The 60,948-nt window shown below is 37.3% G+C and overlaps 3 protein-coding genes and 1 pseudogene across 3 annotated transcripts; 1 reads left to right on the top strand and 3 right to left on the bottom strand.

Moving 5' to 3' along the window:
* The first annotated feature begins 17,945 nt into the window (after window positions 1-17,945).
* On the top strand, window positions 17,946-25,314 carry LOC105048500 (uncharacterized; annotated as a pseudogene).
* Window positions 25,315-26,089: 775 nt separating this feature from the next.
* Window positions 26,090-28,957, bottom strand: LOC105048565 (G-type lectin S-receptor-like serine/threonine-protein kinase At2g19130). Its single transcript, XM_010927906.4, has one exon. The coding sequence runs from the start codon at window positions 28,874-28,876 to the stop codon at window positions 26,423-26,425; it is 2,454 nt and encodes an 817-aa protein (XP_010926208.1). The 5' UTR covers window positions 28,877-28,957; the 3' UTR covers window positions 26,090-26,422.
* An 8,061-nt stretch (window positions 28,958-37,018) lies between these two features.
* Window positions 37,019-44,255, bottom strand: LOC105048501 (glucan endo-1,3-beta-glucosidase 3). Its single transcript, XM_010927817.4, has 4 exons — window positions 43,905-44,255; window positions 40,712-41,968; window positions 39,405-39,432; window positions 37,019-37,295 (listed from the first exon to the last, which is right to left on the bottom strand). Exons 1-4 carry the CDS (start codon window positions 43,966-43,968, stop codon window positions 37,139-37,141), a joined length of 1,506 nt encoding a protein of 501 aa, XP_010926119.1. The 5' UTR covers window positions 43,969-44,255; the 3' UTR covers window positions 37,019-37,138.
* An 8,294-nt stretch (window positions 44,256-52,549) lies between these two features.
* Window positions 52,550-57,790, bottom strand: LOC105048502 (non-specific lipid transfer protein GPI-anchored 8). The gene is given in 4 exon segments (XM_073261071.1): window positions 52,550-52,789; window positions 56,238-56,294; window positions 57,353-57,559; window positions 57,562-57,790. Coding segments are annotated over 4 exon segments (558 nt in total). The 5' UTR covers window positions 57,749-57,790; the 3' UTR covers window positions 52,550-52,682.
* Between the last annotated feature and the right edge of the window lie 3,158 nt (window positions 57,791-60,948).

Consider the following 60,948-nt stretch of genomic DNA (forward strand, 5'->3'; position numbering starts at 1 on the left):
AATTGATTGTTTTAGGAAAAATTAATTAATAAACATGAAAGATTTCCTACAATCCTGAATTTATTTTGATTAGCCAGATAAGCTTTTGATTGAAATTATCTCCATTAAATTTTAAATTTGATCAAAGCATAAAACAAAAGTTATAGATGATGGTTTTTCAAAAAACTGGCAAGTAAACTTCTTATCATTGTGCTGCTTTTTTCTTTATATACTTGGTATATTTGTAAACAGAGCTATCTTGATTCTCTCTCTCTCTCTCTCTCTCTGCATGTACCTATGTATGTCTATATATATATATATACATATATCATAGATGATATTCTAGAGTTAATTGAAGGATATTTTGGAAAAGGGAAAAAGTAACAGATGGAATATTCCAAGAGATATTTCTCAGTTCTAACATTTTATCTGTAATATAGCGCATATAAATATAATGGGTTTTGCTAACTAGTACTTGACTGTTATTCGCTAAACTAGTATTTAAATTTGATGTTTTATCATCTCACACAATGAAATTTATCTTTATATTATTATCTAGAGAGTAATTATTTTGTGAAACAACAACTGTTATCTCATGGTCGATACTGTGGACGGTGACAGCCACTGGGCCAAGCAATTGCCATGGTGACTTAGAGGACACCGTTAGGATAAGAGCGTTATGGGGACCCTGGCCCCTGGACAAAAGAAGGCTGCGACGACCGGGCTAGCCATGAGACCCTCCACCGGGAAGCACGGCAGAATGTTGGTGGAAGGGATGGAAGACAACACGTAGAACGAGCTTAGCTCAACTAAGCGACCCTTTCTCTTCTTCTTTTTGTTCCATAGAACCCAAATTTCTGTTCTTGGGTTGCATGTGACGAGCATTCAGCCCCACTGCCAGGCTAGTCATAGGCCATGTACGAGTCGTGACAGAACCCTTCACATGCATGCGAGCATCAATTATGTATACGCGAGTGTGATACGTCAGCTACTACTGGTGAGAAGTTAAGGAATGGTGGATGTGATAATTTTCGTTTTAAGTTAGACCTTTCGGCTGCCATATCCTTTTCCTCGTGCATCAGTATTCTTTATGGTGCGGCTTTTGCGCCACAATCCTATACATATTATCATAGGTGGCCACCACATCATTCATCTTAGAGATCATGATGACTCTTTTTCATCATCATGACGCACTATATATATATCATACTAACGATATCTTATCATATTTCAGAAGTGAATAAGAGATATTCGTCTTAGTTGACATGAAAGCTTTATATCCTCCTAAGCACAGGGCTCTATAGTGCAAAAATTACATCGCAGAGAATTAGCTAGAACTCTTTCCTCACACAGTAATTGTCCCCAGAATTTTATAGCCAGATGCGTACCTGGAATCAACCTCCACGTTTATCCAAAAGAATACCTATAGTTCGAAATTTGTCTTTATTTTCCTCTATGCCAAAGGTTACGAAGGCAAGCAATAAAAATAGCTAGTATCATTGAAAAAGTAGAAGACAAGAGACTAGGGAAATGATACTATAGCTAGTACAAAGGGATATGGAAAAGATTTTGGATAAAGAACCTGCACGATATCCGATCGATCTGCATTTCTTGTCTCCTGATTCAACAAAGTGGATTTCACATTGGAAAGCCTCCCTATCCCTGCAATTCTTATAGCTGATCTCTGTTATAAAAAAATTACAGATACGAGTCAATTAGCTCCAGCAACATCTGTTTTGTAAAAGAACATGAGGCCGATGATAGGTCGCCATAGTCGAAATCACCTGAGAGAGATGCCAAGCAATGGATCACGGATCTGCAATAATCATAACCTCATACTAACAACGAAAAAACATCCAGTTATGGACTATAAAATTTCGATTGTAGCCGAACGGATAATTCAAGAATTTCTTTGCGTGCATAAATAATATGATTATATTTATCCAGAGTACTGGAAAATGAACTTTGTCAGCTTATTTTTTGATGCTTCAACTTGTGATAAATCAAATATGGACTTAGAGATTGCCGAAAGTCTTAGAAAGAAGAGCGAGTGATCTTTCTTCTTTTTCTAGTAAAGCGACGAGGATATATAATATGATCTCACGTATCGCCGAGTTCGATGCATGTCCCCATAAACAGTAATCCATGGTGCCTCTAGGATTAACATTCCACCGTTGTACTAGAACAATCGACAAAGCTGGTGGCTAGATCTCTGCACTATTATTCTTGATGAAGTTGTGTCATCGCCCAGTCCACCAATAGCAGCAAAATAATGGGCAGTCTTGTGGCAAGCTATCATGATTTATCGGCCAACAATATGAACCATTAAGAATATGAAGACCCATTCCAAAATCAGAGAAGATTGAGACCTTCCTGTGGCTTCTCAATATTCTTATTCAAACCTTCAGGGATTGCCACAATTTCCAAAGAAAGTATATTACAGTCCATGGACTGGACAATTCTCTGGAATGGTCCATGAACCATTCCAGATATCATCCAATTTTCCACCACTTTGCAAGAAAATCTCCAATTAGAGAGTTCGTTCTGTCGTAAAGTAGGGATCATAAGGAGATGTTCATTCCTCTGCAACCACTTAAAAGTTTATAAAATTATTCAGCCACTGACCAAAAGAAGTCTTCATGAAGCATGAAACCATAGTCATCCTTCAGCTAATCTGAATCAAGACAATTGGCACATCAATCACTCACTTTGAAGGGTTACAGGACTCAAGGCATGCTAAATCAGTACATGAAATTGGTAAATTTGCATAAGAATCAAAGCATGGCAGTTCAAATGTCGGCATTTAGTTAGAAAATTGTCGGCAAGATTGCTTTTATTCTTTCATGTATGTTCCCAAGATTAAACAATACACCACATTAAAAGTTTACAAAGTAAATATACTGAATAAGGCAAGGCCACATACCTGCAGTTTTTGCCTGATCGGTCACACTTGCCACCTCTCATCTTCTTACGAGCAAAAAAGCCGTTCTCAACTGCATGTCCTGCCGGGGCAAAAAAGAAACGATCACCCTTCCTCGAACAAATGAAATATAAGCATTTCTCAATGCCCTTTTAAAGCAAAATCATCAAAAAATTTGATAGTTTAGATAGCATAAAACAATATATACTCTTTATTACTGCTGGTCTCCGAATCACAAAATTTTTAATGTATAAATAATTTAAAAATAGCAGATTATATCCAACTGGCTGGATTGATCATCAATCTGTGACCTCCATCGTCCAATCAAGATCCAATCAAATCTGAGTGCAGAACCACTCAATCGTCCAATCAAGATCTAACCAAATTTGAGTGGAGAACCACTCAATTTGGCTGTGTAAATACATGGGCATATGCATATATACGTATATAAGGATGCTTGGATATTAGTCTATACATGAACTTACCTTCACTGCAAGAATGGAGGAGAAAAGAGTGATGTTGAGAGGAGGGAAAAGGAAGGGAGACGAGAAGGGATTGAAGGAATGGAGAACAGAGAGGATACGAGTGTCAGAGACACCAACAAATCCATGGTCACAAGTTTGGTTGAGGAGTACTTTACCTAATTAATTTAAAAAAAAATTATTTATAAAAATAATTTAATTTTTAATTTATTTATCAAAATGATGCAAACAAGGTAAAACGCCATTCAAAATGACATTTTTTGATTGCTATCTCACCACCTCATTTCAAAAAAAAAATAAAATAAAATCGCCATTTGAAATGGCATTATTGATAACGCCATTTTAAATGACATTTTTGAAAATGCCATTTCAAATGACGTTTTCAAAAATACTATTTTTTTCTTTTCTTTATTTTATTTTAAAAATGAAATGACATTTTCAAAAAAACTATTTTTTTTTCTTTATTTTATTCCAAAAATATCATTTTATCCCAAAAATATCATTTTATCCCAAAAATATCATTTTATCCTTTTTTTCATATCACCCAAAAACGTCATTTTATCCCAAAAACGCTATTTTTTTCCTTTTTTACGGTATTTTTTATTTTTTTATTTTTTTAAGATATATTTTTTTGGAATTTTTTTAAAAAAATAATTTTAAAAGAAGATTATAATTTGAAATGATGATTTTAATTTGAATTAAAATTATTTTTTTAAAAAAAATTTAAAATTTTTAATTTTTTCTCATTTTTTTATTTTATTTTTAATTTCTTTAATTTATTTTTTAGGGATATTTTTCTAACAAAATTAATTTTAAAAGGGGATTGTAATTTGAAATGATGATTTTTCTTTGAATTAAAATTAAAATTTTAATTTTTTGTCTTTTTTTCATATATTTTTTAAAAAAATAATTTAAAATGGAAATAGTAATTTGAAATGACATTTTCTATTTGAATTAAAGTTAAAATTTTAATTTTATTTTAATTTCTAATTTATAATTTTAATTTTTTCCCATTTTTTTCCATTTTTTCACTTTTTTATGGCATTTTTTATTTTTTTATTTTTTTGAATTCAAATTAAAATTTTAATTTTTTTTATAATTTCAAATTATAAATTTAATTTTTTTTTCCATTTTTACTATTTTTATGGTATTTTTTATGTATTTTTTTTCTGTTTGGAATATTTTTTAAAAAAATAATTTGAAATGGTGAAAGTAATTTGAAATGATGTTTTTTATTTGAATTAAAATTAAAAATTTTATTTTTTTAATTTAAAAATTATAATTTTTATTTTCTTCTCAATTTTTTTATTTTTTATGATATTTTTTATTTTTTAAATTTTTAAGGTTTTTTTTGAGATATTTTTTTAAAAAAATTAATTTGAAATGGGGAAAGTAATTTGAAATGATATTTTTTGTTTGAATTAAAATTTAAATTTTTGTTTTTTAAATTTAAAATTATAATTTTTATTTTTTTATTTTTTTTTTGATTTTTTTTGTGGTATTTTTTATTTTTTTAATTTTTTAAGATTTTTTTGGGATATCAAAAATGCTATTGTTTCCTTTTGTTTCTGTTGGGTATAAAATACCCACAGCCGAAACCCTCGACGGAATCGACAACAGCACAGCTCCGTCCGGACTCCTACGGGAGCCGGGCTCCGCCTCCGACATCAGCTGCAGCACGGCTCCGCCCGGACTCCTACGGGAGCCGGGCTCCGCCTCCGACATCAACTGCAGCACGGCTCCGCCCGAACTCCTACGGGAGCCGAACTCCGCCTCCGACATCAACTGCAGCACAGCTCCGTCCGGACTCCTACGGGAGCCGGGCTCCGCCTCCGACATCAGCTGCAGCACGGCTCCGCCCGGACTCCTACGGGAGCCGGGCTCCGCCTCCAACATCAACTGCAGCACGGCTCCGCCCGGACTCCTACGGGAGCCGGGCTCCGCCTCCGACATCAACTGCAGCACGGCTCCGCCCGGACTCCTACGGGAGCCGGACTCCGCCTTCGACATCAACTGCAGCACGGCTCCGCCCGGACTCCTACGGGAGCCGGACTCCGCCTCCGATATCAACTGCAGCACGGCTTCGCCCGGACTCCTACGGGAGCCTGGCTCCGCCTCCGACATCAACTGCAGCCTGCTCCGCCCGGACTCCTACGGGAGCCAGGCTCCGCTCTCAGTATCAACTGCTGGTAAGCTCTGTCCGAACTCCTACGAGAGCCGGACTTCATCTTTAATTTTGATTGCAGAGGACTCCGCCCAGACTCCTACGGGAGCCGGACTCCGCCTCCGACATCAACTGCAGCACGGCTCCGCCCGGACTCCTACGGGAGCCGGACTCCGCCTCCGACATCAACTGCAGCACGGCTTCGCCCGGACTCCTACGGGAGCCTGGCTCCGCCTCCGACATCAACTGCAGCACTGCTCCGCCCGGACTCCTACGGGAACCAGGCTCCGCTCTCAGTATCAACTGCTGGTAAGCTCCGTCCGGACTCCTACGAGAGCCGGACTTCATCTTTAATTTTGATTGCAGAGGACTCCACCCGGACTCCTACGGGAGCTGGACTCCGCCTCCGACATCAACTGCAGCACGGCTTCGCCCGGACTCCTACGGGAGCCGGGCTCCGCCTCCGACATCAACTGCAGTACTGCTCCGCCCGGACTCCTACGGGAGCCAGGCTCCGCTCTCAGTATCAACTGCTGGTAAGCTCCGTCCGGACTCCTACGAGAGCCGGACTTCATCTTTAATTTTGATTGCAGAGGACTCCGCCCGGACTCCTACGGGAGCCGGACTCCACCTCCGACATCAACTGCAGCACGGCTTCGCCCGGACTCCTACGGGAGCCGGGCTCCGCCTCCGACATCAACTGCAGCACTGCTCCGCCCGGACTCCTACGGGAGCCAGGCTCCGCTCTCAGTATCAACTGCTGGTAAGCTCCGTCCGGACTCCTACGAGAGCCGGACTTCATCTTTAATTTTGATTGCAGAGGACTCCGCCCGAACTCCTACGGGAGCCGGACTCCGCCTCCGACATCAACTGCAGCACAGCTCCGCCCGGACTCCTACGGGAGCCAGGCTCCGCTCTCAATATCAACTGCTGGTAAGCTCCGTCCGGACCCCTACGGGAGCCGGACTTCACCTCTAACTTTGGTTGCAGAGGACTCCGCCCGGACTCCTACGAGAGCCGGGTTCCGCCCGCAACTTCAGCTCCGAGAGGGTTCCGCCTGGATTCCCACGGAAGTCAGACTCCACCCACGACCCCAGCCGCCAGGAGGATCTCTCCCGGACCTCTACAGAGGCCGGGCTCCGACCGTTGCCGAGCTACAATCAACAGATCCGCGCCCCCTGGCAGGCCGCCAAAACGGCCACGACCCTGCTCCACTTCCTGTGACGGATTCCGCGCAGCTCCATCATTCCCTGACAAGCCGCAGTAACCGTCGCCGCCCTGCCCCACTTCCTGTGGCGGATTCCGCACGGCTCCACTACCCCCTGGCAGGCCACAATAACGGCCACGAACCTGCTCCACCTCCTGCGATGGATACCGGGCGATTCTCCCATCCGCTGGCAAGTCACGACAACGGGCGCTGCTCCACTCCCTGCAGCTGATTCCACGTGGCGAGCTGCGGTGATGGCCACGATTCCGCTCCACTATCCTTCGCAATCAATTCCCCTGACCATGGGCGGCCCACTACCGGACGGTTACAAACGTCGCCATCAATCCGTTGCCCCCTCCGCCTATAAAAGGGGGACCCAGATACGTTATTCTCTAAGCTCATTTCTCATCTCAAAACTCTGCTAAATTCTCCGTTCGAGCACTCCATTCTTGTTGAGGCAGAGAACTGACTTGAGCGTCGGAAGGTCTTGCCGGAGCAACCCCACCTCTGGTTTAGACTTCCTTTGCAGGTCCCGGCGGCGACCGCGGCTTCCCCGACTCCAGCTTCTCCGGCGCAAGCAGATTTTTGCACCAACAGTTTCATTTTATCCCAAAAATGCTATTTTATCCCAAAAACACCATTTTATCTTTTTTTCATTTTATCCCAAAAATATCATTTTGTCCCAAAAATGTCATTTTATCCCAAAAATGCCATTTTTTTCTTTTTTACAGTATTTTTTATTTTTTAAATTTTTTTAAGATATATTTTTTTGTTATATTTTTTAAAAAAATTAATTTTAAAAGGAGATTATAATTTAAAATGATGATTTTATTTGAATTAAAATTAACTTTTTTAAATTTAAAATTATAATTTTTATTTTTATTTTATTTTTTATTTCATTTTATTTTTTATCCCAAAAATGCCATTTGAAATTATAATTTTTTTCATTTTTTATCCCAAAATAAAAAATAAAATAAAATAATAAAAAATAAAAATTATAATTTTAAATTTAAAAAAATTAATTTTAATTCAAATAAAAATCATCATTTCAAATTATAATCCTCTTTTAAAATTAATTTTTTTTAAAAAAATATCACAAAAAAATATATCTTAAAAAATTAAAAAAATAAAAAATACTGTAAAAAAGGAAAAAAATGGTGTTTTTGAAATAAAATGGTATTTTTGGGATAAAATGACATTTTTGGGATAAAATAAAAAAAGGATAAAATGGTGTTTTGGCGTTTTTGGGATAAAATGAAAAAAAAAAAGGAAACAATAGTATTTTTGATATTCCAAAAAAATCTTAAAAAATTAAAAAATTAAAAAATACCATAAAAAAAGAAATATTAAAAAAATGAGAAAAAAATAAAAATTATAATTTAAAATTTAAAAAAAATTTAATTTTAATTTTAATTCAAATAAAAAACATCATTTCAAATTACTTTCCCTATTTCAAATTAATTTTTTTAAAAAAATATCTCAAAAAAATCTTTAAAAATTTAAAAAATAAAAATACCATAAAAAAAATAAAAAAATAGAAAAAAATTATAATTTTAAAATTAAAAAAATAAAATTTTTAATTTTAATTCAAATAAAAAACATCATTTCAAATTACTTTCTCCATTTCAAATTAATTTTTTTAAAAAATATTCCAAACAAATAAAAAATACATAAAAAATACCATAAAAATAAAAAATAGTAAAAATAAAAAAAATAAATTTATATTTGAAATTATAAAAAAAATTAAAATTTTAATTTGAATTCAAAAATATAAAAAAATAAAAAATTGCATAAAAAAGTAAAAAAATAGAAAAAAAATAAAAATTAGAAATTAGAAATTTAAATAAAATTAAAATTTTAACTTTAATTCAAATAGAAAATGTCATTTTAAATTACTATCCCCTTTTCAAATTATTTAAAAAAAATAAATAATTTTTTTTTTAAAATTTTAATTTTAATTCAAATAAAAATCATCATTTCAAATTACAATCCCCTTTTAAAATTAATTTTGTTAAAAAAAAATATCTTTAAAAAATAAATTAAAAAAATTAAAAATAAAATAAAAAAGAAAAAAAATGAGAAAAATATAAAAATAAAAATTTTAAATTTTAAAAAATTTAATTTTAATTCAAATAAAAATCATCATTTCAAATTACAATTTTATTTTAAAATTAATTTTTTTAAAAATATATCTCAAAAAAATATATCTTAAAAAATTAAAAAAATAAAAAAATACCGTAAAAAAAAGGTATTTTTGGGATAAAATGACGTTTTTGGAGTAACATGAAAAAAAAGGATAAAATGATATTTTTGGGATAAAATGATATTTTTAGAATAAAATGAAGAAAAAAAAAATAATATTTTTGAAAATACCTTTTTATTTTTAAAATAAAATAAATAAAAAAAAAATAGTATTTTTTAAAATACCATTTGGAATGGCATTTTCAAAAACGCCATTTCAAATGACGATTTTATTTTTTATTTTTTTTATCTACGTAGAAATTTGGATGGAATGGGGTGGTGAGGTGGCAATCAAAAAATATCATTTTGAATGACATTTTATCCTATTTATATTATTTTAATAAATAAATTAAAAATTAGATTATTTTTGTAAATAATTTTTTTTTAAAACTAATTAGGTAAAGTACTCCTTGGTTGAGGCTTTTAACAAAGCTATGTGGCAACAATATCTACGGTCTGCATCTCGGGTCAGGGTTATGTAATCCGTTGATCCTTAGCATCATGATGGTGGAATTGACGTCTGCACTGATGGCTCACACAGAAGGCATGATTTGTTTACGTGGCAGCAATCAACAGAGGATCTGGCATTCCTGTAAAAATTTCTATGTATCCATTTGGGAGAGAAGTGGTGAGGTCTTGAGAGGGCCATGGACATTCCATTGGGCGGTTCTTTTCCCTAAGCAGATCCCATCGCTGAATAAACCGATAGGGAGACCTTGCGGTAAAGAAAAAGTCTTTGTGTGTAATAGGAGCGCCATCTAATAATATTTTAATACTATTTTAATATATAACATATTTAGATGGAATAAATATTTAATATCATTTAATTTTTTTATTTTTAATGATAAAAATATTTTTTTCATAAAATAAAAAAATAATAATATTATTATTTCCTCATATCTTATATAACTAATTCTCGTGAATATATATAACATCTTAAACCATATATATAGCTTCTTATGTTGTTACGACATCCTAAATAATATATATGACTTTCCGTGAGAATATATATATATATATAACATCTCAAATAATATATATAACTTTCTGTGTGAATATATATGATATCCTGAACAATATATATAGCATATAAGGCATTAGGAAGCCATATATATTATTTGAAACATCGTATATATTCATTGGAAGCCATATATATTGTTCGGGATGTCATATATATTCATAGAAAGTTATATATATTATTTGAGATGTTATATATATTCACAAGAAGTCATATAAGATATTAGAAAGCCATATATGCACGTCATATATATTCATAGAAAATTATATATATTGATTGGAATGTCACATATATTTACAAAAAATTATATAAGACATTAGGAAGCCATATATGTTGGGCAGGATGTCATATATATCTATATAAAGTCATATATATTGTTTGGGATGTTATATATATTCATAGGAAGTTATATAAGGTGTTAGAAGTCATATATGTTGTTGAAGATATTATATATATTCATAGAAAATTATATATATTGTTCGGAATGTTATATATACTCACAGCAAGTCATATAAAGTGTTAAAAAATTATATATATTATTTAGGATGTTATAAAGATATATATAGGAAGTCATATATATAGTTTAAGATGTTATATATATATTTACGGAAAGTCATAGAAGGCATCAAGAAATAATAATATTGTTTCTTTTTTGTTCTACGAAGAAAAAAATATTTTCATCTGAAAATTAAAGAAAAAAATTGAATAATATTAAATATCTATCTTATCTAAATATACTATATATTCTAATATTATTAGATAGTGTGCTATTATTATACCATATATGATGCACATAGAATTACTCGTGATGCAAATGAATTGACTGTGGATGATCCTTGCCAGGCCTTCACATGATGGCGCTCAGTCCTAAGATTTTAGGCATACTGGGTGGGTGATGTTGGGCCAGGGGTGGTAAATTGGCCCGTTTAACATATAGGCTGAGCTGAGGTTTGAGATTTTTAAAAATAATAATAATAATAATGGAGGACAGCGATCATTTAACCAGAACGGTTGCAATAATTTGGGCTCAATGGATTGTCGTTCGCCGGTACCTTTCCATCTGACAAATTTTTTTGTGCATCCCGAACGGTACAAAAAATTTAATAATATATATTATTTTATATAATTAATTTATATAATTATTATTTTTATCTTCCATCTACCGTGACATCTTCGTATAATAAAAAATTATAGAATATCATATCATGACAAAAAATTATCTTCGTATCATATTCTATCTTCGTATCATGAACATGTATAAAATATTATAATTTTTTTTAAAAATAAATTTACAGGCATTAAATATGCATTGAAAAAATTATTGAACAATAATATTCCTCTAATACTATAATATCTTAAATTATATTATAACATTCTGTATTATATTACATGGTATCATAATTTATTTTAAAAAAATAAAAATATTTTTATTATATAAAATTTTTAAATAAAAAATAATTTATAAATTAATTTATTAATATTAAATATATATTAAAATATAATAATTATAATGACCAATCGAGAGGCAGTATACTCCACGTCAGTGCACAAAGAATTTCTGTTTCATGTGAAGCATTTTTTTTTTCCCTGCTACACTTCCAGCTCACTTCACTGAAATGCTCGGGAAAATAAGCGGAACCATGAAAAAGAAAGCTCAGTCGTGAATGCCAACAACTCTGACACCTCACCTGCCATGTAGCACATGGATGCTGTGAGGGCACATGTGAACACCAGTTGCGTCACAGATGTGTCACATCGACCTTCTTAATAACTCTTTGACATTATAATTGTAACATGCGGTCCGCATCTTAAACTCAAAAATTTAAAAAATAAATAAATAGATAAAGAAGTCTCTTGCAGAAAATTTTCCTCGTCCGACTCTTAATCGAAATAAAAAATCTCATCGAAAAGGAGTTAAACTCTTCTCCTCTGACTCTATTTAAAAGGCAGACCCTTCTCCCTTCCTTCATCATGAAAAACTTAGAGCAAAACGACAAAAATCGTCAGAAATCGTCCGTAAAAATCCTCACCGTGCTTGCTGCGATTCCTCGCCGGAAAGATCGTCGGAGCTCGAGATAAGCATATGGTTCTCTTCCTCTCTTCTCTCCCTTTCTTTTCGTACTGGTGTACACGTTCGTCGGCGACCAGAGTCATCGGATTTTGTTATGGGAGAGGTTTCGATTTTTTCTGATTTTCGGACGTCGGTGGTCATCGCCGGCCATCGGTTTGGGTTCCTCCAGATGATGGTGCGCTCTCCTCCGGCTGCCGGCCATTCTCGTACCGACCAATCGTCGGTCGGCCAACCTTATGAGGGGACCATTCGGTCCTCTGTTTTATTTTTTTTCACCCATGGGAGGCCACGGGAAGAAGTAGAAGAAGGAAAAAAAAAGAAAAAAAAATAATAAATAAATAGATAAATAAATAAATATGAGAGAAAATTTTTCTCTCTCTTCCTTCAGTCTGAACCATTATTTTCTCTTTCTAGAATTAAATTTTCTCTCTCTAGAATTTTCTCTCTCTTGATGGATTTCTCTCTCCAAAATTATCCTTCTAAAATTTGCATAGTGAAAGGCTTCATTTTGATGATTTTGATCGAGTTTAGGAAAGAGTCCGATTCCAAGTGAGGTTTTGATTTGGGATTTGTTTAGATTTAATTTTGAATTAAAATTAATATAAGAATATAATTTTGGATAATAGGCACTGAAGAATCTTCTAAAAATTAGTCGATCTATTCATTCAGTGCTCTGTGAAAGGTAAGTAATTAATCATCTTCTCGAGATATTTTATATTTATTTTGAAAATAAATAATTATTCTTTAAAATTATGTATGATTTGTGAAATTATATTTTGAAAGAAAAGTACTTTTGAAATATTATGGTTCGTCGATTATGCACATGTTCAATAAAAATTATGATATATTATGATACAAAAATATTTTGATACAGATCGGATTTATGCTCTCAGTCTAACTATGTTTCAGTGGATCTTGTCAGTAGGAGTTATGCATTAGTATTTAGTGGACCCTGCTAGTGGGAGTTGTGCACTGGTGTTTGTGGACTTTGTCAGTGGGGGTTGTGCACTGGTATTCAGTGGATCTTGCCAATGGGGGTTAAATATTGGTCATAGTCAAAGCTGTTGAGTTATGAGTGTTTTAATTCGAACCGAATTTATGATTATATTATAATATTTGAAAAGATTGGATTTGCATTGAATCAGCATGAAATACATTTTTATGTTTATTCATAGCATTGTTCTTGAAAATTATATAAATATCTAAAATATCTAGTTGAGATATTTGTTACTTACTGGGCTGTCTAGCTCATTTTTTTTTTTTTTTCAGATTTAGATAATTAATTACGAGCATGGGAATTAATATTGGGACAGAGTTTTTAGAGGCGAGATTTAGCATTGTCAATTTTATTGAACTTAGATCTATTATTTTATTTTTAATAAAATTTTATTAGATATAAGATATTTGATTTAATTATTTGAATTAAAATTAAATAATAATTATTTAAATTTATTTTACTGTGATCATTGATATCATGATGAGATGCTTTGCATGCTTATGGAGAGAGTTCTTTATAAGTATGCGGTGGTTGTTGCGACTTTCTGCTCGCGATCTCAGACTGGGGGCGTGACAATAACTGACTATATTAACCACTTCGTGGCAACGGAAGCATCAAATTTTTCGCTCAGTTTTGTTACTAGTTTTATCTCCAATGACAGCACCAGTGCCGCATGCTTAAGAAAAAAAAAAGGGAATTTATGAAAGACCATGTTCTTCAAATTGTCTGAAAAGCCATCTGCAGCTTGAATGGATTTAGAAATAAAATTTTCAAAATAAAGGAAGTATTGGAAGTTCCAGGAGTTAATCTTATACGATGCTGAATCTAACGTCATATGCTTTAAAGAAATAGCTAAGAAACCTGTGTCACTCGGACACATGCATCTAACTTCAAAATTCCTATAAAATTTTTAATTGGATGCATATAAGATATTTGGATACTTATGATATTCTCCAACTATAGCTTTAGAAAATGGTTAGAGAGTTGGACTCTTTTGGTGATGAGTTTAATTAACCTTTTTCATCGATATTATCCAAAAAATATTTATTTTTCTTGGAAATGATATTGTTTTTCTTATATCCTTTAAGTTAATTAGGAAGTTTGGATAATAAATGTGTTCATTAAATTATCTCAACAAAGAATGTTTTGAATATTTTCTACCTAATTTTGAACTAATCATATTTAGATATTTGAATATATACTGTACTTAAAATTATATTTTGTCCTATGTATCTCCTTATCTTCCCTTTTTTTTTTTTTTTTTTTTTTTGCTGAGCCATACACTTGGATGTGTCCGAATCTTATTACCGTATTCTTATCAATACAACACTACAAGAAACTACAGATTTTGCGCAAATCGAAAGCACAAGGGAAGATTGATTCTTAGTTTGTAAGTCTAAAAATTTTGTTGAAGACCACTACTCTCCAATATCCCGAATGCCAGTCTAGAGCGTGACAATAGAAACCCTAGTGGAGCTGGAATTTTTAGCATGCCACGATAGTATCAATCATCAAAAAGATCTGGTCTCTAAGAGCAGAGCACAATCCAGAGGGTTGTGCACAGAGACAAGCTCCTACATGTGGTTTAACTAGAGCTGAAATGATACAAGATTCCTCGATCTGGAAGGTGCTCAAAACATGACAGAGCTTGTTCCTGTCTTCTTGTTAGTTGCCTTGCTGCTAGTCCTATTTTTGTGTTCGTAAATGAATAATCTATTCTAGTCTTTTAAGCATAATAATTTCTCTCTCAATCAATTAGACAAATCCAAGTGCATTGTTTAGGCCTTATATGTCCACATCCATCAATAATTCCTTCTGATCTCTTTGTCGCTTTCCCCTGCCAAGGAGGAATCATGGACTGCTAAGATTTTGGCATCATTAACTCTCTATCAGTGGTGGTAATACTGACCTATTGATAGGCAGGGTGAAGCTGCCATTTGTATGAAACATTTGTGAGTTGTTTGTTGCATCCATCAACAAAAAGATGGCATGGCTAAAGGGAAGGAAGTTAGGACCAGTGCACAAGACCCCTTGCATGAGGTGGATGGGGGGAGTTGCCCAACCTTTTCCCTCATCTGATAAGTGTCAGACCTTGGGATGCATGTGATGCATGGAAGAGCAAAATTGTTTGCATGCCCTGTGGACTTGCTGACACATTACCCAGAACAAGGTCATATCTAATTCAAAGTTGCAACCTTCTGCCACCTCTGGAGATTATTATTTAAATATCATATTTTATCTATTTTTCTAGATTTATAACTTTTGAATTTTCGGAGTTTAAAATATTTCAAGATGTGTTGGGTTGTTAAAAAGAGGTAGTCTAGAATGGAAGCATAAAGGAGAAAACTTTAATAAATTAGAAAAGTTCTACTCAAGCCAGAAACTTTTAATTTCATGATTTTGGCCAGTGGATTTTTATTGCACAACCAAATACCTCATATTATTGCATCATGACATGCAAACTCGAGAAACATTCAGTGTCATGAAATTTCATGATTATGCAATGCATCAAAATGATCCCTTAGTTTGCTACATGCTCTTCATTAATGTTTGGATGATCTAGATATTTCCATGTTCTTGTCTAATTTGTCATATGGCAAGGCCTTTTACCCTACTCCATGTCAACTATTCTCTAATTCTATACTGATTTGCTTTATCGAATATAGCTAGCCATCCTTCCCCTTACCCTCAATTCATGAACTCTAAATGCAGTGTTTAATATGTCAATAATGTGGGGGTACTTACAGAGATGAGTATCTCCATCATAATTGCTGCATGCTTCATTAGCAAGTCATCAAGGAAAATTTAACCTTGCATGCCAATATATGATATGGAAACATTAGCCCTATTTATGTTACATATAACATAATTACATTTTTTGTTGTTGGAGGGCTAAAGTTTGGAATGGGCTTCGCTTGTTTAATATTAGTGTATCTTCCAGGGGCATCCACATTACATGAAGGAACCATTTTCTTTTCTTCTGATGAGTTTGGCAGGCTAATCATTGTGTTGTTTCTGTTTAGGATATTATTGGTAATCTTGACTGTTTGCTTCTCCTTATAATACAAAGAGAAGAAAACTTTTGTCAAGCAATTGGAATTATCTAACCAGTCGGAAAACCTTATACAGGGCATTTGATGCATTAGAAGTTTGATATGAAGAGAATGATCTGTTGCATGGTTATACAATGCATTCAGCTACTACCAAGCTTAAGATGGCCTTAAGAGGCTAATCCAATCATGGTCTTTTGCTTATTTCAAATAAATAACATTGTTCTTGATGAGAGAAGAACACTATTCTAATTGAAGTCATGTAATAATATTTTGAGTTCAACAATGAAAGCTGATGCCTAAAGGATGAGAAACAATAATATTAGTTATCATGCAACAAATTTATAGCAAGTGAAGATTCAACTAAATGGAATGCAAGGTTTCTTAGTAGGTGGAAGGAAGAACGAATTGTCTAAGAATGGATTAGGCTATCACATAAATGGGATAACAGAGAATGAAAGCCAAAAGCATGCATGGCTTCGGATTATCTCAACAATCAGAACATAATTCCCTTTTTCTTAATGCATTAATTTTGCTTGCAGGACAAAAAAATCTCATGACTGTTCGATCTGTCATTGGTGTAGACTTCAATCTGTCCTCGAATCTGACTTTATGTGCACCAAACTTGTACTTGGATCTGAAACAATGACTTCAAGCATAGATCTTATATCTCAACTTGATTCTGAGACCAGGCTGCTGTTGTCCAACTCCTACTAATGGTTCATTGGTGAGGTTTTATGTCTACAGCCGGAGCATTCTGAACAAATGCAGAAGTGACTTCAACGCAACTTAAACCAAGCTCTTCATTACCAACAATGATGCTATCTAGTTAGGATGGTCCCGAGCTACCCTTATTATTTTAACAGAAATTATATTTGTCATCTACCTACTCCAGCCTTTAATTGCTTTTTTTTTTAAAAAAAATCCAGTATAATTGCCAATATCGGCTGTTCCAATAGAAATGACAAGTTAATAGAGCCAGCTACATTTTTTCGAGAAAATATCAGTATTAAAATTTGATAAATTAGGTATAGACATATGATAACATGTACATGTTTAAAAAAATATATATGGTAAATTATAAAAGCTTGTGTAAATAAATTGTTTAGCAAACAATGCAAAGACTAAAGAATAATCGTTCCTTATGTTACATAATGCGTGTTATAAAAAATAGTGTCTAATAATCATTCTTATACAAACGCAAGTTATATGCATCTCAAGCAAAACTAGATGTAATTTGCAAATATAAGCATCTTTGCCTGAACGTGGTGTGCATGATGCACTACATTCTTCATCGAACCTATATTTTGCTGGCTTGGCAATTCATCGTGCAATCGTGTCTTATATATCACACTAATTCTTGCAACTCATGCCAATCTCCTTGTATTGCATGACAAAACTAAACTCTCCATTTATATAAAATGAGAACCCAAAACATTGCTCTAACTCAGAATTGAGCTTTTGAAATCATCCTAATGCTTTTATCATACACTATGAGTCAACTTAGTTGTCAAGCAAATGGTTTCAAACTCGTGAAGCAAATGAGTTGGATCCAATTGGGGTGGAGCCAACTCCAAGCACAACTCACTTGCACCTCTAATTATGCCTCAGTGAGCAGAATCCCACTCATTCACTATGATACCAGTGAGTATAATTATACCGCTTTCACGACTTCAGTAACAGCACGAGCACGGAGACAAATCGTCCCCTCAAATACCGACTCCGCTAAATTCCCTCAATAACCAAATCGTCCGCTGTTCCACGTGGAATACCGTATCCCGGATAACAGAACCTAGGGAATGCGCTTCCCCGCTCCCCTAAATTCCAAGACTTCGTAACTGAGTCAGTTACTTAGCGTTCCCTTCTTCCTCCCTCCCTCGGCCATGGCGGTTTTTCCGTCCCCAAGAAACAAAACTCCCCCAATTTGATCCTAAATTATCCCCTATCTCGCACCGATGGAGCCTTCGCGGAGGCCGTAATCTCGGCCTGAGATGGCGATTGTGACGGGGGATCGGTATTTGGAGCACTTGGTGAGATACGTGGAGAAGAACGCGGGGCCGCTGCTGGAAGGGGCCCTGACGCTGAAGCTGAACCCGGCGGGGCTCCACTACGTGCAGTCGCGGCTGGAGGCGCTGCAGGAGTTGGAAGGACTCCTCGCCGGCGCGCCCGGGGACTACCTCCGGGCCTACGTTTCCGACCTCGGGGACCACCGCGCGCTCGAACAGCTCCGGCGGATCTTGCGGCTTCTAAACTCGCTTAAGTTGATCTCCGTGCTGCCAACGTCGGCCAGGGACCCGACGCCGGTGTCGCTGCTGCCGTTCCGGCGGCTCAGGGTCCTGGAGCTCCGGGGTTGCGACCTCTCCACGTCTGCGGCGGTAGGGCTGCTGGAGCTTCGGCACACGCTCGAGAAGCTCATATGCCGTAATTCCACTGTGGGTTGCTTATATCAAGATCCTTCTTTCCTGCTTAGATTTTATCAACCCATGCGTTTGTCCAAATTCTACAGTGTTTTATTGTTTCCCCTGATTGAGCATCTATTTTTCTGATGCTATCTCTGACAAAGTTTCATTTTTTGAATTTTCTAGCAATCACGGAATTATTTTTCCCTCGTTACTTGGATTCTAATTTTTTGATGTGCTGAATTGGGAACAGCTCCTTTTTTTAACGTATACTTTTTGTGGTACTAGATTGGCAATCCTGAATTGGGTCTGTATTTTAGTTTCTTCAAGTATTAACCACACTCTTTGTCTTACATGCATGCCATGCTTTTTCTGCTTTACTGAATAATCTGCATGTATAAAGTTTCATCTTTTTATTTTTAGTTATTCTGAAGGTAAATTTACTAGATTATTTGTGTATTCATTGCGACAAATGCTTGCTTTGTTTGTAATTTTTCGTTCTGCTTTTGTTCTCCACTTTGGTGCCCGAAATCAGGATGCACTCAGGCATGTATTTGCCAGTAGAATTGTGGATATAAAGGATTCCCCAGCATGGAACCGGCTGTCTTTTGTCTCATGTGCTTGCAATGGTTTAGTTCTCATGGATGATTCTTTGCAATTGCTTCCTGTTGTTGAAACTTTGGATCTAAGTCGGAACTGGTTTGCAAAAGTGGACAACCTCAGGAAGTGTACTAAGCTGCGACACCTTGATCTTGGGTTCAACCACTTGAGGACGATAGCATTGTTTCGTGAGGTAAACTTGGTTATTTTATGCCTACTAATTTAACAACAATATTTGGATGCAGAATTCACCATGTTAGTGTGCAGCTGCACCATTTGGTGTACCTCCATAATTTAACATATTGAAGTTTACTAATTGGAAAGTTGATGTCATAAGATTTTTGTGTTTGTGCAATTTAACTTTTGAACCTCAATAGCCTTGATTTGTTTGTTAGCTATTGCAAATTGGCTTCTTCTTCTTCTTCTTCTTTCTGAGTTCATGGTGTGGATAGCTTATGATGCCTATAGTGCTAAGAGAAGACTTTGTTTTAATGAGAAGAGTCGTGTTACTATCTTTTGCCTTTATATTTCCCTACCCTTTTTGTTTCAGTGCACAAATCCTGTCCATGTTTCTCCCTTCAATGCATATGTGTGTGTGTGTGTGTGTGTGTTTTATTTTATTTTATAACTTAGTTTGTGGTATGGATAGCTTATGATGTCTACAGTGCTAAGAGAAGTCTTTGTTTTTACGAGAGGAGTCATGTTACTATCTTTTTTCTTTTTATTTCCTTACCCTTTTTATTTCAGTGCATAAATCCTGTCCATGCTTGTCCCTTCTGTCATTGATTGAATGGTTAAAACTTGTGATGGAAACAGAACATTCAAGAAATATTATTTCATCAAATTTATTATATTTTAATGGAGATAAAATAATCTTGATCACTTGCTAAGTTACTAATATTTATGGAGAAAAAGATGAAGTTGTGACAAAAAAAAAAAAAAAAGGAACAAAATTTGGTAGTATAAACAAAACCATGACAACTTTGGTTATGCATGTAGCTTTCATTTTTCTGAAGTCTATTATAGAATTTTAGTATTGGCGACATCATATATTGTTATTGGTAAGTGGGGTGGACATAAGTCTATCCTTTAGCAATGTCAAAAATGCCCAGGATAACCTCATGAGGCAAAAAATTTTAACCCAGACTTTCATCTTCAAAAAACTGTCATAACCTCATGAAGCAAAAAACTTATACCCAAACTTTCAACTGAAAAAGGCTGTCTGATCTGCTTATAGCCAAGGATTCCTTCCACTGTTGACAGAAGAAACCAACATCTCACAAAGGTGTAGTCATTTCTGTGTGACTATATTCATACAACTTTGCTGATGAGTGTGTGAACTAAAATACATTAGATACTGATCATGCATCATGAGTCTTATTATCATGGTAAACATTTTTTTTAGAAAAAATGTTTGAGCTCCTCAGGGTCTTTAAATTAATTAATGGAGGGACCATGACATGAGAATGTAGAGTAAGTGCCCAAACAGAAAGCTTCTAATATATATTACAAAACTTTGATAACTTTGCAGTGAGTGAGGATAATCATGACCAACCAACGACCCAAGAAGTTTGAAATTTTAAAATTAGGAATTTGATTGTGCATGAAACAGGCCATTAAATTAAAATGGCATGGAGCAAAGAAAATGTGCCATATAATGCAGATGTTTACTTTTAAAATTAGATCCTTTTGTATTGAACAGTTCTTAGTTGCGCTAATGTGCTCTTTGTGGAGTGATAAAATAAAGACAGGGGAACCCTTTTTAGAGGAATTGACAACCGTTAATTGGGGCCTTGGAGAATAATATCAGCTTATTTATATTATTGGTTTTGAACCTGCTTTTGCATTAAATTTTTCCAATTTACACAAGAAAGAAAGTTGTAAATACATTTGTTTTTATTCACTACAGGTTTCTTGTCGAATAGTTAAACTTGTTTTAAGGAACAATGCACTAGCTACACTTCGCGGAATTGAAAATCTAAAATCACTTGAAGGGCTTGATCTTTCCTGCAATATCATTTCCAGCTTCACAGAGTTGGAGATCCTTTCAAGTCTTTCATGTTTACAAAGCTTATGGCTGGAAGGAAATCCAATTTGTTGCGCTCGATGGTATCGAGCGCATGTTTTCAGTTTCTTCTCCAATCCAGAGGAAGTAAGTCAAGGTTTCATAATGTCCATATTGTTTGTCTTTTTTGTCTACAAACAGGTATAAGAGCTTTGTTGTGCATTTTTTCCCCCTCTTAATAAGTATACTGCTTGTATCTCTTCTTCAGTTGAAATTAGATGAAAAAGTAATTAGCACAAGAGAGTATTGGGAAAGGCATGTAATTTTTGCAAAAAGGCAAAAACGACCTGCAGGGTATGGTTTCTATTTCCCTGCAAAAGATGATCCCAAAGATGAGAACATTATAAATACAAAGAAGGTAGGTGGCTTTCAAAATTGTTTTTTCTGATTGTGCGTTAATCCTCTTGCAGTTAATAAATATCTTTCTATAATTGAGAATCATTCTTCTGCTACTTCTGAAAAGAAGAAAGGGAATTCTTAATCTCCAGCATCATTGTAGCATGATATTTATGGTCAAAAATTAGAAAAAAAAAAAAGCTTCTATAACCCTTTAAATGTTTTCAATTGTAGAAAAAGCATTCTCGTCTTGCTTGTATTGAGGATGAGGAACACAGCAGATATCTCTGCTCAGAAGCTGTTGATCAAGAATCACAGTCTTGTGATAGTGATAATTTGAGGAAAGAGGAGAATGCCATTTCTGAAAGAGAGACTAAAACTGTCAGTTTTTTCACTAGAGCTGAATACATGAAGAAGGAGTGGTCTGTCCTGTGTTTGCGAGAATTTACAGAGTGGATGGATCAGACTTCTGAGGATAGAGTTTATGAAAGCCAGTGTGAAGACATTGAAGCAGGTCTTGGTAAAGAAAAACAAAGGAAATGTCAGAAACCATTTGGGGTGAGCTCCGACTATTTTGCAGAGCTTGGACAAACTCCAGAAGGTGGGAGTAGCTCAAACATTTTGGAATCTGACATATCATTTACAGACACCTATATTGATCACCATAGTGGTGAATTATTTGACTCTAATGACAGAGCCATTTTGAAACCCTCAGTGATGAATAATAGCCATGTGTCAAAAGTGCAACTAAAAATTGGAGTGAATGATAAGAAAGATCAATTGAGGGTTCATTCAAGGAACCGACAATATCTTTCTCCATTGGAGGTAAAAGATTACTCTCATTATAGTTCTTCAAGTACCGGAGGTGGTGAGGAGATAGAACCAAAGATGAGACGAGCACCATTGACTTCCATTGATGAGACAATAGGGTCACACCCATCCTCAATATAGGCTAAGTCACCTCCACATTATCAAGAGGATATGCTGCACCACAGACTGTACTGTGAGGAAGAATTCTTGCAACTATCCGCTGAGTCCCATTCAGTGGGTTCATTGGATAGTGATACCAGTTGTTGTGATGATGCTTCATCTGAATCCAATTCACCCAAATCTGAGCTTGATTATTCGCTAATTCAGGCATCCATAAATCAGGTCATCGATGACCAATCAAACACATTGCTTTATGAAGATAATTGCTTCGAGATAAGGCAAGAGAAACCATGCTTAGGAGAGAACAGCATCTCTTCATCTGATTACTGTGCTCAAAATGATTGCAGTCTTGGGAATCATATTTTACCAAACCATAACAAAACATGCTCCCTAAATGATATTTCTGCTGATGTTGGTTGTGATATTAATCAACTTGTGAGCCAAGATATTGCTGGCATGGGGGAGCAAAAAACTAAACATATGCTTGAGAGAATGTTCATCTCACTTTCAGAAAATTTTGACCCTGAACCAGAATTTCAGAAGTCTAATGGAAATTTGGAGGCTGGTAACAATGTGAAGGATGCACATGGGCTTCCAAGTTGCGATGTGAATTTCAACCACGATCTTTGCAAGGAAGTTGCTTTTATTGTGCCACAAGTTTATGATAAAATGTCGCCCTTGGCTTGTGCTGACCCTATAGGCCAAAACCAGCTCTGCTGATTCTGATATGGATGATTACATAAAAAACATTTTTCACATGAATATTGTAGATTCAGAATCTTCTGAAACTCGTGAGGAATTGGTTCGTTGTGATTGTATATATCAACTTGGGTCCATCTTTCAAGAGAGGTGAGGTCCATTTTGTCTTTTACATTTCGTTTCCTTCATCTGTTATTATTGTGCTATAAGGCATGCAAATTTATGGCAGAAAATACTTCACCATTTTTAAGTAGCTTTCTTTTTAATTATAAGGGCACTTCACATGTAAGTTAGATATTTGCCAAAGCATCTTAGAATCTGCAGCCTCCTGGATGTGGTATTTGTGGACCTAACAACAATAAGAAATCATGCATAACTTACACATTGTTCTTTCTTTCCTGACTTGCAAGTCTGATTTGTTCCAAAGAAGGTGCAGGTTTTCTGTGCTTCATTACTGACTTGATATGAACACATGTATACTCTTTATGTTTGAATACAATTAGTAGCTTTGAGAAGCCATGGAAACTTCATCTGACAATTTAATCTTCAATAACATGGGCTCTGGGGCAAATCCTTGGATGAAGTGGTTGGAGTTGCTAGGGCTGTAAGATGGTTTCTAAAATGTTCTTCCATGCTATTTGTTGCCTTCTTCTTTTCTAATTGTAAGCATAAAATTGAGAGCTGTCGAAGTGCTCATTTGGTGTGGAAATTTTTATTCGAATTGATCATTCCTTGCTGTTTGCATATGAGTGTGATGAAGAATCTTTTTGCTCCTATCCTTGCCTGATTAAAAAAAAAATGCCTTCATATGTTCTAATTAATATCATAGTTAGTTTGAATAAACCATTTACAAAATAATATTAAAAAATTGCTCTTTTATCAATGGTGCCAAAGGATTCCCAACCATTATCATAATCTCCTGATCTTGGCGTTACTAGCAGGAATTTTCCACCTAGGTTATGACCTAGCTTCCGGTGGTTCATAGGATCTCTAACAGACCTCAATACTCCAGCTCTGGCAGTATTCCATGTACTAAGGATCCAACAACAATCGTCTGCAATACTTTATTGAAGTCCAGATCAAGGGGTGAGGTAGGCCTCTCTCTCTCTCTCTCTCTCTCTCTCATAAGATTTTTAGTTCATTGCTTGAGTGAAAATGCTTCTTAGCTATGGGATGAAAATGCTGATTTTCTTGTAAACAGAATTCCATGCTTGCAGCTGACAGTGAAAATGTGAAAAGTCTGAGACCAGATTCAGTATCTACCTCAAATAGGCAGCCTTCCCAGAAATATGAGCTCTTCAATATGAGCTCTTCAATATCTTCAGAGTATGCCAACGTTCCATCCATAGAAAAGCCAACACCTGCTGGATGCCCATACTGTTTCAAAAAAATTCCTTTCCAAGGGGGGACAATGGGAAGAAGGAAACACAGGATCCATAATCTTTACCTAATAGGCAGCCATCCCAGAAGTAACAGCCAAATACTGCAAATCAGAACAGTTCAAAATCTCTAGGGTCTAATAATGTTTCATCTTCTGAAGTGTCAGCAGCAGTTGGCCGCACTGCATCCTCAAAGAAGTGCTCTTCCAGGCCTGAGGTAAGCATCTATATTCTGCAAAATTTGGATGACTGTTTGGAGATCTTTCAGCTTAGGAGACACTTGCATTTCCTCAGCTCGAGGATCTTTTGTTAGCTCTTTAGAAATGCTTGCATTCCATTTAAGATACTCCAGCATCTGAGAGCTGTTTCATTGGAGACAATTAATTTGATCAAAGTATTCTGCTTCTAACCTAGGTAATGGCCTCTTCTTCATCATCTGCATTGATGAAGCTGACAAATCGACTCAACATTTTGAAGGAACAACGAGCCCACCTTGTAAATGAGCTACAGAACCTGGATATAAATCGCATTTCAGGTCCAGAAGGCCCTCCTCCAAGAACCAATTCCAGATGACATAGAACCTCCTCAAAGAGGATATGGACATTCAATCATGGATTATGTTAATCAATTTTCAATTACAGTTTCTGTATCCACTCTTGAGACCATAAGTTGAAGCTGACCTAAATAATACATTTGGATGGAATTCCAAAACAGTTGTAATTATGCGACAGATGGTAATGATTCACATCTAAACTTCAGACTCTTGGAACATCTTAATGACAAGTACTCAAAAGATTAATTAATTCCAAAACAGTTGTAATTATGCAAGGGATGGTAATGGTTGACGTCTAAACTTCAGACTCTTGGAACATCTTGATGACTAAGTACTCGAAAGATTAATTTAGGTGATGACTGGTGTATGACGACTCTACTCTCTGTTCTTTCAATGGAAGTAATGCCCATAGAATGGATCGCCACCTTGGTATGCCCCTACATGGATTCTTTATATTGCCCTTTGGGTATATCATATATATTGGTGATCCCTGGGAAGAAAAATCCACATCAAGAATGCTTTTGGATATTACAATTTTGTGAGCAACATCAGGGATCGTATGTTCCAGAAAAACTTGTAAGTTCTAATAAGCTTACTGGAAGAATGATAGTGCACAATCTTTTTTGGTGGAATGAAAAGAATGGGAAGGGTGCTTTGGTAGTTTCCTTTACCCCTTTTACCTCGCTTCTAGGAACTTTAGACTCAGGATATGCAGTTCTCAGAGAAAAGATCCATCTGTTTTAATAGAACATTTATCATGAAATTGCTTTACTAAATGCCCTTTAACCTCATACTGCAGTTGCTCTTTGCTGACGAGAAATTTGGGACACCTCATGCAAAGTTTCTCAGGGCTTATCTGCTGGAAGAACTCTTGGATAACAAACATGCAAAGTTTCTCAGGGCTTATCTGCTGGAAGAACCTTGGATAACAAACCATAAGTAGGCACCCCAGGGAAGAGTAACAAGAAATAGACCATACCAAGTCAGTAGAGAAACAACAGGGGAAGCAGCTGCAGACAAGATCGCCTTAAGCTGCTTTTATTTCTTTTTCCTTTCTTTTCCTTTTTTTCGTAGTATATATGCAAGGATTGAAGTGGTGCCCTTTCATTAGGAAATGTAAGGTGATACATCAAAAGAGGCCTTGAGACCAGGGATTACAAAGTAGAGAGACAGGAGGGAAAGGAGGCAAAGAAACTATTTTTTGTGAACTATAGCAACATTTGTTCCAATAGGAGTTAAAGAAAGCAACGCATTCTACCATCTCTGTATATGATGTCAAGTAGAGCTAATCGATGCTTTCAAAGAGCAAATCCTTTCCCTAATGCCCGGAATTCACCCAATCACCATCGAATGGTTTAAACTTGAGCTGTAGGAAAAACTCTCTGTAGTCTCCAACGAGGTGCTGAAGTATTCAGTGTTCCCACTAATCCTTCTGTCATCCATGGCAAGTTTCTGAAGTAACCCAGGGATAGGTGGCATGCTGACACTTGAAAGTCCTTCCAATTGTTGAACAACCTGTCCCATTGTCGGCCTTCTGCTCTCTAGATCCTGAATACACCAACAAGCAATTCTGCAGGCTCGGCTGAGCTCTTCCACTTTAGCATAGCCCTCCAACTTCTCATCTAGTAAGCAAAGAACGTCACCTTCATGGAGTTTGAGGGCAGCCCAGAGAGGGAAGTAAACAACTTTCCCATCATCTGATCCGTCTGCGTTTCGCCGGCCTGAGATTATTTCAAGAAGCATCAAACCATAGCTATAGACATCAGCTTTCGGGGTGACGGCAGAGCCGGTGAGCCATTCCGGTGCTAGATAGCCAATGGTACCTCTCACAGTCGTCAGCACCCGGCTAAATTCACGGCCGATGAGCTTTGCCATACCAAAATCTGCAATCTTGGGACACATATCCACATCCAAAAGAATATTTTCAGGCTTGATGTCACAGTGTATGATGCACTCCCTGCATTTCTCATGGAGATAGGCCAATCCTCTTGCCACCCCCAGCGCAATTTGGAACCTCTGATCCCAGTTTAAGGTTTCAGAGCAATCATCAAACAGATACAAATCTAGTGAACCCCTTGGCATATAATCATAAACCAGTAGTCTTCTATCACCTTCAGAGCAGAATCCACGAAGTCGAACAAGATTGACATGGTGGATCATCCCAATTGAGTTTAATTCTGTTCTGAATTGCTTCTCCTCCTGTGGAAGATTATGGAGTTTCTTAACAGCTATGGCAGTTGAGTCTGGCAGAAATCCCTTGAACACTGTCCCAAAGCTTCCTTGGCCAAGCTTCTGTGAGAAGTCCTCGGTGGCCTTCCTCATAACTTTGTAATCAAACATGACCAGAAAACCTTGAGCTGCCTCCGAAGTTCCGACCATGGGGCTCCTGCGGAATCTCCGAAACAGAACCAATACAATGCTGCTGATAAGAATGAAACCTGCCACTGAACCAAGGATGATGGCCACAGCATGTTTCAGCCGCTTCTTGGAATTAGGCCTCACCAGCTCTGAAGCAGCAAGACGAAGATAAAGAACTCCTGATCCTCCTCCACCGATCGGACTATAAGACAACCTTTTGAGGTTTAGAATCACACCTTTCCACACCAAACACCCATTGTCATAAGAATAAGCAACACAAGAACAATTTCTTAAGCAAGTGACCTCACACTCCTTTGCACTGCCCACAGCAAATGGCTCAGGACTAGCTGGGAGCTGCACATTGGATAGCTGGAGGAATCCATCTTTTTCTCCACAGAGCAATGGGGCTCTTCTGGCACACCCACTGGTGTAGTCACCCAAATTCCATTCTTCCATGGACTGCGGCTCAAAGCCTTGCAAACACTTGCAAGAGGGAGAGCTGAAGTTGCTGCAGCTACTGAAGGGCCCGCAGAGTGTGTACACATCACATGGATCACTTGGAAAAATGCAGTGCAATAACCAGTCCTCTGTATCATTGCTCCACAGCCACCTCTTCATTTGGCCTGTGGAATCTAACATGAAGTTTGTGATAACAGAGCTACCTTGAACAAGATAAGTCATGGAGCTTTTGTTCATCTCTGCAACATAGCTGAAGCTGTACAAGTTGTCCATGGCTGGGGTTCCACTAAAAAACAGCATGTCTGGACTACCAGAAGGCCAGTACTGTTCATTCCTGTTCGTCAGTAAGGAGAAATGCATGGCTCCCTCTGGGCTGACCTCACCAGAGAACGGCCCAGGTGAAGGATCTTCTGAATTCCTCCATGAAGTGAGGATACGGTCTTCTTTGCCGAGTTTATCAGACACCAACTTCGCACCAGGGAGCCAGGTATTTGTCGGGTGGTCAAAGCTTTGCCAAGAGACATGGGAGTTGTTGGAATCTCCTTTTAAGATGAGGTTGCCATTGTCAAGAAGCATTGCAACTGTGGAGTCCGAAGGAGTGAGGGTTGAATTGGATGACCAGATGATGGTTTTTGAGTGCGTGATAAGGACTAGATTACCATCTTTAGAGAGTTTTAGCTCTGAACATGAAGCGTTAAAGATAGGTCTCTCCCTGTTTGCTACCCAAACTACGGTTTGTACCGAGACTTTCTTATACCAAATTCCCATGTAATACTTGTGAGAGTTGCCTGGGGTGAAGAAACCAAGTTCGAAGTTGCCACCTTGGGATACTATGGTCTGGTTTCCTGAGAGAGATTGGCCTTGTCTGAGTGTATCAGCTGTGAAATGGAGTTGGGCAGTATAGGAGAATAGAAGAAAGAAACGAAGCAACAGAAGGGTGGTGAACAATGGCCTGCTTCTGTTTGCCATCTTTGAAGAAGCATATCCTGTGGAGGGATTTATGGAGAAGTCGAAGCACGAGTGGTGCACAGCATAGAAAGACTAGGTCATATTATGCCTTGGTTTCTTATTTCCCATAGTAGTTAATGCATATAGCTCGACTTCTCTGGAAAAAAAAAAAAAAAACGAGGAACGCTTGTCGTGCCCATGCATAAGACTTGGTTCCTCGAGAGATCTTTTCTTTTCATTGTTTTCCTTTTCTGAAGAGAGAAAACAGGGATTGCCCTGGCATCATTACAACATCCGGCTACTTTCATGCATCAAAGTCTTCGATTTGGCCATCACCCAATAAAAGAAGTGCGACTTCTCCAATGTCCCACCTACCCTATTGAGGTGGGGCTCTGCATTTGACCCACCTACCCTGTAGAAAAAATAACAATAACAAAAATCCCCACCCACAATCTATAAAAAAATAATAATAACAAAAATCATAGAGTAAGGAAAGGTGCTTTTTGGATTCATATCCTCTCCGTTTCAAATTATCCACTGTCCTTGTATCATGTACAGCTAGTGATGCACGTAAGAAATCTGGATCTTCCACCAGGATTCGTTTGTTTGATTGAAGATAATTTGATATAAAAAAATAAATTTTATATCAGATTATCATATTTGATATAAAAAATAAAAATATTAATAAAAAAATTTGATGGAACATATATTTATTTTTAAGAGAAATAAGTTAAAATAAATATCATGAGAGATTGATATTTGATAAATTTTCAAGTGATGGTAATCTATACTTGATAAAAATACCTTCAATAAAACTGTATATATAATCATTGAATTTGTTCTGATGTCTTTCCAAATTCATTCAATAAAATTTTTTTATAAAAAAAATAAAAATAGAGATGGCATTATGCAAAGGACTATATGATTATAGATATTATATAAAAATTAATTGAAAATGGCAATGCTATCCTGGACTCCTAGTAGTGAAAAAATTATTTTATGTTAAAAGATACATTTGTAATTTTGCCATATTCTTATATAGGATTATCTCCAACCAAATGTAATAATTTTTTCCAGTATCATTTTTTGAAGTAATTTTTCTACCAATCAGACATAGTAAAAAAATTATTTTTTTATAATTATTTTTTCAGATAAATAATTCTCATGAATTGTTAAATTATCTTGTAATTTGATACATTCCAACCAAACAGATCCTAATAGATTTAAAATTTACAAAAACTGATTGGTTGCCATTGCTTCTTAAAGTTGAAGAAAGACTTGTTGCTTGGTCTAACAAGTTTCTTTCTTTTAGTGAAAGATTGATTCCAGTGAACTCCGTTGTATCCACTATCCCTCTTTACTACATGTCTCTCTTCAAAATTTTCTCTTAGCTCATCAAAAAGATTAATCATTTCTGTCAGTCCTTTCTTTAGAAAGGGAGTGAAATTGCTAATGGCTTATCTTGTAAAGTCAGTAAAAATGAAAGTGGCTTGGATGTTAAAGATCTAAAATCTTTTAATCAGGTTTTGCTTGCAAAATGGGCTGGAGGTTACTTAATCATGATCTTAGACCCTGGAAGAAAATTATTTGATCTTTCTATCTTAAAAAGGTAAAACTTTATGCAAGCTAGAAGCTTAAGTGTTGAAGTTCTAGTGTTTGAAAGGAGGTTATTAAAAACCTCCCACCCTTCTAGAATCGAATTAAATTTATGGTTGATAATGGCTTGATGTACTATTCTGGAAGAACACCTAGATCCTTAATACTCCTCGTTGTGGAGCTCTTTCAAATCTCTTTTATGCTTGCCATTGGAAATCTGATGCGATCGCCAATTTTTCTCTTTCGGAACTAATTTTTGGAACTCAGACTTTGTTCTAATCTTTCTCAAGCTGCCTAAGTTGAGTTACTCATCCTTCTGAATGTACTTGGTAGCTTACATCCATATTCCAACCCTGATAGAATACAATGGCAACTCTTATCCTTAGGAGACTTTTCTACTGCATCACTTTATAACTTCTAAAGGGGTTAAATGGGAGGTAGCCTATTCTCTATCAAAGATTAACACCCCATCTAAAGTAAATGCTATCTCTGGCTTGACTTGCTCAATAAGTTAAATACTAGAGAGGTTCTAGAAAAGAAAATAGATATCTCCTTGGGTGGTTGTCTCCTCTATGATTATTTGGTTAAATCTGTTTCTCACATTTTTATCTCATGTCCTTTTACTACCTCCATTTGGGCTATGCTCTATGATAAACTCTTAGTTACTTCTCTAAATGCAAGCTTTTGGGACCTCTGTACCCAATGAAGGTGTCGCTCCTCCCTCTAAAGTGTGCAGCGAGCTGGTTTCTTGTTAATAGTAGCTGTAATCTGATGCTGTTGGAGAAAAAGAAATAATAGTTCTTCATCAATTCTCTGATTCTCATTAAGAAATCTTTAAAATACTTCATCTTCTTAATAACCGATCCTTTATCTATAAACGTGATGCTTTATCTGGTCTATGCTTGTTGTAGGACAAACTCAGACCTCTTGCAGCCATTGCTCATGGCATGATTACCATGGTCCTTGCTTCTGGTGTGCCTTCTTGAGAAATTTCAGGCTCTATACCTTAATTCTCATTCTCTATTTTTTAGGCTTGTGGGAGACTATGATGGAGATATAGTAGCATGATGATTGTTACAGGATCATTTAGTTGCTGCCAGTTTAAATGAACCGATATTATTCTCTCTGAATCTCTCATAGCTGTCTCATCATCTTGTCTTCTCTATCATAGGAAGCTTTCGAGTCTTCCTTTTGTTGACTTGTGCCTGGTTGAAGAGCTCTCTCTTTTTCTGTTTATTCTTTTTGTATTTTAACTTCTTTTACAGTGTCATCCAATCACTTCTCTATAATTTTTTTTTCAATTATTTAAATAAAATTCAGATAAATAGTTGGATCAACCACTACTCTTTTTTTTATTCAAAAAAAAAAAAATTGCACCAGAGGAGTCTTGAGCAAGTGGAGAGGATGCCAATTCTTTCTTTATTTGTTCATCACGACAAAATCCACAGTAAAAATAGACGCACGCCTAAAAGTTTATATATTACCATTGCCAAGGTCAATAAAAAGGGTTATTAACATATCCATAGTCAAGATCCTTGACGCTGCGTGTAGCAATTTCGGTAACTTTAGGTCATCTTTCGCATTCTAGAATTGGCTTTAGTTTTTGTCAAATAAAAGAATTGGCTTTAGTTGTCTTCTATTGTTCAAAGGCAATGTGAACCTGTAACAATAACGAGAGACTAGACCGGAGTCAGCAATAACATCTCTATATTTATATATTATGGATTAAAAAAAATCGGAATAGCAGACACGCGGCGTCCTCGAAGAGCATAAAGCTTGTCGTGCATAGAAAAGTCAACCAGCGTATCTATGGCCTATCCTGGATATATCGTAATTATTCGAGGTCTACTCTCTGCCGGACTATGTAAGATGTCAATGGAGAAATGAAGTGGCCTCTTGTAACTTTCCATGTTACTTCACAGGCCCATGCGTCCTGCGTTGACTTTATGGTACTGACCAAAAGTTTGAGTAATTATCTGTTCTTCGCTTTTCTTTCCCATACAATTACCAAGATATATTTGTCTGCAAGCGTTTGCCAAAAGTCTCCTGTTGAGTGTCTCTCAATCATTTTATTGTTATACGTAGAGGTTTTCATGGTTCTGGTCACGTGCCAATGGCACCTATACGTGCATGCTTGTCATCAATATTTAATAGAGAATTTTATCAACAAGATGCAGGGATTCCAGCTCTTATAGCTGAAGGATTTTTTTCATTAAGTTTGTAGCGAAATTCATAAGTATTACAAATTCTTTATTCATAAATCATGATATATAAGATGAATCTATCGCTTTGTTACATGTATAATAAAATTCAGCACCTGATGATTCATCGTAGAAAATGAACCCCTCAACTAATGTTGAAAGCAACATTGGAACAGAAATAGTAAATACTCCAACAAGTCCCTAAAAACATGAAGAACAATCTTGGCGAAATCTTTTTTGAGGACTCAATGTCTCAGCTTCCTTAAAAGTTAAATTTTATAAAATTATATAATTTCAATTTCTTATATGATGTTTAAACTATGCTGATTTTTAAATACCAAAAGCATCAATAGCTTAATTATAGCATGGGGCTCTTTGATTGGATGGAGAATGGATGAAGCAATAATGAGTTTGTTTGAAAAACACCTTACGATTTAGACATTTCATAGAAATCACAAACAGCAAGGAAACATACTTTTGAAAAAAAAAAATTTATGCACTATAATCGATGTAGAAAATTTGATATGGAATACACCATTTTATATGATTAGTCCATATAGTCATCGCTTTTCAATGCGCATTTAATGCATGCAGTTCTATTTTTTTTATTTAAAAATTTTGAATGACAAAAATTCTATATTCTTTGAAAAAATTATGACATCTTGTGACATATTATAACTTTCTACACGCGAAATGTCATTATATGGTCTAGCAAATTATGACATCTTATATCATATTATGACATCCTGCATTAAATTATGACTTTCTGCATATAATATGTCATAATATGATCTAAAATGTCATAATATAGAAGAGACATTTTTGTCCAACTACTTTCTAACGCGCATTTAGTGCCTACAGTTTCATTTTTTCATTTGAAAATTTTGAATGATAAAAATGCTCATGCTCTTTGAAAAAGATTATGATATTCTGTGGTATATTATAACATCTTGCATCAAAATTATGACTTCCTACATGTAGAATGTCATAATATAAACATAAGATGTCATAATTTTTTTCAAAGAGAAGTATTTTCGTCATTCAAAATTTTTAAATAAAAAAATAAAATTACAGACATTAAATACGTATTAAAAAATGATGGCTATATGAACCAATCATATAAAGTAATGCACTCTACATTGAATTTTCTATACCGCCTACAATATATAAAGAATTTTTTTATTTTTGAATACATGATTGGATGATATTGTTTAGGCTCAAGACTAAAACCAGATAATTATATATGAAAAAGAGAATCAATCAAATCGATTCAATTTTTTGGCCAAATGTGGACATGATATTTCACACATAAAAAGTGGTGCAAGGAGCAGTGGTGTGGACAAATACGATTGACTTTGATCAACACAATGTTCTGTTACTAAAAATGTCAAAGAAAAATATTGAAATAAATGATAAATTATTTAGGACGGAGTATCTACTCCTCTGAATCCCAAAATCAATAAAATAATAAAATATATAGAAATCAAAAATCATATATTCCGATATGAAACTACTTTTTGCTATAATTTAACCATTAAAACTATTGGTTTTCAAAATACAAAATATACAAAACATGATATGCATAGATCATGATGAATAAAGTAGATTTACTTCACAGTGTATTTCAATATAATAACACAATATCTATAATACACATATTACAAACCACCAAAATAAATCATAATTTTTAATTATCCAGATCACAATAAATGGATTTTTAATTTCGATATTCTTTTATTGATTTTTGATATAGTATATTTTATCTATTTTAATTTATAATATATTTACCTAATGGATCACTCTTTGCATAAATCTCAAAGTACTCTAAATTTTTTCATTCATCCACTCAAGCAACAATTGTGTGAACCAACTATGGATTCTCACGAAGAAAAGCGAATCATTCTTTTGTATGGAAAACAATCCTATCCTTAGCCCTTAGGGCTGGAAATAGACTAGGTTGGACTGGGCCACACCCTTTTCCGAGCCCGTGCCCAAGCCCAAGCCCGACCCGTGCCCAAGCTCGAACCTAATCCAAACCCAATCGAACTAGCTCGAATTACTTATTTGGGCCAAATATTGAACTGTCCCAAATCTACAAAAATTAAAGGATAATATTATTTATCTATGATTTTATGAACAATAGAAACTAAACAATATTTTTGTTTTGGCTTCTTAATATTTTTGCATATTATTGATGCCATCTCATTGGAACTAGGAGACGGTGGTGGTTTACATAGAGTAAATTTCAGCAATATATATATATATATATATTCATGAAAACTTAGACTGAATTTGAGCTGAAAATAGGGCTGGAGTTCGGGCTTGGGCCCCGACCAAGCCAATGATACATCCAAATCTGGCCCAAAAATAAAATGAGCCCTATAATTAGATCCAAATCTAGCATGAACTATTTTAGACCTATCCCGAAGTCCAACCCGAAGTTTGTCTGACCCGATGATCCTTGAACCGGCTCGAGTCCAGGCCTATTAGCCCTTTTTCAATTTAATATATATGTGAATCTTTCAAATCCTCAAATAAAACCAATATACCGCATGCCCGGCAATAAATTAGGCTATAAATCGCCAACCCTTTCTTTTGTAGCAAATTCAGGCTTGGATTGTGCTTTAAGATCCACGTCCAATGCCACGTGTTGGAAGCTGCTGGCGTCCTCACGTGATCCCTCTATGCCCCCGTGTGTAATATAGCATGGTCCGTAGCCGTATGCCGTGAGAACAGGGCCGAGGACCGGGTATGGGCCCCAACAATTTGACTCAGAGGGCAAACTTCAGGCTCAGGTACAGGCCCAGTATGCCCAGTACGGTGCTGGTTATAAGTCTCTATAAGTCTTATTCCACATTGATCGAACTTGGTGGCTGTCATGCCAGGTGCAGGCAAACAACTCAGAATAGCCATTTGACCGTCCTCATTCCGATATCCCCGATGGACGGAGAGAAGAAAACAATCAGGGCCAAGTAACCTTGTTATCCCCTAAATATTCTTAGCCGAAATAAAGAGCTATTATCACCATGATGGTAGCCCATGTGGAACGGACCTTGACATCTATTCCATGCATCACAGTCTTGAGACTATACACAGTTTGATAGAACTCCAATCTTCTTCGTAAGAAAAAAAATGACTCCATTCTTACTCTTGATGTCTTTATTTTAGTATAGATTTTAGAAAAAAAAAATTATGTAACTTATTTTAATGGGATTCTGCATAAAAAAAAAAAAAATTTGGAGCAAGACTCGATGTTTTTGGAATAAAGCTAGCCTTAGCTCTTGTTTATTTGACTTCCTACTAAGAACTGCTTTTAAAAGAGAATAGCTCATGTCCTTTATGAAAATAGCTCTTAAAAATGTCACTTCATGGGCAAATGATTATAAGAGAGTCGCTCGAACTGCTACGTGCGCCCCCGCAAACCCCCCCCCCCCCCCCAAAGAAAACCATTTTTTCTGTAACCAAAAAAAAAAACATAAAATAAAATAAAAACTATTAACCCTTGAGATGAAGCTCCTGCAGAAAAAGAAAATGATATAAAGTCCTACCATCCCATTCTGTCATGTCAATGGTCCATTCAACTGGATTTGATTATTCATTGTTGCACCTGTGATATCTCTGGCTTTGAGGGAGTAATAGACGGACTCGTGTCTATAATGACATGCTAACCAATAAAGTTTACTTCCATTTTGATGGAAATCTTATTAATTCTCTATTAGAGAGAAATGGACAGTCATGAGATGAAATCAAGAAGAATCACTACATGATATCCTTCAGATTTTTTTAACCCTATCGCCAACATTTCTATTCAAGATGCTAATAACTACAGCTGAGGCCTAAAATAGTAGTCATATCTCTCTTCTCATTAACCTAACATTCTAAATTTAAATCTTTTAGAATAAATAATTTTAAAAAAAAATCTCATTTTAATTCCACGATGAAATGAAAACAAATCAATCTATATAGAACTCAATCCTTAACTCAATTCTTACTCTTCCCTATGAATTTAATTTTTCATTCCAATTTCGATTTCAATCACGAACCAAATACTTCAAAAAATTTTACCATTCCAATTTCGATTCCATTTCTATTCTCATTTTGATTACGACCCAAACGCCCCCTTAGTATTTAGATAATTATAATACAAATGGATGATCCATGCCAAATAATAGTTCACATGAGTGCATCTGAGAACGGAGTCCCCAGGTTCTTGAATCCCAGCCACTGGGAGCTTTGTACAAAGATTTGCAATCAATCCAACTAAAGAAATAAAAACAAAAGGAATGGCAATGCCAAGAAAATCCTTCAAGACTGAGCAGAAGACAAAATTGGGCGTGCCATGCAGCAAGCTTCATGGAGAAACAGATGCACAACCCCCTCTCAGGAGTCCACATTCAATCCAATTTTTCATTCCAGAGCTTCTGATACAGATCACTCGAACAAAAAGAAAAGAAAGGAAAAGAAAAGAAAAGAGAGAGATCATACACTACAAGAATAATGGCAGACTCAATAGAAAGACTCCAACGATTTGAAGGAGCTGCATGATGTCACGGTAACTGTGAGGAGATCCAGATTGAGCTGAGGTGGAATTTGAGGAGGGTGCCAATGAGGTGCCATTCAAGAAGGTGCCATTCTTCCCGCCGCTGCACATGAGAAACAAACATCTTAATTTGATGGCTTCAAGCTGGATTGACTTCCAAAAGCCTGTTACTCTGATCACCAAAAAGAAAATGACAGCACTACTCCAGAGCCAAAACCATGGGATAACAATAGCTCAAGTCAGCTAATCTCAAACAAAGTTCTCAAATTTGGTTTCAATTTTGGTTCCAGTCCCTTGAATAGAGACCGGTTTTTGTAATTTCCGCATTTTCGGTAATTTCATTCCGAGCAATGGAGTTTTAACAAGAAAAGTCAGAAAAACCAAAAATAAAGAAAACATTTTTAGAAAAAAAAAAATTCAAGACAAGTTATTTCACATCATTTGATTGTGGTTCAAGCTATCTAGGATCATAATTTATTTCGTCTAAGTCAGTTTCAAGCTGAAATCAAACTACGTTGAAGGCTTAATAGTGAATACCCATCCTAATGCCAAGAATGTTCTAATCTCTCAAGTAATATACCAATATCGCTCCATCATGAGCTGTCCAGAAATGTACTAAGATCGTATGAAATATATTAGATTTACCTATTCAATACCATATACTATTGCATGGTAGATCAAATGAATAAAGGTGGCTATCACCATAATCATGTGGGTGAGAAAACTAATGGGGATGAGGATGGTAATGTGATAAATCACCACCGCACCATGTAATTATGGAATGATTACAAAAAATAATAATAATAATTTTATAAAATATATTTTTATTAATTATTTACAATAATCTTTGTAAAGTATCATGATATCAACTATTTCAGAGGTGTTTGGATAAATTGTAAATTGGCACCATATAGCCTAAGGACTTAAATAAATAAAGATATCACTAAATTATCATATTAAAGAGTAAAACGAATCTATCAAAAAGGATCCATGGCTATTTTCAGCAAATTTCTATCAAAATGGACCGAGATCACCGAAACTAGATCAACCCAGTTAGTTTAGGCTGAAATTGACCAAAACCCGAAATTGCGGGTCACATTTAGTTCTCTCTAGGCTGAAACCAATCAGATTTAGCTGAAACTTAAAACATTGCTGTCTAAGACTCAAACATGGTAAGGGAACAAGAAGAGAGTACAACTCCTAGGCACAAAGGCCTTCTATTGCAGAATGATTTTACAAGGGCAGAAACCTCAAGAAAGTAACAGCAAATACTCAAGTACAATTTTCAACTACATAAAGCAAAGTATAATTGCTAGAGGATTAGGCCAAATCACTTCTAACCAGACTATCCTAATGAAGTGTATCAGAAAAATCTTTTGCTTCACAATATCCTAGTAGAAGCTTTATTTGAGGTGTTTGAATTGCTTTATTCAATGTTATTAGCCTTCTTCTTCTACGAAGCAACACAGGTGGCATTCCTCATAAAATGTTGGATTTGGCTTTTGGCTCCCTCTCCCGTTTTTTTCTTATCCAGGAGGGGTTACAGTGGGAGACAAGGTCTCGATTAAAATCTGAAAAAGTACAATTACAGCTATCAGTTGGCTCTTCAAACCAACTTCTCAGAAAACAAAGGGGTATGCCAATAAAAGAGCTCCAAGAATATTGCATAATATGATGTTAGCATATAATAGAACATCTTATATTTTATCAACACCCTTTTCAAATCCTATATCAAGATATCTAAGTTATTTGATTGTATAGAACAGGAGAAAGAAGGGGAGGAGTATGAAATCTTCTCTACCATTTCCTTTCACCTTTACTAACAAATGAATTAAAAAAAAAATGCCAGACTCCAATATCAGTTGGAGGATTTATATAACCTTTATCACTTGCTATATGCATTAAGTTATTAAACTAAACTGTCTGATTATACTCTCATGATTTATATGAGTTTGTATGTTTGGTCCTTTTTTGTGGTAAAACATATTTTAGGCCTTTACTGATGAAAATATATAAGACTACACTGATATTATGCCATGCCCACTCCTACAGGCCAGGCCAACTAAAACAAATTGATTGCATATGGCTTTTTCTTATACCATCTAACATATTTCTCTAAAAGAAAAACCAAGCATATGAGGAAGCAACACCGACATTAACGCTAGTCATTCATAAGCAATTGAAATTTTCACAGGAGCAAAAGGCAACATACCTTCCAGGAAACGTACAGTCACCATGGCCTGCATCAAAGGAAATACCCAGGCATAAGAAGTGCATCCAACAATTTTAAATAATTAGACCTCAGCCTCTGAGATCAGTACAATTATAAATGAATTTTGACTTCCTGAACCAATATACTTTGATGACAAAATGCTTTTATATTAATTGCATGCATGTGCAGACCATCAGCATACAGACATTTTTTAAGTTTCTGCAGACGGGATACAGCAAAAGTGAGTCTAACAACTTTTTGGAACCAAAATGTTCATAATATATCAATCAAACTAAATAGTGCACCTTAGCAATATTTTTGCACTCTGAGTTAAAACTGTCTACTTACATGATAAGAACATAAAATGGCTCATGTGTGGCATTTGAGAAAAACTTGCTACAATTACTAACATGTATAAACCTAAACAGTGCACAGTTGCATCCTCTCCTTGTATATCCTCTTATAGATGCTCAAAGCACACAAGTTCCTCCATTTCAATGGAGTAAGTGCCTGCCTACTGCCAGATTTGTGGTGCACAAGATTGGTGCTATGTTGGCATTGAGTAAATATATGAATACCTGACCATGCCAAAGCATTTTAAATGTATTCAGCTACACAAGTGTTGGAATGTGTAAACCAAATTGGTATTGCCTTGTTATTAGCAATGATCTTTAGTATTTCCTATGAAATTCACTTACAATTCCTCTATGTGTATAAAACCAAAGTGTCACTTATATAAAAATTAGAAATATGGCTCTTAGTATTTTGTGTAAAAAGATAGTTGAAGGGTTGTAAAATCCTCTATATAAAAGTATGTACTTGAGCCATTTTGGATCAAGAGAGCTGAAAGAATTTAAAACAAAGTTCAAAAGTTCTCTTCTACTAACAGGTCTACTCTCTTCATCTCTTGTGTGAGAAATACTATAAATAGTCCTCTCCTCCTCTATCTACCATAACAACAATGTTAGATAGGACGCATAGAATTAGTCTGCCAAACTGCTGGCAAAAGGCATGCTGATTGATTTTATATAGAAACATAGTCCACATACTACTGACTCATGAGGTGGGTAGGATACCAAATTCAAATAAGAAGTGAGGCATGGATGCACAAAAACCTTACTATCATCCAAAGCTTTTCTAGGAAGTGAAGTGCATGTACCGATCTAATAGTACATAGTAAGTAACGATGTGGAAAACCCCTGATAATAATGAATGGATAGAAAACTAATTTCAAGTCTGAATGTTTGGTGTGTGTGTGTGTGTGTGAGAGAGAGAGAGAGAGAGAGAGAGAGAGAGAGCTTCCTTACTTGGATCTGTGGTCGTTATGGTGGCAACGCCATTGAAGTAGCACGTCCCTGAACCCATCCCCATCCCATGGTAGTACGCATTGAAGGCATACGTCGCATGCGCCTCCACCGTGTCAGGATCATAGCAGGGCTGACCCTGCATCAGCACAGAGCAATCCACCTTCCCCGGACCGCACGCCCAGTCGAGCGCCGCCTGCAGCAGCTTCGCATCCGCCCCCTCCTTCGCGATGCAGTACGTCTGGTTCGTCGTGTCGTTCGCCAGCAACACCCCGGACCCCGTCAGGTGCAGCGTGTAAACCGGCACCCCATTCGCATCGAACAGCCCCCAGTTCCGCTCCGACACCGCCCCGGGCCGCTGGTCCTCGTCGTACAGCTCATAAATGTAGGTCGGCACGGCGATGCCCGGGTGCTTGGGGGTGCCGGTGCTGTTGAGCACGTGACGGATGAGGTTGCTGTTGTAGGTATCGGCGTTGTCGGCGGTCGCGTCCGGCTCTTCTGACGGGTCGCCCTTGTGGGGCCAGCCGGACTCGAGGACGACGACGGGGACGTTGGTGACGTTGAGATAAGCCATGGCGAAGTAGGCCGCGTCGACGACGGCGTCGAAGACGTTGGTATAGTGGAGGAGAGTGTTGGCGTCCACGGCCTCCTTGTTGGGCGGTAGCGGTCGGAAGAGCGCGTAGTCCAGAGGGATGACGCCGTTGGATTGCATGTAGTCGTAGTAGGGGTAGACGTTGAGCATAAGGTAGGAGCCGGTGGACTGGAGGAACTTGAGCATGGGGACCATGACCGGCTCTAGCGAGCGGTTGAAGAAGGCTTGGGAGGGGGGAAAGGAGTCGAGGATGATGGAGGAGGAGTGGGGGGTGGAGACTTTGATCTGGCGGTCGAGGTTGGCGGCGACGAGGGCGGAGTGGACGTAGCGGACGGCAGGGACGAGGAGGGGGGCGGCGTTGGGGAGGGCGGTGAGGACCTCGGAGCCGACGGCGACGGCGGTGATGTTGACGGCGGGGACGTGGGCGACGACGTTGCGGGAGACCCAGTTGGCGGCGGTGGCGTTGGACTGGCCGACGGCGAGGAGCTGCTCGTTCGGGACGGAGACGGTGACGCGGATGCCGCTGTTGGCGAGCGCCGCCAGCATGGCCGGGTCCGCGTCGTACAGCCGCACGTGCCGGATCTCCTGCGACTTCAGCAGCGCCACCACCTGCGTCGGCGACGGCATGTCCGACAGCGCCGTCCCGACGTTCACCCCGATGTACGCCCCTGCGCACGTTAGCTCAAAACCATAAGAAAATGCTATAATGCGCTCAGACCGAACGAAAATTTATATAAAACAAAGTAAAGTGATTTATTATTCGAATAGAAAGAGGCAAAAAAAAAAAAAAAAAAAAGGACTCGTTGATGATGATGATAGCTACAACTGATAACGTGGTCCAGCGGAACAAAAACCGAAGGCTGGTTGGCAGACCAACAAACGGGCCGAAGGAGACAAGTGGGGACGGAGGTCACGTGCGGGCAGAGTGCCCAATGACAATAGCTCTGAACTCTCGCGAAGAAACAGCGTCATCGACTTTTCTACGACAACGTGATATCCGCCGTCCACTCCGTGGTCTCCAATCATCCGAACAATGGAAACCGCATAGAGATTTCTATACGAGCGTCCGCCCAGCTTGGGCCCACTGGTAAGCATACGGTGTGCGACTTCCCCCACACAGGCATGATGAGATCCGTTCCCCGGGAACCAAATTTCGCACAGCTATAAAGACATCATTAAAGCCAAAGGGTCTTTATCCAAAAAAAACCAATATGCCGGACAAGAACCCAATTGTTTATATATTTATCTAATCTAATTAATCCAACACGATGAGGATGAAGTCACGAAGCATCTGGATCATTGGCCGTTGATTAGAGCTCCGGTAGTGGGGCACAGCAAGGATCTAGTTAACAGGACCATCATCATTCTCATGGGTCAATCACAAGGTGAGGATGCGGATTTATGACATTAAGATATGTCGCGTAATTACGCAAAGTTGGCATAAGGTACGTCTTTCCGAATACGTGCATTAAAGCTAGGTCCCAATCTATGATCAACAGAGTTTAACATGGGACCCAGCTGACCAGTTTGATGAATGTCTATTAGTATCATAGTATGTTTGTGGGACCTACTAGTCCGCTGCCTGGTTGCCGAGGAAATTATTGACGCTATAAAGATCGGGTCTCTTTGATTTTTTTTTCTTTTTTTAAATTTAAGAGAGATACGCTGCAAAACCTGGACCGGACCCCACCACTGCAGCATCGCAGTCAATCACATCAGAAAAATGAGTCAACTCGCTGCACTCGGACGAACTCGGACTCCGAAACGAGTGATTACCCCGAAGATTTTTCATTAAAAAACCTATCCATAAGGTTCAATACGTTATCCCAACATCACACGCTACTTTAATATACCATGCCCTAAGATCGCATCATAGCATCAACGGTCAACCAGTCAACCCCGAAATCAAATAGAAAGGTGGTGAGGTGTTTTGATAGATATATATATATATATCGCTTCAGAGGTATGTAATTTCTGGAACAAGGAATGGTAATGGAGTGATTACCTCGTCCGGTGACAGGTGAAGTGTCCTGGCCCCCTGGGTTCCACTAGAGCTTAAAAAACCTAGTAATGTCGGCCCCAATAAATTACACCAAATATAACCAGCAACTACTTGAAGGGAAAATATGGCCAGCGTACTCGATTGGACAAGAATAAGATGGACTTGGGGAAGGCCAAACCAATCAGCCAGTCAAAGGACTATTGCTTCTTCCACAAAAATAAAAGAAAAGACCCCATCCACCACAGGTCTACAGGGCTACAAACACTGGACTGAAATAAAAATACAGAATGGAAACAACTAATGCAAAATATCTGTAGAACATCTGAATCTTGGAATAGATGAGTACAAAACGAGAGGGCTTTTACAAAGCCCATCATATTCAGTTAAGATTGCTGGCATGATCCAAAAATGCCGAAGAAAAAAAATCCAAAGATTTTTTTTTTTAACCAAAAAAGAAAAGGAGAAATATAGCTCGACACCAGAGAAGAGATCAAATAGCCAAATGAAATGCCACGAAAAAAAGCTCGTGAACTGAATCGAACTAAAAAAAAAAAAAGACAGAGAAAATATATTTTGACATTATTAAAAGAAGAGAAACGAACCTTCGTCAGCATGAACCACTGAGATCGCCAGAAGCAGAAGGAGAAATGGCGCCATCGATTCCATCAATTTCCCTTCAAAGGACGAACACTTCTTCCCTCCAATAGCATAAAGCAATCGACTTGTGAGGATTAAAATAGATTAAAAAGCAGAAACTGAGAGCTCGAAGAGATCACCGGAGGAGGGGAACAGAGGAGAAAGAGAAACAGAGAACGAAAGGAAAAAAGAACCCCTTTTTCCGCCACTTCACAAAAGAACTGAAAAAAAAATAACAGAAAAATCTCCGTAGAAGAAGCGAGAAGGAAGAAATTTGAGAAGAGGAAGGAGGTATTGAAGAAAAAAGAAGTCTTTTTTTTTTCCCCTGGTGTTGAGTGAGCTTGGAGGAATGTAGCCGAGGGGAATACAGAAAAGATCAAGCTTTTACATTAGTGGGGGACCAAGAAGAGGAGGGAGTGCTAAGGCTGTCTTCTTCCAGGTACTCCCATCCCTCGATCACATGTCGTCTGTCAGAGATCGGACGGCGCAGACTGCGCCGCACATCGGATCGTAGGCCGAACGTAGGCGGTGGATCTAGAATATGGGACTGTTAGCCGTTTCGAGGCACTGCAGGAGCACGCTGGTTTTGGGCTTAGGGCAGGGGAAAAGTAGACCCCACCGAGGCCAAGTGGTGACGTGGCGACCAGCTAGAAGCAACGGCCATATTTCAGAACATGGACACAGCTTTTCCATTTTTTTTATTCTTATTTATGCATTCTGGTGTCGTTGCGAGAGGGGAGTGGAGTGGGCGTGTGTACGAAGGAGACCCCGGCGAGGGGGAACGGTCTGTTGAGAAAGGTGGCCCGCACGAATCAGGAGGGGACTTTAGATGGATGTGATGGTGGTGGATCGTGGGGATGGAGGCCTGGTCTATTGGGTTTTGTAGCCGTTGGGCGATGGTTTCGTTTTCCGAGACTGGGTTCTGCAGCAGGACTTGGCTGGACTAGATTTTGTCTCCGGCTTGGTGTTCGCTGGTAAAAAGGCTGACCCGGCCGAGCACGAGCGCGTTCAGCTAACGTTGGGTACGTACATGCCTAGGGATAGCAATCGATCCACCAATCCATCAATCCAACCCACTCAATCCATACATGGGACGGATAAATAGACGAGCTAAATGAATCTTGGGATGAAATGGATAAAAAATCTAATAATCTACAGTAGATATGAGATGGATGTGGATTTATGCCAAATTCATCTCAATTCGCTCCATATATATAAAAATATTAAAATATCATTATATATATATATATATATATATAAAAGATATAATTTAAATTTTTTATTAAAATTTATTCATTTTGATCTCTCTCGACAGGATAGGGCAGGTGACTGGTTTATGAATTTTGTAGTGAAATGGGTGATGAGGAATAAAATCACCCTATTATGAGTGATAGGGCAGGATGATGAGGATGCGGGGTGGGGGTGGAGGCGGGGGAGCAAAAATTCACTCTATACCCACCTCATTTACATCCCCATATATGCTATAGTTTTAATAGTACTATCAACTTCTATCAAAAAAAAAATAGTAATACCAACTAATAGTATACACGTGCCGTATACTTTTGTGATTATGTTATGGATCATTGGTTACAAAAATCACAAGCAAAACAGTCGAGGAGGCTTTTAATCTCTCTCTCTCTCTCTCTCTCTCACAAATCCCTTTACAGATAAAAGTATGTGTACGCCTCATATTGATCAGGCCATTACAAGGATCAAGACAGCTAGCAATCTCAAGTTTACTTCTAGAAATAGAGGGGGGTGGGTGTAACATCCCGGCCCAGAATCAAGCCCAAAATCCAAAATCAAAAAAAAAAAAAAAAAAAAAAAAAAAAAAAAAAAGAAACAGAGGAGGAGGAAGACTCCTAACCGGAGTCTTCTTCCTCTCCGTTACCTGCGGAATCGGACTCAAAGAGTCCGACTAGGATAGGAAATCTCTTCTATAAAGATCCCCCGTCCTCCCTTAAGATTTTACGACAAAAATTTCAAAGAAATTCGAGGGATTTGAGAGATTTTCTCAAGGAATACAGTGGGTGGTTGATCGGAAGAAAAGGGGTTCGCCGGAGCTCTTCTCAACCGCCGGAGCAAGGTAAGTCCCTCCCCTTCTTCCTCTCCCTCTTCCCTTTCTTCCCTGGCCCAAAGCCTCGCCGCCGGCCACCGTCTTTGCCGAAAATCAGTCGCGAAAGAATCTCCCTGTTTTCCGATCTCTTCTTGATTCTCCCCGGCCGAACCCTGCCGCCGGCCGTCCGCTGCTGGCCACCGCCGGCCGAACCCCATCGCCGGCCGTTGTCGGATTTCCGGCCAAGCCGTCGGAGCCCGAGCCACCGGGGGGGGACCTCACGGTCCTCCCCTGTTTCAGCCAAGGGAGGCCACGGGAAAAGAGAAGAAAAAAAAAAGAAGAAGAAGAAAAGAAAAGAAAAGAAAAAGGAAAAAAGAAAAAGAAAAGAAAAAGGAAAAAGAAAAAGAAAAAAAAAAGAAAAAAGAGGAAAAGAGAAAGAGAAAAATAAAAAAATAAAATAAAATAAAAAGAAGAAGAAGAGAGAAAAATTTTTCTCTCTCTACCTTCTCTCTCTATATTTTCTCTCTCTAGACTTTTCTCTCTCTTTACGAATTTTATCTCTCTAGAATCTTTCTACTCTCTCTCTCTGATTGCATCATGAACCCTAGGATAAAAATTGAGATGAAAATAAGATGACCTGAGATTGCTCCGAAATTCGTGCGGTAGTCTAATCCCAGTCCGATTCTATTCGAAATTTGTAACACTTGATTCATATTGAGTTACCCTGATAGGACCTCTGATGATCTCGATCATGAGTGCCTCATCGGAAGGATACGAAGATTTCTCTCTCCACTTTCTCTCTCTACTTTCTCTCTCTAAAATTTTCTCTCTCTTCATGGATTTTCTCTCTCTAGAAGTCTTATAAATCAGTGGAGGATCCAGATACATAGACAAGTCCTAATTTTGGTTAATCCTAAGAGAGATCCTCGATCTGTGTTATTAGGATCGATTATCGGTAATTTTCTCCATATATGATCTTTATATTTGATCAGGGTTATGAAGAGATGATTGTCTGCAAATGATATCGAGTGGAATATTTTGTTAAAGAATTCATAAATCAAAGAAGAACATTGATTTTTGTGTTTGGATCAGTCACCGGTAAAGGTAAGAATCCCTGTACATGATCATCATTATATATGTTATTTTACCGTTGGTTTATCTCATTGGTTTTGCATCGTCGGATTTGAGATTGATGAAATTATTATATCTGAGATACTGTTATTTGATTTTGAGCATGAGTATGTTATGTTAATATATATGTATCAGAGATTGATGGCATGATTATATGGATATGACATATCTGAATTGATCATAATGCAAGACAGAATTGATTGATGAATACAACACATAATGATTAAATGAAAAGAAAGAGATATATGGTATGGACTAGCCTTGTCATGTGGAACAGCCGGTCAGGAGCTTATGCCTGGGACAGCCCCCACTGGCTTACAGGTGGATCAGCCGGCCAGGAGCTCATGCCTGGGACAGCCCGCCAGGAGCTTATGCCTGGGACAGCCTCTCACGGGCTTTGGTACATGGGACAGCCGGCCAGGAGCTCATCCTGGGACAGTCTTGAAAGACTTTTTAAAGTGGATTCGATCCGGATGATAACTGAGGTATAGACTTGGATAGTCCAGAGCCAGAAAGAAAATGTTAAAAATCATGTGATTATGAAAAGAGAAATGAAAGATAAGGCATGAAACAATTGTTGAACAAAAGTGTTTTACCTGTTAACATATGATGATGCATCTATTTTGACAAGACAGAAAATTTATGAATGTTTGCATTATTCTGGACATTGAACATGAGATTTTATATTTTATTGCTATTCTTTATTTTCAGACTATATTACTATATCAGTGTGATATGGAAATTCTTAATGGGCTGTAAAGCTCATACCCCTTCATCTTTCTTTTCTTTTCAGAGATACAGGATGTTCATGATTGGCTATGGCTTAGATTTATGGGTGAGCAGATGGATAGATAAAGTGTTATAGTACCTGATCAGAGAACTGAAGAAATTTAATTTGTACCTATACAAGATTTTATGAATTATTATTGAAATTAATTGTTATAGATGTTAAGGTTGTAATGATTTATTTTGGCCTTGCATATTCTTTAGGGCTTGCTCTAAGGAGTGTGCGGCCATCACGTATCCGACCCGAGTGTTGGGTTCGGGGCGTGACAGAATGGTATCAGAGCATAGGTTATGATCATTAGGGATTATGATATAAGTGATTAGAATATTATAGAGTGATATTAGAGCTTAGGTTATGATCATTGGAGATTACGATATAAATGATTAGGATGAGATAGAATAATATCAGAGCTTAGGTTTAAGATCACTAGAGATTATGAAGAGATATTAAAATTTTATGTAAGATCAGTAGGATGTGACAGAGTGGCATTTGAGCTTAGAGCTTAGGTTACGTTTATTCGGAGACAATGATACAAGTGATTAGGATATGACAGAACAGTACTAAAACCCAAGTTTAAGGTCACTAGGGATTGTCATATAAGTGATATCAAACTTTGGGATTATAATCACTAGAGTATGATTGATAATATCAGAGTTTAAGATTTTGATCATTAAAGGTATGGTAGAATGATATTAGAGTTTAGGTTATGATCACTAGAAAATATGATTTAAGTGGTATTTGAGTTTAAAGTTATAATTATTCAGAATTATAATTTTAGTAATATCTGAACTTAGGTTATGATCACGAGGAACATGATAGATATAAAAGAGAAGATTCAATATTTAGAATTCAAATCAATAGATATTAAGATGAAATTTATGCATAAGTGACATATGATATTTATAATAGAATTGACGAGTTATATCTTAGATTTCAATTAGTAAGGTTGACCTAAGTATGAAAAGAGTTGACCTTGGAATAAAGTGGGAGGTATTGATAAGTTATGTTGAGTATACTAGATGATTTTATGATTGAAGATCGTGATACTTTTCTAATTTCGATGATAATTGTCTGATGCGTTATGAATTTTGGATTTATCAAAAGAAAGTTAATTAGGGTATGGTCTAAGAAGAAATTTTATCATATGAGAGAGAAATATTTTTTGAATATTGAACCTATAAGAGGATCATATATGAAACTCAATTTTAAATAAAAAATATACTTGAATTTTATTATGAGAATATGAGATACACATCTTGGTAAAATTTTTGGTTACTCAAAATATCATATTCTGAATATGATTCCTTGATCTTTCAAGTTGCATTGAATTTCAAGTCAAAAGTTTACTTTTCTAAGTGGATCAAAAGTATTTTGATATTGTTGTTAAATTTAAATATATATATATATATATATCTAAATGATTGTAAGGTAAATCTAAGGTTAACTCCAATTGATTCTAGATATGTTGGATTCTTGAAGAGTGATGAAACTTATACAATAATTTCAAATATAGGAAGTAGATCAAGATTTAATTTTTATATGCTATGCCCAAAGGTAGTAAAGATGAAGAAACTTAAAATTTTGTCCTAAGTTTTATCTGAAATTTGAAGGTTGGATCTATTCTGGATTGATCTAACATATAAGGATATTTTTATCTTTAATATAATTATATAATTTGATAAATTAAGATCAGAGTGCGTAGCAAAAGCATGGTGGGTTAAATTGATTAGAAATATTAATTCTTTGATTCTGAAGATATTATGGAATACATTAGTTGTAAATAAAGAATAATTTTTAATCTGATCATAGTCGGATAATTTTTGTTAGTAGGTTGCTTCATTATAGATAATGCCAAGAAAGTTTAGATATCTCAAGTTTATTAATAGCTTGATAGTTCTGATATTAGTTCAAACTTAGAATATCCTGACATAGATCTCATATTTTTTTTTTATAACAAGATCATGAGAAATAAATAATATATATGACATTATCGTAAGCTTGAGAATGACATGAAGAATTTATACTTCGAAATATATTTTAAACAATATAACTTAATTTCGAGGATGAAATTATTTGAAGGGGGGAGAATGTAACATCCCGGCCCAGAATCAAGCCCAAAACCCAAAACCATACCAAAAAAAAAAAAAATAGAGGAGGAGGAAGACTCCTAACCGGAGTCTTCTTCCTCTCCGTTACCTACGGAATCGAACTCAAAGAGTCCGACTAGGGTAGGAAATCTCTTCTATAAAGATCCCCCGTCCTCCCTTAAGATTTTACGACAAAAATTTCAAAGAAATTCGAGGGATTTGAGAGATTTTCTCAAGGAATACCGTGGGTGGTTGATCGGAAGAAAAGGGGTTCGCCGGAGCTCTTCTCAACCGCCGGAGCAAGGTAAGCCCCTCCCCTTCTTCCTCTCCCTCTTCCCTTTCTCCCCTGGCCCAAAGCCTCGCCGCCGGCCACCGTCTTTGCCGAAAATCAGTCGTGAAAGAATCTCTCTGTTTTCCGATCTCTTCTTGATTCTCCCCGGCCGAACCCTGCCGCCGGCCGTCCGCTGCTGGCCACCGCCGGCCGAACCCCATCGCTGGCCGTTGTCGGATCTCCGGCCAAGCCGTCAGAGCCCGAGCCACCGGGGGGACCTCACGGTCCTCCCCTGTTTCAGCCAAGGGAGGCCACGGGAAAAGAGAAGAAAAGAAAAGAAGAAGAAGAAAAGAAAAGAAAAGAAAAAGGAAAAAAGAAAAAGAAAAGAAAAAGGAAAAAAAAAAGAAAAAAAAAAAAGGGAAAAGAGAAAGAGAAAAATAAAAAAATAAAATAAAATAAAAAGAAGAAGAAGATAGAAAAATTTTCTCTCTCTCCTCTCTCTACCTTCTCTCTCTACATTTTCTCTCTCTAGATTCTCTCTCTTTATGAATTTTATCTCTCTAGAATCTTTCTACTCTCTCTCTCTGATTGCATCATGAACCCTAGGATAAAAATTGAGATGAAAATAAGATGACCTGAGATTGCTCCGAAATTCGTGCGGTAGTCTGATCCCAGTCCGATTCTATTCGAAATTTGTAACACTTGATTCATATTGAGTTACCCTGATAGGACCTCTGATGATCTCGATCATGAGTGCCTCATCGGAAGGATACGAAAATTTTTCGAAGATACTTTCTCTCTCTACTTTCTCTCTCTAGAATTTTCTCTCTCTTCATGGATTTTCTCTCTCTAGAAGTCTTATGGATCAGTGGAGGATCCAGATACATAGACAAGTCCTAATTTTGGTTAATCCTAAGAGAAATCCTCGATCTGTGTTATTAGGATCGATTATCGATAATTTTCTCCATATATGATCTTTATATTTGATCAGAGTTATGAAGAGATGATTGTCTGCAAATGATATTGAGCGGAATATTTTGTTAAAGAATTCATAAACCAAAGAAGAACATTGATTTTTGTGTTTGGATCAGTCACCGGTAAAGGTAAGAATCCCTGTACATGATCATCATTATATATGTTATTTTACCGTTGGTTTATCTCATTGGTTTTGCATCGTCGGATTTGAGATTGATGAAATTATTATATCTGAGATACTGTTATTTGATTTTGAGCATGAGTATGTTATGTTAATATATATGTATCAGAGATTGATGGCATGATTATATGGATATGACATATCTGAATTGATCATAATGCAAGACAGAATTGATTGATGAATACAACACATAATAATTAAATGAAAAGAAAGAGATATATGGTATGGACTAGCCTTGTCATGTGGAACAGCCGGCCAGGAGCTTATGCCTGGGATAGCCCGCCAGAAGCTTATGCCTGGGACAGCCCCCACTAGCTTACAGGTGGATCAGCCGGCCAGGAGCTCATGCCTGGGACAGCCCGCCAGGAGCTTATGCCTGGGACAGCCTCTCACGGGCTTTGGTACGTGGGACAGCCGGCCAGAAGCTCATCCTGGGACAATCTTGAAAGACTTTTTAAAGTGGATTCGATCCGGATGATAACTGAGGTATAGACTTGGATAGTCCAGAGCCAGAAAGAAAATGTTAAAAATTATGTGATTATGAAAAGAGAAATGAAAGATAAGGCATGAAACAATTGTTGAACAAAAGTGTTTTACCTGTTAACATATGATGATGCATCTATTTTGACAAGACAGAAAATTTATGAATGTTTGCATTATTCTGGACATTGAACATGAGATTTTATATTTTATTGCTATTCTTTATTTTCAGACTATATTACTATATCAGTGTGATATGGGAATTCTTACTGAGCTGTAAAGCTCATACCCCTTCATCTTTCTTTTCTTTTCAGAGATACAGGATGTTCATGATTGGCTATGGCTTAGATTTATGGGTGAGCAGATGGATAGATAAAGTGTTATAGTACCTGATCAGAGAACTGAAGAAATTTAATTTGTACCTATACAAGATTTTATGAATTATTGTTGAAATTAATTGTTATAGATGTTAAGGTTGTAATGATTTATTTTGGCCTTGCATATTCTTTAGGGCTTGCTCTAAGGAGTGTGCGGCCATCACGTATCCGACTCGGATGTTGGGTTCGGGGCGTGACAGTGGGTGCTTCTTCTCCAAAAGGGGTGAAGCAGACAAATTAAGCTTAAAATGAAAAAGAATACAGCATCAAAATGTGAAAATCTTCAAAGGGCCTGAGTGGCCCAAAGCACCACTGCGAACACACTTTTTGGAAAATTTTCTTTCCTACCATACAACGTACCTTCCTTCCATATTAATATGCAGGAGAAAAAGTCTGAACCTAAACCTCTAGGGGGAACAAAAGCATGCCACCCACCCCAAGTATAACATCCGAACTTGCCGAGCCTGTCATGAAACGCATGCTCAGTGCTGCTGTTGATGTCAACCCTGTGAACAAAATAGTAGTCCAGTGGTGATTTACTTGATAGCCTGTGATAGTATCGCAAGCATTGTAGAAATACCGATACAAAATATATATGATTTTATTTGAGTAAACAAAAAAGGATTTTATGCAGGATAAGGATTTTACTTACAAACCGATGGAAAAGCCGTATAGTAAAAAAAAAATAATGAGAAATTGATTACTGAAGTACGTGGTATCTGGCATAGTTACCTGAGTCTATATATATGTGTTTAACATCGTATCAGCATTAGCTGCACCAAAGATAGCCGCTAATCTCGTTTCTTTTTGGCAGATCGGATTATTGGTTTCCTCAATTAACTCGTAAATTTTTCATAAATATGGAAGTATGGAACTAATAGATTTTAGCATGCCAGCTCTAGGAAAACATATAGATGCTTGAAAGAGAACCCAAACCGATGGGGATGTATTATGCATAGGCTTTTGTTTGTTCTAATATTTAGTTAGGGTAGCCACCTCTCAAGAGAAGGCCATAGTTGACCTTAAACAATAATTATGGCCCTTGAGGTGTTGCGAGCCAAGCGAAATTATAAATAGAGTTTTGACTTTTTAGTTGGTGTGTGAATGAAATACGTTAGCTGACTTATTCTTGACGAGTGTGGGTTCTTCGCCGTGCACCTGATGCACCGCCGGGAGCGATGCATCATGCATACAGTTCAAGCTTGCGATCACCAGGAAGAGGAACAACACAACAATTCTCTGGAGCGAAGACCATGCCTCTAATTAAACTGGACTATATGAGTCCTTTCTTTGTGGAATATTTTGGATGTTTGATGCTGGAATATGGGACAAGGATGGAGAAAGGCAGCTGTCTGTATAGCTACGCAAGTTTCCCATCTTCTCGTTTATTAGTTCAGCAATGGCAAAGGTTAGCCTTCGTATGTTTGCATGTTTTCAAATGTCATTCACGTTTTCCTCATGAGAAGACTTGGACGGGGCCAACGGCTAGACCTGAGGCCGGCCCATGTTTGAAGCCCAAGGGGTAGCTTGACTTGATTGATGGGTTCGGATCCAAAAGTGGCGGCAGGGAGCCCGATGGCGCGTTTCATCAATGAATTGGTGCGCGTTTTCGTGGGGTGGTTTGCGGCGACTCCTATACGGTTGGGGCAGCTTGCATGCGTTTGAGGGAATGCTCCTTCTCGTGGGTTAGTGACCGTCCATTTTGGTCGAAAAGCGGACTCATAAAAGGAATTCTTGTTCTAAATTTGACATTTTGATGCAGAACTTGGTTTTCTGGTTAAAAGTCGTTCTTTTTTCTGCACTAAAAACAGGGGTGCAGGCAGTGGAGCCGGACCTGAAGAGCTCGACAGTGACGGTGACGGGCGTGTTCGACCCGGCGCGTTTGGCGGCGTACATCCACAAGCGGACGAGGAAGCACGCCGTAGTGTTAAAGCAGGAGCCGGCGGAGAGGAAGCCCGAGGCGGCGCCGGTGAAGGCCGACGGCGGGGCGGAGGACAAGGACGAGAAGAAGGCCGACGCCGGCGAGAACAAGGATCAGGAGGAGGACGGCGATGGCGAGAAGAAAGAGGACAAGAAGAAGGCCGCTGAATGAGGCGGCGAAGAGGTCAAGAAGGAGGCTGGAGGCGGAGACGGCGAGGAGAAGGATACCGGAAAAAAGAAGGACAGCGGCGCGGTGACGGAGGCTGCCGTTGTCGCCACCGCCGCCGTGGACTTGAGAATATATGGACACTTGAACGGCCATCTAATAACATTTAGAAAGATTTCCCAACTCCCTTCTACCTTATTTCTAAATCTACAAATGGCAGCCCATCTTCTCCGATGGAACTTGGCGAGTCTATATACATTTACTTCACATCATTTCTCAAAAAAAAAATTACTAGGGTAGATCCCCATCATCTTGCCGACTATCTTTCATCTTCGCTTCTTCACTGGCTAACTGCGATATTACAGATCAAGCCGATTTAGATCGATGAGACTTAGTCTAATCGGCATTCAGAGTGATAGAATCCAACCAAATCAGCATTCTACCGACTTGGTCCGATATACAATCGACGACTGATCGATGACTATTCGACATATAATCGATATTTGACTGACTTGATTCGACTTGTGATCAGCAACAAATCGATACTTGACCGACAAACTATGCAGCACCATATCGACTATCTGAATGCCATATATCTAAGGATCAAACAATAGTTATTCGATACGAACAATAACTATATGCGAATGGAGAGTACAATAGTCGTCTATAAGCGGTCCATTACTCGATCGGTCCATTACTCGATCTTAATAGCAGTAAATGAGATAACCGCCCACTAAATGCCATAACTCCTACGTCCTGAATGTTTAAAAGCTGGAGTTACACGATAATGGCTCTGTTCGCTCTATATAAACTGATAAATTATGGAGAACCGTATAAAACTAAGCTAACTTAATTATAATTAAGCTTTTGGACTCTCATTTTTTGCCTTCGGCTATGTCCTTTCTCCAACTGATTTAAACATCAGAGGCTTTTTCACCAAATAACTTTCAGCAGGAAGATTTGTTTTATAGATCTCTCGCCGTCCATCACTCAGATGCAACAACTTGACTAGCTCATCGAAGATCGGCTGCAACAAATACTATAATATTAAATAAAAATATACATATATACATAATATTAGATTTCTTCTGTCAAATTTTCTAGCTAGAATATCCTTGATTTCTATCATCTCAAATATCTGCACAAAAATATGATTAAAAAGTTAATTAGGCATATAACAATGTGGACTTGTATTTATTTTTGCACTCTCATTTGTATAAGTTGTCCTACACATTCTAAACTAATTAATTTTTTTTAAAAAAATCTACAATCACTCATCCGTATTCACAACCCAATGGATTTCATTAAAAATTTTAAAATAATAAAAATATTGATACTTTCTCTCTAATTCACTTGTTTTATCTCTCTTATCTACAATTCCTTGAACCGTCTTTTATTTATTTATTTTTACTTACACATGGATTTCACATGTCCAATTGCTTGAATATAACTCTAGATCACCATCAGCTATTTCACTTTCCATGCAAAAGGTGTACGAGGCCTTTTTTTTTTTTTTTTTGAAGAAAAGGAAGTATATATATGTGGTTAATGTTATGATAAATTGAGGTGTTTATTGTTATTCGATTTTTATCGAAAAGGTTGAGGAGGGTGTTCAAGCGGGTTCCTTAGGAATTAAGTAAGATGTGGCTTATAAGGCTTCACCATTGTAGGTGGGGCACTTCACTCCCTTTTTCTCTCCACACACCCCCCCACCCCCCCCCCCCCCCCCCCCCCCCCACAAAAAAAAAAAAAAACGTCCACCCACATATTCTCCAAGAAGGAAGGTAAATGTTGTTATGTGCATGCATATGGTGAGAAATATAACTAAGGTATTCGAGAAGAAAGGAAAGGAAATTTTTGTTTCTTACCATTTGGAGCAGGTGCTTCTGTCACAGTTTGAAACTTCGTTGATGCTACTTTAGTTTCTGCGTGTGAAAAAAAAAATCAAATAACATATTTTTATAATTAATATATCCTAGAAATTGTCATATCGGTTGGTCGTATCACAATATTTACAAGCATCATGCAATACTGCAGTGTAGAATTGGCAGAAAATTTTATAGCTAAAATTTATTGGCGTAGTTAGTTGGCACCTCTTTCCTGAAGGCTTATCCTTGATTCAAATCTTAGGTTTGCTTTAAATCTACTTATGACAACATCCAACAAATCTAACCTCATCTCCTCAACAACTGATTACTGTTGATGTTAAATCTTGTTACGAAATCTGTCGCATTGCATCTCTTCCAATTGTTTCAATGCAGTGTTCTTTTTGACTTTTAAACTTTCCAACCACATATCATATGTAGCAAAAGAAGTTCATCATTTGTTAGAAATAGAAGCCAAGATGAAAATGAGAGGAAACCATAATTGCAACACATATAAATGGGAAAATTTCATAGATTAGAGAAGTGATGATATCAACAAATGGAGAACCATGCCCAACTCTGTCTACAACAAATTTAGAAAATGGGAAATAGGACACATGATGAACCCACAAGGACGAGACAGAGAGCAAGGAAGTTTTCCACAATGCTTCAATTCATTATACCTGCCATCGATCGCCTGAAATCACTATAGATCATCATGACAGTTATAACAGCTGTTATTTGCCCATATCTTGCTTTTATATATATATATATATATATATATATATATATATATATATATATATATATATATATATATATATATATATATATGTATGTATATATATGTATGTATGTATGTATGTATGTATGTATGCATGCACTATTTCATTGCTACAATTTTTTATTATGCTGGAACATAACAATCAATAACAGAAAAAATAACTGCATTATTTCCTCAAACCTCTGTCCACCAAATACAAAGTTATTCTTCCAAGCCCCAGAAAGCTTTAATTTTTTGAAAAAGAAATCATTTTGCTTAAGCTACTGTGCGTGTGCGTGCGTGTGTGTGTGTGTGTGTGTGTGTGAGAGAGAGAGAGAGAGAGAGAGATGATTACTGGTTACATGAGTTAACTTGTTGCACCAGGAGGTTAGGTCATCCTTGTAGCTACATTTGTTAGGCAGCCTGAGGGCCTCCTCCCTGGTTGTGTGCAGGTTCTCTACGACTTCCGAATTGTTGAACAAGGTGCAGAAGCAATTGGGACTTGCGGCAAGAATCGTTTCTACCGCTTTGCAGCAAGTTTGAGAGGGATTCTCATGGTTAGGCACTCTTGGCACGGCAGCAGCATCTCCAGGCAGGGGAGCGTGTCAGGGAGCATCGTATCGTCGTCGTAATCATGCAGGCTCGCGCCCATGGAGGGCCATGTTGAGATTAAGAGGATTGCACCCAAGATTCGCTTGGAAGACATGCATGGTTCCTGGAAGAAAGGCAGAGGTTGGCTCATTTCAAGCATGCACGTACGTATGTCTTTGGATTCTATTGTACCTCCTCACCACCTTTCCTTGTCTTTGTTCTTATCGTGTTTGTTTCATTCTCTTGTTTGCCTGTGTGTGAGGGAGAGTAACCGCTCGTTTAAAGAGTGGTCTTATTTTAGATGCATTATAGAAGGTGGATAGGCGAGTTCGGAACGGCGCGTTGCGGGGAGTGGAGACCGTTACAGTCGGTGGGCTGCTTTGGCGTTGTCATGGGCCCAAAGAACACTGGCCTGCCTTGACATTCACAATAGTTTGGGGCCATTATGGGTGAGGTGTTAAACGGGTAAACCATTATCCTATTCCCCCGCTGGGGAAAGGAGTAGGACAAAAAAAGGTTAGACGGGACGGATTGAATGGGCCAGATAAATTTGTAAAAAAAAAAAAAAAAATTCCATACAAATTGGGCAAATAAAAAGTATAAAATAAATTATAGTATTTTATATAACTTATAAAAATCAAGAAAATATAATATAGTAAATAAATTTTAATAATAATAAAAATATAACAAGCAAAAATATTATTCTTTAAGAAGTCCAATATCTTTTAAATTAAGAAAAATAATTAACTAAAAAAAATGAGTAACTAAGCATTATATTATGTAATCTTTTGTATGTTCAATCTTTCTCGTGAGTGAAGCGATTAAAGCAAAAGTTATGAAAAAAATTTCAAAAGAAGTATATATACTTGGATTGGATTTGGTACGCTCTATCATTAACACATTAACCTCAAACCCATTGTAGGTTGGGTAAGAATCCGACCCATTGGGGACAATTAGGGTGGGTGATCTAGGATGGAGTAAATTGCCATCTCCATGGGCTATTCATCGAGCACTTTATCCACTCTCTACCAGAAAAGGAAGAGTAGGCTACATAATGTAGTGGTGATTTGATTATGGTAAACATAATTCATCCATGTCATCTGCAAACCAAAAAATGTCCATCCTTTAGAAGGAACGTGTTGATTATGGACTGAGGATCAAAGGGTAGGAAAGGGGAATGACGCTGGCTTTTTTTGAGTCCTCTCGGACATGATATTTCTTAGAGAGAAAAGTTTATTTTTTTATCAAGGCAAGTTTTGTTAGACCAGGATCGGAGATTCATACATTGTAAAATAGAATCTTCAGAGATTGAAAAATAAAACAATCTATTTCTGAGCTAGAGGGAGAGAAGTGGGGAGAAATTAGAATTTATCGGTTGCTTTGCTATATTAATAAGAGTTTATCGGGCAATACCTGAGGTCTTAAAAAAATTGCTACGGGTACTGCCATCGACCTCGGATGATGAACTGACAAAAATAAAACTATTATTTTATCTATTGAATCCGGTACTTTGTAACTAAACTGATATATGATAGCTAAAACGAAATCTCTTTGCAAATTTATCACTATGCTATCAATTTATATCCCGAGAAATATAATCTTGCATGGGCTAGGTAATTAATGATGGCCAGTACGATCAAATGGGCCACATCTAACTTCAAGGCGGTGGGCCAGCCCGTTTATATTAAGGACCCGGAAATGGGGGGAGGAACGTACTGGCCATAGGTTACTTCTCTGATGGAATGGCGTCCAAGCAAACATGTATGCGTGGCTTCCTTCTCTCTTAATAAATGATAGCCTAATCTCTCGCTCAAAATCCAGTGTGGCACGATAGACGTTGGAAGTAACTGGGCCAAAAATATTTGGAGGAAGCCTACCGTGGCACGGTAGTGGAAGCTAGAGTTGACTTCTCGATCTATTGGATCAAATACAGGGTTCTTTATCAAAATGGGAAGATTCTATTGAAGCATGCTATCCTTCCCTGTCCGCGGACGTACTTGGTCTGAGAAATGATAGGAGATCAATTTTGAGGAGCTATGACTGACTCCTGATTTTTTTCATTTTTAGATACGGTCTGTCGATGCATGATAGAGGATCAGACTGTCAGTGGCAAGATAGTGTATATTATGTATCAAACTTGATTATCCAGAAACACTTTAGTCTTCGATACTGAGATTGTACTTGCACATCCGATGTTGGAAAGAAGCTGCCATCTTATTGAAAAATACTATCAGTTTAACACTGCTAGACAGTCTCTTGTCATCTCGAGTCTCTAAAGCTCCCATACTGCAGCGATCTGAAGGATTTTTTTTCATCGTTTGGAAGTCTCTTCCTAAAGATTTGTTAAGATCAACTTCAATGATAATATCAAGGATGATAGAGATGGTGTGAGCTATATCATCCAAGATTTGAACGGAAAACTCCTGGCTACTGGAGGCTCACATCTATTTGATCCATCGGTCTCAGGAGCGAAGCTCCACAACTTGGGTGAACATCTCTTGCGTATGGTGGAAGCTACATGCAGAGAGCATTTTCATAGAGGATGACTGTACCACAATCATTGACTGGATACAGGACAAGACGAAGCGAGTGGGAGTTCACCTGCTGCTCCATGATATGTAGGAGTCTTTTGATCATTTTTCTGCGACGGTTGTTCGACATATCTATCGAAAGACGAACAGCGCCGCAGATTGAATAGCATTGTTTGTTGTAGATCACATCGGAAATTAATCATGACACCATGAAAATGTATGTCCATAGACATTTTGCGATAATTGTATACTGACTTTCTAAATTGTATTCACACCAAAATGATATGATCATTCGTTTGTATCAAAAAAAAAAAAATTACTACCAAACCTTTACTTTTTAAGCAAAAGTACCAAATTTTTTCAAGAAATTTATAAAAGAAATTGACTTCGCGGGCCTGAATCTAATCCTACATGATCTCAATCTAAGATCCTCTGCGAGCCGCGTTTCAACTATGTTCCGTGTTTCATTTTAAGAAGCCACAGAAGAGTTGAAGTTTTTCCAACCAGAAAAAAAAAAAAATTTCAAGGGTATGTAAATTTTTCTAAAGAAATAACAAAAGATATAAAAAAATGATCTAGGACCAACGACTTCAAAGTTCAGAGACTCAAAGTAATCGGAATACATGAAAAAAATTGATGAGCTGAAACAAGAAGAATTTTTTAATAGAAACATGATCAACGACTTGATAGGTCTATAATTTTTTTTTGTTCTCGATAACTTAAATATCATATTCACCAAGAAAATCTCGGTTTTTCCCAACTAGAAAAATGATGGTTGATAGGATACTCGTTGAAACTCCTACCTTTCTCGAGCAAAATTTAAAAAAAA

This window comes from Elaeis guineensis, chromosome 7, assembly GCF_000442705.2.
Source record: "Elaeis guineensis isolate ETL-2024a chromosome 7, EG11, whole genome shotgun sequence".
Taxonomy (NCBI): Eukaryota; Viridiplantae; Streptophyta; class Magnoliopsida; order Arecales; family Arecaceae; genus Elaeis; species Elaeis guineensis.

Bases quoted from the DNA above. Each gene is read 5' to 3' on its own strand.
- LOC105048501 (XM_010927817.4), bottom strand. From the start codon at position 43,968: ATGGAATCGATGGCGCCATTTCTCCTTCTGCTTCTGGCGATCTCAGTG. The intron at 39,433-40,711 runs GTAAGGAAGCTC...CCTTTGATGCAG, and splicing joins CATAACGACCACAGATCCAA to GCCATGGTGACTGTACGTTT. The intron at 37,296-39,404 runs GTATGTTGCCTT...TCTCATGTGCAG, and splicing joins GACTGTACGTTTCCTGGAAG to CGGCGGGAAGAATGGCACCT.
- LOC105048565 (XM_010927906.4), bottom strand. From the start codon at position 28,876: ATGGCAAACAGAAGCAGGCCATTGTTCACCACCCTTCTGTTGCTTCGT.